Source organism: Rosa rugosa, chromosome 4 (assembly GCF_958449725.1).
Source record: "Rosa rugosa chromosome 4, drRosRugo1.1, whole genome shotgun sequence".
Taxonomy (NCBI): domain Eukaryota; kingdom Viridiplantae; phylum Streptophyta; class Magnoliopsida; order Rosales; family Rosaceae; genus Rosa; species Rosa rugosa.
In genome coordinates, this window is record NC_084823.1 from 26623528 (window position 1) to 26695616 (window position 72089).

The 72089-nt window shown below is 39.4% G+C and overlaps 3 protein-coding genes and 2 long non-coding RNA genes across 10 annotated transcripts in view; 2 read left to right on the forward strand and 3 right to left on the reverse strand.

The window, feature by feature from the left end:
* The first annotated feature begins 13681 nt into the window (after positions 1 to 13681).
* On the forward strand, positions 13682 to 20507 carry LOC133744111 (protein root UVB sensitive 6). Its single transcript, XM_062172244.1, has 13 exons — positions 13682 to 14315; positions 14511 to 14609; positions 14720 to 14833; positions 15940 to 16011; positions 16160 to 16270; positions 16354 to 16473; positions 18715 to 18816; positions 18901 to 18973; positions 19113 to 19196; positions 19321 to 19385; positions 19486 to 19587; positions 19686 to 19868; positions 19996 to 20507. Exons 1-13 carry the CDS (start codon positions 13971 to 13973, stop codon positions 20050 to 20052), a joined length of 1527 nt encoding a protein of 508 aa, XP_062028228.1. The 5' UTR covers positions 13682 to 13970; the 3' UTR covers positions 20053 to 20507.
* Positions 20508 to 28278: 7771 nt separating this feature from the next.
* Positions 28279 to 30817, forward strand: LOC133741777 (uncharacterized). Its single transcript, XR_009862137.1, has 2 exons — positions 28279 to 29067; positions 29889 to 30817. It is a non-coding gene; the product is annotated as an uncharacterized LOC133741777 (long non-coding RNA).
* A 2140-nt stretch (positions 30818 to 32957) lies between these two features.
* On the reverse strand, positions 32958 to 34853 carry LOC133706588 (uncharacterized). The gene is made up of 3 exons (XR_009844626.1): positions 34362 to 34853; positions 33712 to 33776; positions 32958 to 33166 (listed from the first exon to the last, which is right to left on the reverse strand). It is a non-coding gene; the product is annotated as an uncharacterized LOC133706588 (long non-coding RNA).
* An 11123-nt stretch (positions 34854 to 45976) lies between these two features.
* Positions 45977 to 53345, reverse strand: LOC133745874 (protein PIN-LIKES 3-like). 4 transcript variants are annotated; one of them, XM_062174035.1, is made up of 11 exons: positions 53163 to 53345; positions 49010 to 49160; positions 48834 to 48913; positions 48112 to 48236; positions 47830 to 47951; positions 47624 to 47740; positions 47169 to 47267; positions 46971 to 47071; positions 46616 to 46668; positions 46339 to 46524; positions 45977 to 46245 (listed from the first exon to the last, which is right to left on the reverse strand). In XM_062174035.1, exons 2-11 carry the CDS (start codon positions 49148 to 49150, stop codon positions 46121 to 46123), a joined length of 1149 nt encoding a protein of 382 aa, XP_062030019.1. In that variant the 5' UTR covers positions 49151 to 49160; positions 53163 to 53345; the 3' UTR covers positions 45977 to 46120. The 4 variants fall into 4 exon arrangements, with proteins under 4 accessions (XP_062030019.1, XP_062030020.1, XP_062030021.1 ...); XM_062174036.1 differs by having other exon boundaries at positions 52973 to 53345; XM_062174037.1 differs by lacking the exon at positions 53163 to 53345 and adding an exon at positions 49255 to 49375.
* A 16751-nt stretch (positions 53346 to 70096) lies between these two features.
* Positions 70097 to 72089, reverse strand: part of LOC133742814 (calmodulin-binding transcription activator 2-like) — a 7077-nt gene continuing 5084 nt past the window's right edge. For all 3 annotated transcript variants that reach the window (XM_062170492.1, XM_062170493.1, XM_062170494.1), the window contains 3 exons: positions 71242 to 71818; positions 70797 to 71105; positions 70097 to 70497 (listed from right to left, as the gene is read on the reverse strand). In XM_062170492.1, coding sequence (XP_062026476.1) covers positions 70453 to 70497; positions 70797 to 71105; positions 71242 to 71818 — 931 coding nt within the window. In that variant the 3' untranslated portion in view covers positions 70097 to 70452. The remainder of the gene's footprint in view (positions 70498 to 70796; positions 71106 to 71241; positions 71819 to 72089) is intronic.

Sequence of the window (72089 nt, forward strand, 5' to 3'; positions counted from 1 at the left end):
GGTAAATACTTTTTTAGTTCGTCAAAAGCTTTTTGGTGTTCTGGCTCCCACTTGTATTCATCTCCAATTTTCAACTTACGTAGAGAAGAGAAAGGCCGAAGTTTACCGGCCAAGTTAGCAATGAATCGTCTAAGAAAATTAACCTGACCAAGGAATGATTGAAGCTGTTTTTTGTTAGAAGGAGCGGGTGCGGCGATAATGGCTTTAGCCTTATTTTGGTCGACCTCAATCCCCCGTTGGTGAATGAGAAAACCTAGAAAATTCCTCGCTGATACTCCGAAAACACACTTCTTGGGGTTCATTTTAAGTTTATGTTTTCGCATACGTTTGAATGTTTGCTCAAGATCGGCTAGATGTCCCGATCGGGTTTTTGATTTAACAACTATGTCATCGATGTACACCTCCACAGTTTTGCCAAGTAAATCGTGAAAAATGGCGTTCATGGCCCTTTGATAAGTTGCTCTGGCATTCTTTAAACCGAAAGGCATTACCACCCATTCAAAGGTTCCAACAAAACCTGGGCACCTGAAGGCGGTTTTATGTACATCCTATTCGGCTACAAATATTTGATTATAGCCGGCATGACCATCCATGAAAGATAATATTTCGTGTTTGGCCGCTCCATCAATTAAGAGATCGGCCATTGGCATATGATATTCGTCTTTTGGAGTTGCCAAGTTTATGTTTCTGAAGTCAACGCATACTCTCATCTTGCCATTTTTCTTTCTTACAGGGACAGCATTAGAAACCCATTCCACATATCTAGCAGGCCTAATAAATTTAGCATGTAACAATCTTTCAATTTCCTCTTTCATTTCAATTTGTACCTCGGCAGAACATCGCCGAGGAGCTTGTTTATAAGGTTTACAATCATCTCTAAGAGGTAATACATGTTCTACCAAACTTCTATCGAGCCCAGGCATTTCATGGTACTCCCATGCAAAAAAATCCTTGTATTCTCGTAATAATGCCTTCATCGCTATTCGTAGTTCTGGATAGAGAAGTCTACTGATAGAGATCAGCCGGGGGTTATCCTCGTCTCCCAAGTTAATTTGATCTACGGGATCTTGAGTTTCGGCTTCAGTATCTTCTAATTCGGTCGGGGCTGGGCCGATATCTTCCAACTGCAGTTCTTCCTCCTGTTGTTCTGTAATGTATTCCATCAAGTTGATGGCCGAGTTAGACTCGGTAGTCCTGTCGGCCCAATAGGCCAGCAAACGTCCCAAAATAGATCGGACTGCAGCCTTCCTAGCTAGAGACCTTGGGTCTCTAGACATTGATATTTTGCTTGAATAGGTCAACCAGGGTTGAACGCTCTGCCTCTTGCAAAACATCCTCACTCCCTAGGTTGACAATCTTTTGGGCTGTAACTTGGGTAGGTCGGCCCTTGTTGTCTCGTCCACTGAAAGTAAAATAGCCAATGTCATCCTCGTAAAACCTGGCTTCCACGACATTGGTGGATGCTTGAAATGGGTTATTGTCTGCTGGAATGACCTCAATTTTGTCTCCATACCAGAAGATCAATACTTGATGCAGGGAAGAAGGGACACACATGTTCTGGTGAATCCAATCGCGGCCAAGCAATGCATTGTAATGAGCAGATGAATCGATCACGAAGAAAGCTGTCATGTTTGTCTTTCCCCCACGGTGACATCGAGTGGGAGGATACCTTTTGGCCTGCTCTTGCCTCCAGAGAAGTTGTTCACTGTAATGTCTAAAGGGAGAAAATCAGATTCAGTTTTGCGTAATTTCTTCATGACGGCAGTAGGTAACACATTAACTGCTGCACCATTGTGAATTTTCGTTATCGGATATCCTTCTATGTAAGCCGTGATGTATAACGGCTTCAAATGTTGAGCCATTCTGGCCGTTGGTTTTGTAAGTACCACACGACCTTCCTCATCCTTCAACTGGGCATCAACTTCATCAATCTAAAATCGAGGTTGTTGATCGGCAACAAAGTTGCCGATCAGCTCATTTGACTGACCTGGTTGAGCTTTGAGTTCTGAAGGTAAGACATATACCATGTTGATGTCCATTGTATTGCCTTCTCCTTTTCCAAAGGCGGCCTCGCCTTTGTAAAATGGGGATAAGATTTCTATATCAAAAGCTGTATCGTCTCCTATGTCATAGTCGAGTCCAGTTTCATTTTCGTAATCACCTTGCTCTTCCTCGTCCCCATAGTCGACTTCCTCATCACCATCGTCTCCAAAATCGTCCTGCTTGCCATTGTTGGTGACATAACCTTCTACCATTTCCTCATCCTTCAACTGCCCACTGTGACTAGATTGCTCTTTCTTTAAGTCTTCAATGGCCTCAGTTGTCAGCTTGGTGGATGCCTTTTCTGTCTCGGCTTGCCACTCAATTGCACGAGCTCGCAAGTATTTGGACAAATTATCCAATAATTTGCTCTCGGCGGACGTGAATCCATATATTTCTGCGGCCGGATGTTGTTTATGGTAAGTGCGAAGGTAAGTAAGGTCATAATCGGTAATAGGCAAGTTATCAATATTGGCTTCGATCTTACAGTTCTCCATCATTGCCTGATAACTGATCTTCAAGCCGATGCTAGAGTCTTCATTGATTAGGTATGACTCTGACGACAAATCCTTTTCCAACATCGTCATCATCGCGCTTTCCTCCTCAGTTAGGCCATAAGTGGCCAAGGCTGAGTACATCCTATGATATTTCTTCATCATCCCTAGATCTTGATTTGAGAACGGCGGATCCTGTCCTCTCAGTACTCTTATGGTGGGGATTTTCCCATTTGGCGTCTTATCTTTAGCCGCCTTCTGTAGCTCCTTTTGTTTGCTTTCATAATTGTCTTCTCCAGTCCCTTTCGAAGCCATTTCTTAGCCGTCCCACTCCTACAAGATATAGAGCGTCATGGTTAGCACATCATGTTTCTAGTTATTTGGTGCTAGTCGCCGACAACCATGAAACTTGGGGGGGGGGGGGGCAAAGGCATATTACATGCATATGAACCAAGACTTTCTTGATAAAATGTTTGCAATATAATGGCGTAAATGCCTCTGGGTAAATGCGTGCATCCGTAACTATGTGCCACGACTTGGGACCAGTGGGACCCAATATTACTAATTGTTTAGTAAGGTTGAATGCAAGGGAAGGAGGTTAGTCAACAAAAGCAAGACAACCCATACAGTGTAAACAGGGGAAAGAAGTGTCTTCGGTGCGGAGAGTCTGGACATAATTCAACTTTTTGTCCATTACGGCCGAAGCTCGATCTTACTCCAATCAGAATGTCACTTGAGTCTAGTGGGAATGGAACTTCAGATTCTTCATCGGCAGAGCAATCAGCCGATGAACGTAGAGCTCAAGAAGCAGCCAAGACTGCAGCAGCCGAACTAGCCTCAAGGCAGGAGGCTACACAAGCAGCGGCAGCCGACGCCGCTGCAAGGCAAGAAGACATGAGGCGAGCGGCCGCTGAAGCAGCTTTGGCCAGACAATCTATTGACAGTTCGTCTAGAGGCTCACCACTTAATGTTTTTCAGGGTGCCTCAAATAGCGCGACCACTCCTGGCGCTATCATATATGCAGCACGAGACGGAAGAGTCAGAGTTACTGTGGAAGCTGATTATTTCGAACCGGCCGGAGTGTCAGCCGAGTATATGTATAAAGTATTGAATGAGGTTTTTAAGTTGCAGACGAATGAACTCGCTGCCTGAGGAGAAATCAACAATAGAACTTTGGTGGATCAGTTAGCTAATGTTTTGGGAGAGAATACTAACCGATCAATCGGAGGATTGCAAACGTCTCTTGAGCAACTGAACCAAACAATGGCGGCTATGGTGAATGGTCAGAACACTTTGCAAACCTTGCTAATACAAAATCAACAAGGCCAACTCAACCAAGCACTTCAACCTCCATGGCAGCAGGCTCATGCTTATATTCCACAGCCTGAGGCACAATTTCCAATTGGTGGACAGCCGTTTCAAGCTCAACCTCAGTTTGGCATGGCCAACAATTATGTGCAATAGCCGCTGAATAACAACAACGGTTTAGGAGGACAAAATCCACCTAGGAATGGGTTGACAGTCAAAGAAATTAGAAGAATCTGTGAAGAGACTATAGGACCGGCTCCTCGAAGAACGGCCAGGCCGAGATACACCAAACCATATCCGGAAAGGGTTGAAAACAGAGATTATCCAAGGGGATTCAAATTTCCTGACTTTCCTCTCTTCAGTGGAGATAGCACATATTTCTCGGTTCACAGCACGATGTGCCGAACACTCTAGAGATGATGACTTGAAGCTAAAGTGGTTTGAAAAATCATTAATCGGCCCTGCACATGCATGGTACGTTAACTTGGCTCCTAATTCTATTCAAAACTGGGCCGACATGGAAAGAGTTTTCCATGAACAATTCTATCGAGCTGAACCAGAAGTCACAATTGCCGATTTGGCAAAGATGTATCAGGAAGCACATGAATCAGCCCAAGATTTCTTAAATAGATTTACGGCCGCAAGAAACAAGTGCAGAGTTAATTTGTCCGGATAGCCCAACAAGGTCTAAATTATGAGTTACGCAAGAAGTATGAAGGAGTTGATATTAGGGACATCTTTGACTTAACCACTAGCGTGGCCAGATATGAGGCAATCATCAGAGAGAAGACTCAAGCCAGATCAGCCTCAAAGGGAACTTATTATAAAAACCCTACTGTTCATGCTGTAGACTCCAATTTCGAAGGTTTGAAGGTCGAGGAAGAAGATTCGGCCAATATCAATGATGCCGAACTGTTTGTAAACAAGCCAATGGTTTGTAAAGCCCTTGTAAAGCCAACAAACCCAATCAAGGATAAACCTCAACCAATAACCTACCATACCAAAGATGGCACACCTTTAAGATTGACACCTACCCGCACTTACACTTTTGATATCACAAAGGCTGACATAATTTTTGATCAACTTCTTGCTGAGAAAGTAATTAAATTGCCAAACGACCATGTTATACCTAAGGCCGATGAAATTAGAAATAAGTCTTATTGTAAATTTCACAATTCATGGAAGCATTCTACTAACAATTGTGTGGTTTACCGTGATGCTTTGCAGGATCTAATCGAGAAAGGAAAGCTGAAATTCCCCGAGACGAGCAAACCGGCTCAGCTTGTCGATACCGACCCTTTTCCAGTCAACATGGTGTAGTCAACTTCTCAAGAGGTCACAGGAGGAATTGGCCAAATATGAACTTGTCTGATCCTAGGGCCCGTAGGAGATATATGTTTCGTGACTAGAGGAGGGAGCCAGTTTATGACGGTCAGGATGAGGATGCATATGATATGACAATGCCACCGGCTTTGAAGGCCTCATCATCATCTACTACAAAAGCACCACCAGCTAGTGCTGTGATTCTGTGCAGCCGCTGCAACTGTGAAGTAACCCTCAGTAATCTTCTGCAAATCAAGAACCAAGAGTTAGCTACTGATCAACAAGTAAAGCCTGAGTTAAAAGCTCCAACTAATTGTGAAGAAAGTAAGAAAAGAGACACATGAGGGAAACATGCTGACCATTAATTGGGGACTCCCATGGCCAATTTGGCCGAGGATGAAGTATTTAAGCTCTTTAGCCCTCACAGTCCCAAGGGATGTTATCAGGGATAGCAAACTTCCCAAAGTGTGTTTAAGAGGATAAAGGAATTTGAAAACGCCGAAAGTGGACGACTTTCGGTGAGGAGGAGGTTGACTTTTGAGGATGATGATCTTGAGGGAAATTTTGCTGACGGTTTCACTGGCCGACGACGATTGGGTTTTGACCAAGATGATCGATTTTATGATCAAGATTACTTTGCTAGAAATAGAGGCCGTAGACCTTACAGGACATATCGGTCACCAGTTACTCATGACAATAGGTGGTATGGCCAAGCGGCCAGAGATCAGCCATTTTCCCCTTTGACAAAAACTCAAAAGAGACGTATGTAAAGGGAAGTGGCGGCCGCAAGGCAGCAAAGGTCTGAAGGGTAGGAAATCAGACGTTCAACTGAAGCAGATAACAGAAAAGCCCCCATAATAAGAGAAGACTTTCATAAGGATTCAGGAGAACCTTTGGAACTTGAGACCATTGGTGACCAATTTGAAAATGTTCTTAGCTTACCAAAGCTACCTCATCTGTGGTTTACTGAAGGAGGGGTTAAGATTTTCAAACATCTCAACCCTCCATTTAAGTTGTCTGAATTAGAAACAATGAGAAAGTTCCATCAGAAACATTCAGCCCTTAGGGTCTATGGGCTTCCGAGGAGCCAAGATTATATTCTTAATACAATAATAGCAAATTCTGATGCAAATCATGCTCTGATTCGGCAGGGTTTCCATAGCCGATTCATTACTCCTGGTTTGAAAGCCTTGTATCAAGCACATCGCAAAGGAATCCAAAAGAAGGATATAGTCGCTCAAATTCCAGTTTCAGAAGCCGACTTTCATTTCCTTAGATGTTTTCATAGAAGTCACTCGGCTGAGGAAACCTATGGCATAACGCCAGAAGAGGTCCAGCTCGCAAGAGAACTTGATGAGTATTTAGAGAAGAAAGACTTTGCAACTAAAGAGCAAGCGAAGGTCGATGCCAGAGCTAAGGATATTGAACAACTCCAAAAACTCAAGCCATCAAGCTTTTCTTGTTTTCGCGTTACCTTTTGCTTAGGTAGAAGTTCCATCTGTTTCTTAGTTAGTTTGTTCTGCTAGTTACAATTTCAGTTACTCTACTTTCCTCGTAGCCTAGTATCAATTTTGAGTTGTTTTCTTTGTTTTCTTTCAAACAATAGTTAATAATTTTTAGCCATTCTAGATTTCAGTTTTATTGTTATTATCTTTTATTTGCTCCTTATTGTCTTTACACTTTATTTGTTTGATCATGTTATTTACTGTTCGTAGTCGCATAGTAGCTATCAATCTTGAAGATTTCATTCGTTACGAGTTCACTTTTACTGTTACTTGTTATTACTTGGATCCAATTGACCTAAGCCTTGTGACTAGACAATTCGTATTCACTCCTATTCTCACAACCACACCCAATTCACCCGACTTTCAGCTATCAAGTCCTTGATCCAAAGGCAGCGAACTATCGACCGAGAATAAGTTCCTTCCTCGGCCAACAATTGGTTGATAAGTCAGAATTTCATCTACTACATCTACAATTGCACACTTGGCCTTTTGGCCATGTGCTGGCACGCCCCGCAATCTATTTTTTCAAGAAGGACATTTGTTCCTTGATCTCTCGGCTTTCTTGGCCGAGGTGATTTTTAGAGGCAACATCTTTTGGCACGCCCTAATAGGAAACTAATTACACCGTGATATACAAAGTATACACATTCCTAATAGGAAACTAATTACACCGTGATATTCTCTCCCTTAACTACATGATATCCTTCTTAACTATACAATCCTAATTATACTACAATTCCTACAATTATGGAGAGTGACTCACGCCAACACTCCCCCTCAAGTTGGAGCATACAGATCACGGATGTCCGCCAACTTGTCAAGTGAGTCACAAAACGCCTTGCTAGAAACTGCCTTTGTAAGAATGTCCGCCAACTGCTCCTCAGTAGGGACGAAAGGAAAAGAGATGATGTGTTGATCCAGCTTCTCTTTGATGAAGTGTCTATCAACCTCCACATGTTTTGTGTGATCATGTTGGACAAGATTATGAGCAATTGCAACTGCAGCTTTGTTATCACAGAATAAGGGCATGACTTTCTTCTGCTTGAACCCCAAATCCCTCAACAAGTGCCTTAACCACAACATCTCACAAACTCCACGAGCCATTCCTCTATATTCTGCTTCAGCACTAGAACGAGCCACCACCTTCTGCTTCTTACTCTTCCAAGTAACTAAAGTCCCACCTAAAAACGTAAAGTATCCGGAAGTGGACCGTCGATCAGTTATACAACCTGCCCAGTCTGCATCTGTATATCCCAAAACGTCCAAATGCCTATGCTTAGAAAACACCAACCCCCTTCCAGGAGCAGACTTCAAGTACCTCAAGATCTGAACTACAGCTTCCATATGAGCCTTAATAGGATTATGCATGAACTGACTCACAACACTGACTGCATAAGCTAAGTCTGGTCTAGTGTGTGACAAATAAATTAATCTTCCAACTAACCTCTGATATCTTGCCTTATTCGTGGGTACTTAATCTGGATACTCAACTAACCGATGGTTTTGCTCAATGGGTGTGTCAGCTGGTTGGCAATCGAGCATACCCGTCTCTGCTAATAAGTCAAGGACATACTTTCTCTGGCTCAACATAATGCAATATTTTCCTCTAGAAACTTTAATTCCCAAGAAATATTTCAAACTCCCCAAGTCTTTCATTTCAAATTCTGCTGACAATGCACTCTACAACTTCTTAATCTCCTCAAGATCATTACCTGTCACCACCATGTCATCCACATAAATAATTAAAGCTGTAACTTTACCCTTCTGATGCTTAAGGAATAGAGTATGATCTGAATTGCTCTGCCTGTACCTAATCCTCCTCATGAATGTCGTGAATCGACCAAACCAAGCTCTTGGAGATTGTTTGAGGTCATATAGGGACTTCCTTAAACGACACACCACCTTGACTCCAGTGGAAGTACCATATCCCGGAGGCAAGTCCATGTATACTTCTTCATTCAAATCACCATGCAAGAAGGCATTTTTAACATCAAATTGTTGCAGAGGCCAATCAAGATTAGCAGCTAGAGACAGAAGTACCCGGATTGTATTGATCTTTGCTACTGGTGCAAAAGTTTCATCATAGTCCACACCATACTTCTGGGTATAACCCTTCGCTACTAGCCTTGCCTTATATCTGTCCACCAAACCATCTGAATTGTGCTTCACTGTATACACCCATCGGCACCCAACTGTTTTCTTCCCAGGAGGTAGTGATACTAACTCCCATGTTTGATTTTTTTCAAGTGCATCCATCTCCACAGCCATTGCTTTTTCCCACTTCTCGTCCTTCATTGCATCCTGCACTTTACTAGGAAATGACACAGAAGATAATTGATTCACAAAGGCTACATATGGTTTAGACAACCTATGAGTAGACACATAATTAGCTACATGATATTTGGTCTTAGCACACAAACTTGGTTCATATTTCTTGGCAGGCTGGCCACGATTGGACCGTTCTGGTAAGACTCATGTTGGAACATGTGTAGAATCAGTTAAAGGAGTAACACTATCAGACAAAGGTGGGTTATGGGACAAAGGAAAACTACTACGTACCTCAGATGAAGATTGAACAGGGGAGACCACTGATGGAGAGGGAGAGACTGAATGATTAGGAGCTTCTTCTTGAAGGGTAGACGATTTGACAATTGTCTTTTCTGTTTCGGAATTCACAATGCTCTGTTCGGCAGTTGCATGGCGAAGAGTAGACGATTCAGTAATTGCCTTTTCTGTTTCGGAACTTGTAATGCTCTGTTCGGCAGTTGCATGACGAATGCTAGACGATTCAGCAATTTCATTTTCTGTTTCGGAACTCGCAACGCTCTGTTCGGCAATTGCCTTTTCTATTTCTGCAGGAGTGTCGTTGGTTTATGGGGCATTGGACACTTCCTCTTCACTAACCGATCGATCGTTTGAGATAAAGCGATCGATCGTTGGCCCTGTTTGGCACTGTCCTTCATAAAAAACACCCTGCTCCCCCTGACTATGAGTCGTAGAAGGTGGAAAATAACATGTATCCTCATTGAATGTCACATCCATGGTGACATAAAACCGTTGAGAGGGAGGATGATAACACTTGTATCCTTTTTGCTGAGTCCTATACCTGACAAAGACACACTTGAGAGCCCTTGAATCTAACTTAGAACGTTGATTCTTATAGAGATGAACATAGGCTACACAACCAAAGACACGAGCAGGGTATTAAGAGATGGGATAGAGACATAACTAGACAATACCTCAAATGGAATACGACCTTGAAGAGAGGAAGATGGGAGACGATTAATAAGATGGGAGGCACACAACACTGCCTCTTCCAAAAGGTATTTAGGCATATTGGCACTACGGAGAAGGGCGCGACCCATGTCTAAAAAATGACGATTCTTCCGCTCAGAGACCCCATTCTGTTCTGGTGTTTGTGGCCAAGTGGTTTGGTGAACAATTCCATGAGATTGGAAGTAATCACGAAATGAATGATTAACAAACTTCCTTCATTATCAGACCGAAAGACCTTAATACGAGCATCATATTGGGTACGAACAAGATTATGGAATGCTGTAAAGGCAGAGAAAACTGCATCTTTTGACTTAAGCAAAATAACCCAAGTTAATCTGGTGAAGTCATCAATGAATAAAACAAAATAATGCATTCCTGAAAGAGTTGAATTTTTGGAAGGTCCCCATAAATCGGAATGAATTAATTCAAAAGGCATTGTACTAGACTGAAAGCTAGAAGGATAACTAGACCTATGACTCTTAGCTAAAGAACAGGTTTCACAATGTAGACTAGAATCACTTATTCCTAGGGAAGGCATGGACTTCTTCATAACACCAAAGATGGGTGGCCCAAACGGCGATGCCATAACCACAATTCATTCATCCGATTAGAACTCAATGTCAGGGCAACAGGACCTTGTGGACTTGATGGTGCTTGTGTCGGTCCTCCGTACATGCAATCCAAGTGAAACAGTCTCTCCCTCAGATCTCCCTTGCCAATTATCACCCGAGTACACAGATCCTGAAAGACAACATACATAGGATAAAAGGTGACAGGTCATTTGTTTTGTGTGTTTAATTGAGACACAGACAAAAGATGATGAGATAAAGAGGGTACATAGAGGACATTATAAAGAGTAATGGACGATGTAACCTGGACTGACCCAATTCCTAAGCCTGGAAAGGACTCACCATTGGCATTAGAGACGTGTTATGGATGGGGAGGACAACGTGACGAAGAAAGACTTATCATAGGCCATATGATCAGACGCACCAGAATCAATTATCCATGTATTACTACCAGTAAAGCCAGAAACATTTAAAGCGACACCAATTTTACCTCGATTCTCCTGAGTTAGGGAAACATTACCCTTAGTTTGATCTTGACCCTCCACATAATAGAAATCAGGTTCTTGCTCCTGCACCAGTTGGATTGCCGCCTTGCTTTTCTGACCATTGTTACTTCTTTTCCAACCAGAGTTATTGGAGTTGAGTCTTAGCAACTTGGGGCATTGACTCTTGTAGTGGCCAATAGTTTTACAATAGTTGCAAGTCACTTGACTATTGAACAACGAACTAAGGGACAAATCTGCCATTCTTCTTCTTCAAGCAGCAACACAAGCCACAAAATTTGACACGGCTAAGGAAGGAGAAGTTGACGGCAAGGTAAGGCAAGGTATTGCAAACTTTAGGGTTTTATGAAGAGAAAAGGGTGCCAAAAGATGTTGCCTCTAAAAATCACCTCGGCCAAGAAAGCCGAGAGATCAAGGAACAAATGTCCTTCTTGAAAAAATAGATTGCGGGGCCTGCCAGCACACGGCCAGAAGGCCAAGTGTGCAATTGTAGATGTAGTAGATGAAATTCTGACTTATCAAGCAATTGTGGGCCGAGGAAGGAACTTATTCTCGGCCGATATTTCGCTGCCTTTGGATCAAGGACTTGATGGCTGAAAGTCGGGTGAATTGGGTGTGGTTGTGAGAGTATGAGTGAATACGAATTGTCTGGTCACAAGGCTCAGGTCAATTGGATCCAAGTAATAACAAGTAACAGTAAAAGTGAACTCGTAACGAATGAAATCTTCAAGATTGATAGCTACTATGCGACTACGAATAGTAAATAACATGATCAAACAAATAAAGCATAAAGACAATAAGGAGCAAATAAAAGATAATAACAATAAAACTGAAATCTGGAATGGCTGAAAATTATTAACTATTGTTTGAAAGAAAACAAAGAAAACAACTCAAAATCGATACTAGGCTACAAGGAAAGTAGAGTAACTGAAATTGTAACTAGCAGAACAAACTAACTAAGAAACAGACGGAACTTCTACCTAAGCAAAAGGTAACGCGAAAATAAGAAAAGCTTGATGGCTTGAGTTTCTGGAGTTGTGTGTTATGTCTTCTGTCGATGCTTCTATTTATATTGGCTGCTCTGTGACTTGAACTGATCTCTTGGCTCTTTGAAGTTGAGTGGAACTCGACCTTCTCTTAGCTTAATGACTCTATCTTGTTTTGGCTCCAATACTTATCGTCGGCTGACTTGACGCTGGATTCTATCTGGATCGGCTTTGATGGTTGTCATCAATGGCTGTGATTAATTTTGAAGTAGACTATCTTGGACTGAACTCTCCTTATCGGCTAACGAACTTCAATTCGATTGAAATACTAACTTGATCACATTTCATCTTTATCACTTATTGGCCTTGTCTCTCACCCGACCATTATCTTCCCAAGTTGAGTTCGAGTTGGAAACTGACTAGAGTGATTTGAGCAATTGGCCGATGGGCTTTCAGACAATAAATCTCTTTTCAAATTGATGACTACGGGCCGGCCGATAACTAAAGGCCTAGATTTGTCTGACTCGACTTGGACCAAACGAAGTGTCCAATTATTCATCGGCCCACATTTCTGGCTACCAGCCCAAATTACTTGTTGAGCGGCTCATTGTAATTAGAAGTAATTCAATAGCCATGCACATTAGCTATGTCCGAGTGAACATGCAAATGTGGGTACAAACATTTGTTGGAGAGGAAAGATCCCATATTAGAAAAATGACAAATAAAATATAACTTATAAGTTACACATGAAATATGAGAATTTACGTGGATAACCATATATTTATAATATTTGCAACAAACAGGGTAAATAAAAAAAATAAGTATTGAATAACCCACCGATACACAACCACTGAGCCACATTTTGCCAAAAAAAAGAAAAAGTTTTTTTTAATTTATTTTTTATTTTTAACAATGTAAGGCCCTTTCCGCACTTGTTCTATTTGTCCCTATTCGAAAGGTTGGCCCGGCTCAACTCTTTTGACCCTTACGGAATGGGCCTTAAGGGCGGGTAAGAGCTTACATATTGAAGCCTCTTCCCAGCCCTAAGTTTCGTTGACTTTGACTAGGTCTGTTCCGACCCTGGCCTAAGCCCTAAAATTTAAGGTAGGATCGGCTCTGGCGGTCGAGAAACTACAAGCGTGGTGCAATTCTTTATTTTTATTTTTTTCACTTGTACAAGGACAAAGTTGGAAGAGTTAGAAATAAAATATTATTGCTAGGTCTACTTAGAAATATGCCGGATATAAATCAAAAGACCCTATTTCAAACTGGACCAGAATTTGGCCGTGCTAACTAGCGGTCTAGCACCAATGTAGGAGGCTCATCGGTGTTGTAGAGGGTTTGTTGTGTAACTTTGCTTCGTTTATCGGAAAAAAAAAAATATGGGAGGCTCTTCTTTTGCACGACTTCTTGCGAGTGAGTCGGTTGGAATTCAATTCATTCCTGGGAAGATTACCATTTCCGGCTCTCAGAACTATTTGACTTTGCAGCGACTGTTGCAGCTCTTGGGATTTTGTCTATTACATACATCTGGATCCTGGACTTGTATTATTTTATTGCCTCAAAACTGATGAGTACGAAAATGGTGACATAATGAGTCCAAAGATGCTTTGATACAAAAGAGAGAGAGAGCCACGTACTCCAGTCTCCACAAACTAGCACAAATCCCATCATCTCCCTCAGAGTGAGACTCAGCTAGTCCGCAACGGTTGCAGTAAATGACGACATGTCGTCCAATTAGCTGTCGACGTTGTTCTAAGCGCTAAACCTCCAAGTTAGGCCACCTGCCCTCCCCTTCTCTCATTCCCCTCATTCATTCATTGTTTCCTTCATTGGAATTCCATTCCCAATCGCAAATGCCAACAATGCCTTCGTTAAAACCAAAGCCCCGCATTATTCTCCTCCTCCTCCTCCTCCTATAAATCTCGCCCACCCGCTTCTCTCTTTTGATCGCCACCGAAACAAAATGTCTCCCCTCGGCGGCAAAAACTCGCCGGCGAATCAAACCCTCACCACCACCACCGCACAGGACGCTCGCCTTCTCGTCCGCGAAACGCTCCGTATTAGCGCCACCCTCGCCTCCTCCTCCTCCTCTGCTCCTCCGGCCGAGCCTCTACTCCCTCTCAACAACCGCAACCACCAGCTTCGGCTCGACAACGACTTCGTCGGCTCTAGCTTCAGATTGATTTGCTGCGAGGAGATCGACGGCCGCAGATGGAACTACGTGGCCGAGCCTGATTCCTCCACTGGAACCTTCAAGAAGGGCTCCTTCCGTGCCCTCGGCTTGCACAGTCCTCAACCTCCTCTCGAAGTCAGTACTCATTTTCATTGCGCTCAATTTTATTTACTTTCTGCTTTTACCTCATGCTGAGCTTAATTTTGAACTTCCAAGTGAGAATCGTATGCTGAAAATTGCTTACTGAGCATTCACATTTCGTGTCTGAGTTTATTTTGACAACTCTGATCAGTATTTTGCTCAATTTGGAGGGTTGAATTTCTGGTGCAGGGTTTGAAGTCATTTGTGACATCATATGTTGTTCCGGAAGGATTTCCAGATAGTGTGATCCCTTCATATGTACCGTATATGACGTGGAGAGCTCTCAAGGTATGTACTTAACTCTATGATCCACTGATTATAACACACACGTATTTGCTTGGTTTTGATCACTTTGGTCGAAGTAAATGCTATTTACACAATTGATGTATTTGTTGTAGCACTTCTTCGGAGGGGCAATGGGCGTTTTCACAACGCAGACCCTCCTGAGTTCAGTTGGAATTGCTAGAAACACATCTGCTCCTGGGGCTGTTGCTATTAACTGGATTCTCAAGGTAATAAGATTACTCTATCATTATTGTTCTCATAACATTTCTTTTTCTCAGGAATGTTGTTCTGACATGTCTAAACTGTGTGTTCCGGAGTTTTTAACAGCATTTTAAGCTCAATGATAGTGTGTAACATCCCTTGTGTTTTTCTTTGTTGTGAATGATGCTTTGAGAATTTTCTATTGTTTGTGCGAAAATATGAACCGTGTTGTCTGCCACGTGAAATGAATAGTTGCTAATATGTTTGGAAACAAGCTAAAACAAATGCTTCATATATTTATGGACATTTCTGCCTCAAATAGCTTTTCACTTTACGTTAGGTGTCTTCTTACTCTAATCTTAGGATTGCAGAAATATTGATGCAAGAGCTTTAATAACCACTACATGAACTCAATACACCGATCAGGAATTGTTAGGATCCACTGAAATATCAATTTGTTCTTTGTCACTTTAAGACAAGATTAATTTTTTTTTTTTTTTTTTTTTTTTGCGGCCTCTAATTCTTCTTTCTCAATTCTCTTGTAATTTTACTACCCCTTTGGAATTTTATTTGCAACTAGGAGTTGACAGAGGTACTTACTTTTAATAATATGGAGTGCTTCTGAGACAACCTAAAACCAACTGTAATAATTTGATCACGCTTATACCGTTTGATAGTGTTACTACCACGAACTATATCCTTGTCTAGCAACGTGTCAGTGAAGTAGAGGACGTTCAAACTATATCCTTGACAATGATAGGCTTGGCCTTGAACTATGTGGTTCCCACTGCCCATATGTCATGATTAGAATCTGAATTCTTGTGGTTTAGTGCTGTATGCTAAGCAGTCTGGTTGTCGGTCTTTCTTTTGGTTTTGGCTGTTGCAACTGTCAAAATAATGTTTTAAATATTAAAGGTGGAACTGGGTATCTTTATATGAAGAATTACAGTTGCTTCTTATTAAAAAAAGAATTACAGTTGCTTAACTTTCTTTTTTGTCTTTTTTGTTTTTTGGCGCTTTTGACAGTGTGTAGTAAGGACTTCCTTTAGTTTCTGTAACTGTTTCTTCTCTGAATATCAAGATGGTGTAATCTAACAATTTGATAAAACTGTACTTGACTATTTATCTCTAGGATGGTGCTGGTCGTGTTGGAAAAATGCTTTTTGCCCGACAAGGAAAGAAGTTTGACTATGATCTAAAACAGGTAAATACATTCAAATGTCATAAACGTCATGGTACTGAATATTCCATTTGTAATATGGAAAATTACCTAAAATGGGCATGTAACAGTTGTAAACAAAAATGGCCTATTTAATATTTGCTTTTCTCTTTTCAATCTCAATGTGTTACAGTTACGCTTTGCGGGTGATCTTCTTATGGAGTTGGGTGCTGGGGTTGAGTTGGCAACTGCAGCTGTGCCGCACCTTTTTCTTCCTTTGGCTTGTGCAGCTAATGTGGCAAAGGTTTGTGAAGTTTCTTTTAAGTTACCACATCTTATAAACCTTAGTGTGTCTCACAAGATCCCTATTCTTTTTCTCTCTCATAGAATGTTGCTGCTGTAACGTCAACATCAACTCGTACACCAATTTATAAAGCGTTTGCTAAAGGAGAAAATATTGGGGATGTGACAGCTAAGGGAGAATGTGTGGGCAATATTGCAGATCTGGTATCCGCATCCAACTTCTCTTTTTTCCTTATGATGGTTTGTGTGTTACAAAATGTCAACATGGTCCCTTCAAATTAGATGAGTAATTGGTGATATATATCTCCGTGTTAAGTTTACAAAATTGCTTAGCTAGGGAAGTGGAAGCATAATTCAGATCTCTACTAACATGATATGCACTGGGGTCCAACATTTAAAAATGTAGAACATTAACTGATTTGGAAGGTCAAAGCGCCTTGTAAAGTTCTGGTACTTGCTTAGCATGCGAGGATCGATGCTTGTTAGGATTGATATTTTCGTTTTTGAAGCCATCAAGATTGATAAGTAGAAGCAAAGATATACCGACATCTGGGAAATGTGGTCATTGAAAATTTGAGATATTGCTGGATTTTAGCACTAGTTTAAATCGTGAATAATCTGAATGCTTTGTTATTCCTCTTAGTTTTATGGCTAAATGGATAGGTTTTTAGAAAAGACAACGCTCTGAATAAAATAAGTTGGGTAGTGAGAAATGATAATAATTTATCATATGGTATGTGCATGTAAAAGAGTTTTAAATCTAGTAGAATGGTTAGTATATACCCTCTTACTTGATTCAAACTGCTAGACCTTTGTCTTATTCGACGTGTACTGAGGATACCTTTGCAAGGTAACTTTTTCCATGAACACGGACAGGATATCCTCTTCCCCTGTTACTTGATGCTATGAATCACAAATACTCCTAAATATCAGATAGTTATCCAATTTTTCAGCAAACATATTTTAGAATTATAGCCATATCCAGAACCCTATACCTGTGTTTCTTATCCCAAGCCATACTGAAATGTATGATAAATCTTCCTCTATATCAGGCATTTATTCATAAGTCCCACTTATGTAATGTGGACACTGAATGCATCTTTAAGTATGTAGCGTCATAAAGGAAGATCTTTTCTGTGGTTCTATCATAGGAGTAAGGGTTGGGAACACAAACCAGAACCCTATACCTGTGTTTCTTACCCTAAGCCATACTGACATGTATGATAAATCTTCCTCTATATCAGGCATTTATTCACAAGTCCCACTTATGTAATGTGAACACTGAATGCATCTTTAAGCATGTAGCGTCATAAAGGAAGATCTTTTCTGTGGTTCTATCATAGGAGAAAGGGTTGGGGACACAAAAATTTATATAGATACAGAAGATGAGGAGAATTGAGTTCGCTTGGGACCATCTTAGAATATAAAGTATTTGTTAGTCTACATTATAATAGCTTAAGATTTTGAGAATGCTGGTAAACTGGGCCTGCCCTGAGGGGTGCAACTTGAGGCGGCTGTCTCAGGTCACCGACCTCCAGCGTGCCTCTGACAATATTAGAATGTTATAGTAGTTAAATATAATTTTTGCATAATAAATGATACGATGCTCTTGCAATCGAGCGGCAATTGCTTTGAGTTGCCATCGGTAGTACTCCTTGGGCTCAAAATTTCTCTCTCTCTCTCTCTGTTTTTTGTTATAGTCCTTTTGTTCTTTTATTTACTGACACTTTTTTTTTTTTGGGTGAAAATCAGACACAGACCTTTAACCTATGAATATATTTCTATTCAAAAAAAAAAAAAATTGTACGAGTAATAATTGCTAAATTTATGTGAGAGGCCTTAAATTTATCTGACACTTTTAAGTTACGCTTGTAAACCAATGAAACTTATCATAAATCTAGGAGATCCTGATTTCAAATCCCCCTGATTGCAACACTTCCCAAGATAATTGATTCCAAAATTACTGTGGAAAACAAAAAAGTTCTTGCATCAGCATCATTCATCTTTGTCTAATTGCGTTTGGAATCTTCCCTTGAGTTTGGATATTTATTTAAAACAAAAGCCTGGTGCTAAGGCGTCGATTGAAGACATGAAAAGAGAGAGAACTGAGAGATTGGGGAAGGGAGATAGCATTTAATGAAGAAACCCTATCTTTGATCCTCACGAACCTCTAAGACAGAAATAGAGAGAGAGACAAATAGTTGCTATGTTTATGGGTTGGTGTTGTATACTTGTATGTTGTAGTTGTGATATTGCCCATGTGTTTTGTTTTTTGTGCTTTTTCATCTACAATTTTCTTGTTCCCTATAAAAGAAAATATTCTTCATAGTGGGTATTATCCTTCGTATATGCAGTGTATAACTGCTCTACATATTTTGATTTATACTTTAATTCTCATCTTTAATCATTTGAGGTTGATGTTTGTTAACTGTTTTTCTTGTGAAGCTGGGAACTGGACTGAGCATATTGATCTCAAAAAGAAATCCTTCATTAGTGACCACATTTGCCCTCCTTTCCTGTGGATATGTGCTCAGCTCTTACAAAGAGGTTAGATTGTGTGCAGTAGTGAAGATTAATTTTTTTTGCATGTTTCCATTTCACATTATTTAACGGATGTAATTTTGTTTCCAGGTTAAATCTGTAGTGTTGCACACTTTAAACCGAGCAAGATTCAGCATGGCTGTAGATGCCTTTCTTAAAACAGGTTAGCATCAATATTCTTAGCCTTATACAAACTCTCCATCAATTGTTTTTCCCTTCATACATCTTTTCATGTCTTCCGAACTATTCTAACAGCTACCCTTCTTATAATGATTGCCATCGTGCTTTATTTCAATTTCTAGGGAGAGTTCCCTCGTTGCAGGAGGGAAACGCGAATGAGAATGTATTCAGTTTTCCGTGGGTGAAAGATGGGCCTGTTGTTCTCGGTATGTGTGCATTGATTTTTTTTGTGTCCATATATGAACTGTTATCATCTTGTTTTTTACTTAACTGTGATCCTCTTGTTTCTTATTTCAACTTAAATTTTTAATTTGTTTCACTTAATGGCAGGGCCAAGATTTAAAGATGCATTCCAAGAACCAAGTGTATATCTTGCCTTAGAGCCCTTCTTTGAGGTAAGCGCTTTTTGAAGGGGCAAACTTTTGGATATCTCTCTCTTTTGGTCAACTTTCTCTTTTATCTCATTAATATTACATATTTTGTTGATTGTGACAGAAAGAGAGATATGTTGTTACGTACAATCCTTCAAAAGGTAAAGTATATGCATTGCTAAAGGATCAAGCGAAGTCGGACGACATTCTAAAAGCAGCTTTTCATGTGAGATATATAGCTTTCTCCTGGGCTAGTGATTCTGATGAAAAGCATTTTCTTCATAAATGAAGGGAGTTAAGAACTTATTTCATGTTGTATTACAGGCTCAGGTGCTTTTGCATTTCATGCGTTTATCCTATGATGCTCAGCCCCTGTCTCAGAAACAGATAAAAGATGGATATTCAAACTTTGTTCCTACAGCGAAAGATCTGGAGGCATATATTGTTGAGTCATGTAAAATGGTTTCACATTCATATGGAATTTTTAAGAGTAAAGCAGCAGAGCAGGTATACATTGTTTACTTATGATTTTGTGACGTTGAGTTTGGTTAGTAAAGCAGGCATATAATATTTATGAGTCCCTTGCAAACAGTAGAATGCCTTTCTAACAAAATTACAAACTATATTCTTATAGGGGTGGATGATGTCAGAAGCGCATCTGAATCCTGGTCGGGCTCGTCTTGTTAAGTGATCAATTTTATGGAACCCAGTCTCCCTGCAAAATTAGCTTTCACACTCCCAAGTCCAAACAGCTTTAACACTTATTACAGTTATACCAACAGAAACTTGAAACTAGAGAAGAGGGAAAAAGAAAAAAGAAAGGGCTTTGCGTGATATCACCGGGACCATGGAAACCATTTGTGACAGATGCCGAAATGTTCTCTGCTCCCAGACTCAATGGCTGGCATGCTTGGTGAAGACTGTTTTATGTGATAGAAATGAGTCTTAGTATATAGTGGATTAATGCAGAGGCAACTGGAGACTGCATACTCCTTTTTCTTCCTTTTCCTATAGGGCTTTTGTTATGTTTTTTTTCTTTTTCGGTCACGCTTGCTCTGTAGTACTGCAGAATCCCGGCATATTATCGTTAAATATAATTTTGTATTGGCCAGTGATGGAGAATTGGAGATGGCCTTTCTTTTTTTCTTTTTCTTTTTAAAATTTTTTTTAATTTTTTTTTTTTTTACAAACGATCTTTATTTTTTAAAAATCAGATGGAATGAGGACGGGAAAAGAAATAGATGGGAGGTATTTTCATGACACATTTACTTGCATAAAATGAAGATAAGATAAATGAGAACAGATAATGGAGTCCTGTACTCCAGTTACTCATCTCTCACAATGTAATTGAATTTTTTTTTGGGTAATTTTTGTACGTGGGGTTTACTTGGATTACGATTTACTGTGTTTTCTCTAAGCCTTGTATTTGTATTGTTTCATTTACTTCCATCTCCATTTAGGGCAGTGAACATGCCATAAGAGTCAAAAATCTCATTCCAATGTATGTGAAGTAAACATGGTTTGTCTATTTATAATCATAATATTTCTCCCTTGTAACTCTGTTAAAGAATCTTCAGATCATTGTGCCTTTTTGTAACTTTGTTAATGAAACTTCAGATCATTTTTTTATGCATTATCCTATGTCTTTATCTATTTGGTATTTAGCTGGTAATATTCCTATTCCTTTGAAACGGAATGGTTCCTTCTTACTATGGCTTGAGGCCTTATTCAAGAACCGTAATATCCATTCAGATTCTATTCTCAGATTTTCATCGTTTATTTGGCATTCCAAGAGTAAGTTAATATTCCAGCAGTTATCTGTCTACGATGGACAAGGGTGAGACCATCGATGAATTTGAGTATACCAAGTGGCCTCTAAGATAATGAAACATCTGAAAGAAGCAAGTGGGATAGTTTCATCTAAACATTTGAGATTGCCATTTCAGATCTTGAACAAGCTTGATGTTAGGACCCCAATTTCTATTGGGCTTACTATGACTACCCAGCCAATCCTTATGACCCGTTACTAACTTATGCAAGCTGAAGGTGTCGTTTTGGTCAAGAGCTCAGTATCTCATTCTGTACTCTCAAGCTTGAAATGAATGAAGTTTTAGTTTACTTTTGGATTTTTGTCCATTTACCCTAATTCTAGGGTCATTTATCCCACTTACCTTATTAAGTTTTTTTAATTCCCCTTTACCCATAAAGACTCAAATAAGGTCTTCCCTAATACCCAATTAAGTTTTTTTTTTTTAGACTATTTTACCCTCACCCCTTTATTACATAAAGAGAGAGAGAGAGGCCATAAAAGACTTCGCCGGAGTCAGGTGACCGGCTGTAAGAATCCAGTCACCAACTGTAGGAATCCGACCACCGGTCGTCGAAATCCGGTCACTGACCGCCATCAACCGGACTTATCTGTAAACCTCGCCGGATGTCCCTAAAGAGGTCGTCAGAGATCTCATAGGTTGCCGGAAAGGTTTATTGCCCCCCAATAGACTTTTATTGGGGGGCAATAGTGGTTTATGAAACCTCGTCGGAAGTCCCCAAAGAGGTCGGCGGAGATCTCATATGGGGTCGAAGAGGTTTATTGGCTCCCTCCTCCCCCCCCCCCCCCCCCAAAAAAAAAACCTTTATTGCCTCCTAATAGACCTTTCAGTTGCCGAAATGAGAACTAATCTCCAAAAAATTAGACAAATAAAATAAGGAAAAAAAGGAGATTACATCAATTCAAAATATTTATTGCCCCCCAATAGCCCTTTATTGCCCCTAATAGAACTTTTTTTTTTTCTTTCCTTTTGGGCCTTCTGCTCCCATTTTACCGAAAAAAAATGATTTGGGCACCCACCTCTTCAAAGACCGCCTTTACAGCAAAAGCTTCACACAAGTTCGGTTTTGGGGAAATTTTGCGGCGTCGTCCAGAGGTAGGCTACTTTCCGACCTCGCTCTCTTCCACATCAACTCCAATTGTTCTACAGCGTCGTCCTTACTAGCTTTTGACGATTGAAGAGACAATGTGGCTAACTTGAAATTCCAGCAATCGGGACTGGCGCTGGAGCTTGGTTAGCCTCCAAGAAAGACGAGTTAATGAACTCGTCATCTGAGGTCATAGCTTCGCAAACTCCTCTCCTCCCTCACTGCCATCAAAGTCAAACTCACCTGGACATCCGCCTTCATATTCGCCCTCCTCCTCTTCCTCCCACTGCCATTGCCGGAGGCCATGGTTTGCTTCGGGTCTTACTTGGACTGAACCGACCCGTGACCCGCTTCCAAATCCCAGAAATCCTAAAAGCTCATCTCGGCCCCCTCCCAAATCTTACACTGCTACTTCCCCGACTACAATTCTGGTGAGAATTTCTAGAAAATGAGAGGAAAGTCTGGTGTTCGGCACAGGGATCTAGAATTGGCGATGATTAGGGGCAGAAAGAGAGAGATGTCGTCGATCTGCAGAGAGAGAGAGAGGAGAATGATGAGTGGCAGTGACTGTAGTTTATTAATTAAGTTGAGGGCAAAGTTGTCATTTTACTTTAATTCAGGTTTGTGAGAATAAAATTTTTTTGCTGGGGTAAGTGGGATAATTTTAATTCATTTTGGTGCTTTGAGTCAAGAACCCTATACTTTTCTCTACAATTTTCATTTCTTAGTTTAGGGTCCTATTATGTGGTATCAGAGCCATCGATTGGGCCGAGGGGGCAAGGGCCACTAGAGCAGTCTGTTGCTGTCGGGTTTCACCTGGTTTTGCTCCTACGAGAACGGCGGTGTTGGACGACAGTTTTACTCAACCTACTGGTACATACACCGGTTTCTCTCTTTGTTCGCATTCGTATCCACCACACATTCCACCACCGCAATACTACCCACCATCACTGCCATCACAATCGTTTACCCAAAATCCTCAATTTCGCACTCAGATTAGTAGTATGGTCGATTCCACCCACTCTGTTTCCCCAATCCATTCTCATATGACCCATTTCATTTATTCACTACCACAAACCCCTAATAACCTCTTTTACACCACTTCTCAGCGTTTGCAAGACTCGAGAAATTTCCATTCACCTTTGAATTTCAATTAATTGATTATAGATCAAGACATTGACCAATATTGCTATAATATATGTTAATCGGCGAAAACAAAATTGATGAGAATAATTAACCATAAACATCAAGTGATCTATATTGTATATTTATGTTGTTGGGAGATTAGGAATAAGAACAAACTCGCTAGACAGACTAACAATCATTTATTTGAGTCAATTTCTATTAGAAGATACTGGAGCATTGATCTATTTTGTTTTGTGTTTGAGCTGCATTTGTTTTAATTTTTTTTTATTTTTGTTTTTGTTTTTTGTTTTTGTTTGTTTGTTTGTTTTTTTTTTTTTAAATATTTTGTACATCATAGGAAATCTGTAGAAGTCATTTATAATAAAGTATATAGATTTTCATGAATCAATAAAAGTCTGTTGCTAAAATCAATGGTTTTAAGAAATCCATAACAGTCTATCAAATTTTTAAAGAGTCTGTGGACTTTTAAAAAAGTCTGTCATTTAAAAAAAGTCTGCACAAATCCAAATACAATACACCCCCCTTAGCAAATAGTCTATTCTTTCTCTTAAAAAAAAAAGTATATTCTTTTCTTTATTTTATCATACGACAACTCATAAATCCCCACTTAGAATGATGAGACCATATGATTGTGGAGTTTTGTTTTTAGAAACCACTTAGGCGCCGTTTAGATGGCAGGAAATCATGGTATGGAATGAGAATCAATTTCATTTTCCATTTAGAGGTGCCATTTGGTTATAATAAGAGATTGGAAAGGAAATAAAAAATGAGATCTGACTGAAAATTGACTCCCTCATAAAGCCTAAATAGAATTACCTAGTCAGGAGTGGTATTCTATTTCCATTTCTCACTGTCAAAGGCAGAATTACATAAATTATCCCTCTACAAAATTTAATAATTTATATTCCCCGACCAATATTCCTTATAAGTTGATGTCATATTTGTATTTTAATTAGTAAAAGGGTATTATTGAAAATTACAATTTTATATTTCATTCTTATGACTTACCAAACTTTACAATAGGAATGAAAAATTAATTCCAAAATTTAATTTCCAGTAATGTTCCAAACACCCACATGGAAATACCAAAACCTATTCCATTCCATATCGGTATGGAAAGGAAAATAAATCATTTTCCTATTTTGACATTCCTGCAAACCAAACGGGGCCTTACGTGATTCATTATTGCCATATTATTTTACCATTAATGATATGGGAGAATATCACAAATAGTCACTGGACTTTTATTCATTCGACACTTTGGTCACTCACCTTTTGAAAATATCACATTAGTCACTCACTTTTGACAAAGTATTACACTTTAATTCAGCTCTTTATTCTTCCGTTTAAAGAATCACGTGGCCTTAGTTTCAGGGCTATTTTCGTCAAAGTAACAGATTTCATTGTTTTTCTGGGTTTGAAGCCGTGTTCATGTCTGCAAAGAAAGAATTCTTTAATTGGTTATCAAATAAAACCTCTCTTTGAACAATTTCATCGGTAAACAAGAAGAAATCAACATCCAGTCATCCACCATGCATATGTAAAATCATAGTAGGCCCATATCATATTGAACCACTGAAAACTAAAGAGCAACCCATCAATTAATACTCAATCTAGAAGCAATCAAACTCATATGGCAGTACAAAGTTCCAGAAATTGGCTGCCCTAAAGCAATTGAAGGGTCAGTTTGACAACACATGATAAAACCCACAAAGAATTAAATCAATTAATTGACATCTGAGTGCAGGATTTCAACGGCTAAACCAATCTCCAACACAGAGGCGCGCACCATAAAGACGACCAGGAAAAACCAATCAAGTTTCCTTTTTCTTTGCCCGTGTTATAGGTGCCAAGAAATCTTCAATGGACTAAAATGCAGATGGTCGATTGCTTACGAAGGTTGTCGTGATGGTGGTGCCGAAAAGGAAATTAATATCCAGATCTTCAATAATGTTGTCCATTCTAGGCGCATCGCTCATGGCAACAACAAAGCATGAAACACATATACAGAAGCTTTGTTTTGATAAAATCTCGAAAAGTAATGATCAATCCAAGTGAAGGGAAGTCAATGCGATACCCAACTAAAGAACTCCTTTGCCGACATGAACACGGCTTCAAACCCAGAAAAACAATGAAATCTTTTACTTTGACGAAAATAGCCTTGAAACTAAGGCCACGTGACCCTGCACGTGATTTTTTTAACAGAAGAATGAACGAACAGCTGAATTAAAGTGTAATATTTTGTCAATAGTGAGTGACTAATGTGATATTTTCTAAAAGTGAGTGACCAAAGTGTCGAATGAGTAAAAGTTCAGTGACCATTTGTGATATTCTCCCTAATGATATTGAAATCTAGTGTCCGTCCATTTTCATTTAACTTTTGCATTTGATTGAACACAGTAAACTTATTACACAATTTAGGGAAAAAAAAAAATTTATACACCTGCGGTACAAGTGAACCAACAATTCCAGCAAATTTGAGTACGTTGTTGATATTTATTAGGGCTGTCACTTGATCGACCAAATACCAACCGATGTTTTAGGTTTGGTAAACTGATTTTTTTTTATAACCGAGACCGATAAAATTGAAATCGAAAATTACCAAAAAAGTTTGTTTGGTTTTGGTAAATATCGAATCTACCGATTATCTAAATATCAGCTTTATATACTATAGTTTTCAATACACATACATGTATGTTAAGAAATAAACATAAAAAATTTCATACTAGTATGAACATTACTACATATATTACATTAGAGAAAATTACTGGTCCCTCCTTTAACTTTTGGTGCGTCGACAGTTCAGTCTCTGTTATTCCAATTTTAACAGATAACTCCCCATACATTCAAATCTCACACAATTTGATCCAAAATTACCATTTTACCCCTCACTTATTTTTTTTTGTTTTTTGTTTTATTCTTCTCTCTCTCTCTTTTATACATATGTATATATATGTGTGTGTGTGTGTGTGTGTATATATTTTTTATTCTTCTCTCTCTCTTTATATATATATATGTATGTGTGTGTGTGTGTGAGTATATATGTATGTATGTATGTATGTATATATGTATGTATATGTGTGTGTATATTTTTATTCTTCTCTCTCTCTTTTTATATATATTTATATGTATATATGTGTGTGTGTACATATACATATGCAGATATATACATACATATATATATATATATATATATATATATATATATATATATATATATATATATATATATATATATATATACGGGACGGGAAGGTTCTGAAGAGGACGTCCGCAACCCAGAAAAAATGCGGACGTCCCTCCTCCGGCGTCGGGAAGGCGGCGATCGCTGCGCTGCGGGTGCCGGACGCACCCTCTGGACATCCCAGACAGCCTCGATCAAGCGGCGAAGACGGAGGTGATCGGAAACTCGGCGGTGTGCAACGAGCTCGCCGGAAACCATGGAAGCCCAGAAACCTGCAACCCCGACCTCCTCGATCGTCGATTGCTGCCCAGAAGAGGTATGGGACGCCGTCGCCGCCTTCCCGACGCCGGAGGAGGGACGTCCGCACTTTTTCTGGGTTGCGGACGTCCTCTTCAGAACCTTCCCGTATATATATATGTATGTATATATATATATGTATGTATACATATATATCTAATGTGTTTATGTATTTGATAAGTCTATATACTATGTTTATGTTTCATATTATAAAAAAAATTCACAACTTTTATATATCTAGTGTGTGTGTGTATCTATATATATATATATATGTATGTATATGTATATGTATATGTATATGTATATGTATATGTATATGTAGATATATAAATATATGTATAATTTTATACATATGTGTGTGTGTGTGTATATATATAATGTATATGTGTGTGTGTGTGTGTGTGTGTGTGTGTGTGTGTGTATATGTATATGTAGATATATGTATATGTGTGTGTGTGTGTGAAAAAAGGAAGTGAGGGGTAAAATGGTAATTTTGGATCAAATTGTGTGAAATTTGAATGTTTGGGGAGTTATCTGTTAAAATTGGAATAACAGGGACTGAACTGTCGACGCACCAAAAGTTAAAGGGGGGACCAGTAATTTCCCCATTACATTAATAGTATATGTATTTTAAGTAACGTTGTGAAAACATAGTTTTATTGAAAATAGCTAAAACTTGATGTGATATGTACATATTTGTTTTAAGGAGATTTCTTCTTACCTAGATTTCTTTCAAAGGGATGTCTCTTCACCAAGATTCCCCTTGAGGGGATTACTCCTCATTCAGATTCACCTTGAGAGGATTTTTCCTCACCTGGATTTCTCATCACCCAAATTCGCCTTGAGGAGATTTCTCCTTACCCGGATTTTCCTCGGGGGATTTTTCTTCATCTTGATTCTTCTTGAGGGGATTACTCCTCAATTATCTAGATTCTTTGTACAAAAAATGACAATTCATATAAGTCGTCGCCTAATTGATTTTCGACAAGAAAGTTCAAGTTGTCACATAATCATTAAGCGACAACCCGTAGAAGTCGTCGTCTAATTGGTATTGATAGGAGCATTTTAATGCGATGTTTTAATAGTTATTTCCTCATCTTTTACTTAGTTATTTCCTTAAATAAATCAGTTTTAATGTAGTTTCTATTTTTAGGTGCACTGGAGAAAATCAGTTCATCTTTTACTTAGTTATTTCCTTAAATAAATCAGTTTTAATGTAGTTTCTATTTTTAGGTGCACTGGAGAAAATGGAGAAGAAATGAGCTGAAATTAAGAAATTAAGTTTTCCTAGTCTGACTAGGAATCTCAGTCAACACAGGAATCCTGATGAGGCTAGGAAACCTGAAGACATTAGGAGACCACATGGCTTGAAGATGACGTGGGAGATATTATGGGAGATTAAATCTGATTTTTGCCATGGGAAATGATGGAGATAATGTGAAAATCAAGGAGAGAATCAAGGAGATTACGTTGAGAAAATCTTGGGAGAGTTTCATGGGATTGTGCAACAAGAAAAGGCTCAAAACAAGTCCAGATTCATTCCTCAATTCCCTCAAGATATGTTGGCCGAAATTAAGGAATTAAAATCTGCAATTTTAATGCGAAAATCAAGGGGAGGATGTTAAGGATAAAGCCATGGAAAGATTTAAAGGAGAAAAGGTTCAAAATGCGTCCGGATACATTGTCTAGGTTCATGCCTAGATATTTGGCCGAAAATTGTGAATAAAATCAGATTAAATCATGGAAAAATCAGCAACAAAATATTAGGGATTGATTTTGGAGCTTTTTAATTGGTTGGATGACACAATAGAGCTGACGTGGCGCTACGTGATTGGTCTAAGCTGTGTGGCATAATCAGATTAATTCCTTGGGAAATTAAAGGAATGATCATGAAGCTTGGTCATCCCCCTATATAAACCCCCCTATGCTTGACGTTTGAACACACCACGACACACTTTCATTCAGAAAAATCCTCCATAACGTCATAACCTCTCTCTCTCTCTCTCTCCATTATCTAGTTGCAAAGTTCTGCGTTTTCAAGCAAGGAGAGGAAGAAGAGGAAGGAGCCGTGAAGATCATATCCTCCATCATCCACCTTGAAGGCTTGCTTCCAAGATTCAATATCCAACCATCAAGCTCTCCATCTCCATCTCCACTCACGGTGTAATTCATTCTTTTTCCTTGTAATCTTTTGATTTCCTTGTTTGATTTCGTAGGAATTTGTTTCTAGTTAACAATAACGTTTAGGGCAAAGTTTAAGCCTAATTTCTATGTTTAAATAAAGATTTCGAATTCTTATAATTGTGATTCTAAGTTGCTTATGTGAGTTTGTTCGATTGAATTTGCTTGACAGAAAACTTTTATATGTTTATCTTATTTGGGTCTACACTTATAGGATTTACATGTAATTGGTGCTAGATTTAGGTAAACGTACGATTCACCTAATAGTTTTGTGAATCTAAATCACAAGTAGTAAAGGCTTTGGACAAAGGTCGAATTCAATTGAAGAGGATTGCAAATAGGTGAACTTATTCATAACTAGGTTGTGCAGTTAAGTTGATAACCTTTCTCTATGCTTCATGCGTTGAACATGTTTTGATTAGCTAGCTTTCTAGACTATGATTGCATGTTTAATAGGATTGATCTAGGTGCTTTCACTTAGGTTAATTAGTAAAGGAAAGTAAAATATGGGAAATCATTTGCGTCGAATGTTTCACATGATCAACTTCTTTCTCATGACTTAGATGATCAATTATAAGGTTTGATTCGAATTTGATTACATGGAATTGGTTTTGATCTTTGTTTCTTACGTTTCATTCTTGTACATGTGTTTTTATATTTTCTTTATTTTACTTACTTTAATTTTCGAAACCCTAATGTTAAAACCCCCCTTATTGTGTTATTTTGTATATATCCTTTATTTTATTTTTGTAAATATTATACTTTATACTTTTATTAATTCTTTATTTGTTTTACAATGACAGGTGTACCCTCAATCCCGGGTTAGAATGATCCCTATTTACCATTTACTAACGATGACATTTTTAGGGTTAAATTATACGCTTACTTTTAACGCTATCAGGTATTTTGTGACAAAATTAAACTTGTCACATAAACGTTAACCTTATATGCAGTGATTACTGCCGTTTGAATTGTGTGATTTTAGGTGATCTTCTGAACTAAATTATATGCAGGGATTACCGCTTTTTGAATTGTTTGTTTTAATGTAAATTCCTGAACTAAACTCTATGCAGGGATTTATATGATTTCTATTATTTGTTTTAATGTGATCTCCTGAACTAAGTTTCTATGCAGGGATTACTGATTTTACTTAAATCAATTGTAAGTGCGGTTATGGTTTGAGGATTGTAGTGAGTTGTGAAATGAGTTGTGAGGTCATCATTTTGACAAATGCTTTATGTTGAGGGGAAGTGAATGTGATTTGTCGTTGAGATGATATGATATGATATGAACTTGATGTTTGGTCGTGTTTTGTGGAATTAAATATTGTTGCTTTAATTCTTCTTACGAGTTGAGAAATTATAAGCATGCGTGACGTGAGTTACTTTAATTGAATTTACTCATACGGGCTGAAAAGCTTACCGGGTTTGTTTTGTTCATTCCCGGTGCACTATTCTATGGTGTAGGGGTTTTTGTGCAGGTTTGTTTATCGAGTGATCATTATCAAAGCTGAGGTGTATGTTCGATGGCGTGGACGTGGAAGGGTGCTCTTAGTTTTAAGTCTTCCACTGGGTAGTGAGTTGTGGTGAGTGTGTTTACTTATTGAATTGTCATTCAGTTTGATTTGTAAACTATCTGTAATGTAATATGTGACTCTAAAGAACGAGTCGGTATTGACATTGTGAGCTCAGTTTGTTTGTTGCTTAGTTTAAATAAAAAAAATTTCTATGTGTGTTTTCTTGTGTTTGTTCTCGCGTTTCGGATTTGAATTTCTTTATTCAAAATTCGGGGCGTGACATGACCAGCTCTCTTCCCACTGACCATTTATGCACACCGCGTTCCTCCTCCTTGGAAAAAGTTATGGGTTCCCAACCGGATTTTAATAGTTTAGCGGATCTCTCATTGCGGATGTTATAGACTTCCTTAGGGTGGTTGGCGCGTGCATGGCGCTTTCTTGCCTGGTGGGACATATTCCTGATGGGAGAGCCGCCATCGATGGTGTTAATGCGACCCATGGGCTTGATGTTAGTGACCACTGGCGCTGGCTGGCGTACCTTGAATTGTTCTATCTTTCCATCCCGATAAAGGGTCTCAATTGCCGTTTTGAGGGCATTGCAACTATTGGTGTTGTGACTGCTATCCTTGTGGTATTTGCACCATTTGTCTGTGTTCCTCGGTTTTCCCATTCTCGGGTATTTTCTTGGGGGTGGCGGTGGGATTCGATCTTTGCGTTGATCATATATCTTCTGATATGAGCCTCATACGTGGCTGTAAGGATTGTGAACACTGCATACCGCTAGGAGGAAGTTGTTTGCTTGTTGCGGTTGTCACCTTGGAAGGAAAGATTACCCTTGTTGTGGTATTGATGATCCTTGTGCCACTGTCCTGTTAATTGCCCTGCTGCCATTCTCTCTTTTTGTTATTTGAGGGTGTGGTGGAGGATTTGTTGGCAGTTTCCTGGTGGGAGGACGAAGAATGAGTCATCTTGGCGGGAGTTTACGGGGGTGGTGATGTTTCACCATATGTAATGTACCTATTCTACCTGTGCATGGAAGACTGCCTCACTCATGACGTGGTTATATGCCGCGTTTGGGCAATTGTAATTGAGATGATACAGGAATGGTTCCTTTAAGAGCCCCTGCTTGAAGGCTGCCAGTGCCATTGTTTTGTCAAGGTTGGGGCACAAAGATGCCGCAACTCTCCATCTTGTGACGAACGCCTTTAATGTCTCTTTTATGTCCTGCTTGACGCTGAACAGTTGGCTTGTGTCGTGATATCCTGTGGCTAGGAGGATGAACCGTGACAAGAAAGCATTTGATAACGCTAAAGAGGAGTCAATGGATTCGAGTGGGCACTCGAAGAACCAACTCATTGCTTCACTATCCAGCGTTTCGCTGAATAGGTGGCATAGGGTGGCGTCATCAAACCCTTTGTTGTTGGTTACCTTCTTCAATGTGTCCATGTGTACGAAGGGGTTTGTTAAGCCGCTATATTGAGTGATTTTTGGCGTTTTTGCATACGCTGGCCTGATGGTTTATAAGATCCTGCCGGTAAATGGTCCTAGCCTTGATGCGAATAATGGGTTTTAGATTGGGGCAGGGGCACCTGCCTCTGCTCGGACCAGTCTTTCCTCCAGTTATTGAATTCTTTGCAGGATTAGGATAGTGGTGTCACCAGCGGGTCCTGCCCGTAGGTTTTGCTGTGCCAAGCATTATCTGAGTGTTGGTGGGTTCCCTTTTGTTCTGGCTCAGCCCACGCCAAGGTTGGTGGCGGTTGTCATTCTGCTTCCTGGTCCAACATTAATCATGGCAGAGGAGGTGGCCGGGCCCTAGTCCTACCAGCTCGGGTGGGTTCAGTGGTGTGTTTATCTGTACGACTGATGCTAGTATTAACCTTCCACCACTAAGGCGACTACGCCTAGTGCTCTGCGATTGTTCGCTCTGCGCTGGATTAGCATTTGCCTCCAGCGCATTCTTTAGTTCGTCAAATCTTGACATCAATGTAGCCACTTGTTTCTGGGCTTCTGCCTTCTCCTTGTGCTCTTGTTCCCACTCTCTATTTGGCTTGTGGAGATCCGCTAGTGCCAGCTCATACTTGGCGGCGAGGTCCTAGCTTGGCGGTTGGCGACTGCTGCCAGGATGGTTTTCCGCCGCTGATTGTGACAGAACCCGACCCAAGTTTCACCTCGAAACCTGGATGCGAGCTTGTTGGGCCCACGTTAGGTGAAATCCTACCGAAAAATCGGCAGAACCTCCCCTAAAATTGACTACCCAAGAGTTTACAAAACCTGTACATGGTTAAGACTAGCTAGCTCACACTCAAAGATACATTCCAAGTGCATATGTTACATTCAGAAAGTACGAATTCCATCACAACTTCAACACGATAACAAATTCTCAAGCAAAAGCATTCTCCGAATTTAAAAGGATTCTCAGAGCAATTCTACATAACTAAGCCGATATCATACAAGGTAGGTTAAGTAATAACCTACAGACAAAACAGAAGCGCTGATTCCTATGCCTCAAGTTCCCGGACGCGATCTCGGCAAATCTGAAATCTGGGCATTTGAAAAACGAAGGGCCTAGGGGAAAACATTTAAAATCCGTTAGAGTGAGTGGACAAAACTGAAATAAATAATAAAACCGATGCTTGAATGCTTTCCCATTTCCTCATTACTAAAAATCTGACATGCAGCGAGATTTATAAAACAATCCAAATCATTCCTTTGAAACCATCCTTTCATGAAAATCGTTCGATGACTAAAGAGGACCGCTGTCTAATCATCTCATGCCATCTGGAGGGGACTGCCGCCCAGATGACGCATCGAAAGGGACTGCCGACCGGATTTAGGAGGCGGTGGTTAGAAGGGACTGCCGACTAACCACAGGTAGTTAGAACGGACTGCCAACTAACTACCTCATGTCACCTGAAAGGGACTGCCGACCAGACTATTACCTAGAAGGGACTGCTGACTAGGTAATGTATGCATGCGCCAAAGATAGTCTCTTTGCCAACTCCTTTCTTTAAGCCCATTTCTTTCCATGAAACCACATTTACTCAAATAGTCCATTAAAAATTTAATACCATGCTGCATGCATTATTTAAATAAAATAAAAGTCCACTTACAGGTGAGTCTCGCAGCTAATCCTGCTGCCTGCCAGTGTCCTCCTCGCTCGACGGCTCAGTACGTCCTGTAATATTGACAGGATATAATATTAATCACATTAAGGGAAATAATCTAATAATCAAAACTCATTCCCTCGAAAAACATTATTACTCGTTACTCAAAATTCCTCTAACATTCCAATTCTTAAACTTTTGATTACTATTCTCGACTTCCGGAATTCTTTACAATTCAATGCCCTCGAATTCTCTTTAACAATTCAACCAATTTAACTTTCCATTTCTCAACCAAAAATTTAGTTCATAAAATTAGAAATACAATTCCTTCCAAATTTCCAATTCCTCTTATAACATTCTTTAACCCATTCTACTTCTACGACCTCCCAACGATCTCAACTCATCACAAAAAGTCATGACAACAAGTCCTCAACTCCAAATTTAATCTTAACACTCTTAAAACCACTTCCACCGTCAAATTATGCAAAAATAATGATAAACAAAGGTTCCCAACACCAAGTATAACTCAAAAACTCAAAAACGAGCACAATGCTTTTCTAAAGGACTAACAGAGCCTCTAAACGCCACCATCAGTGGCGGCGCGTGGCTTCACGCGCCACTACTCCAAAACCCATAACCAGCCAAGAAAATTATACCTATACAATCTCCACAACAAGCCCAACAATATTTACCCCTGCAACAGCAGCCAATTTCAAGCAAAAGTGGTCGGAAAATCAACCCCAAAATCAAGAGTTTCTTCGGTTATTGTTCATACTACTGTTCACGCCCCAATCACCTTCAATTCTTCCTTCACCGGCCAAAACAAGCTGCAACAAGATTAGGAACACGTTCAGCACCTCACCAACAACCAAAACCCAAAGAAATCCGGCCGGAAACCGCCGGTAAACTGAGATCGGAGCCAAACTCCAGTTTTTCCCCATTTTTGCAATTCTCTTCGAGACTCAAAAACCAATGAAACCCAAGGTGAAAAACGTACATGACTAGGAAGAGAAGGAAGAGAGGATCATGCCATGCCAAGCGGTTCGTCCTGAGGTGGCCGGACGGCGACAAATTCGCCGGAAAACCAGAAACGGCGAAAGAAGAAGAGAAAAGGGGAGGGATCGGGTGTGTCCTGATTTTGGGGCTGATTCTTTCTCTCTCCTCAATCCCAAAAAGGAAACTCATTTAAAAAGCTCTACCAAGAATAGTAATTTCCATTTTGGTAATAACTCAAAATTAAACAAACTACGTGTCCACGAACTCGATTTTTCGTATACTTCGACATTCTCAAAGAAATTTCTTAACTCAATGGACAAAAAAAAAGTCAACTCCTCGGTCAAAGACAATAACAATGTAACTCGTAAAAAGTTTAAGGTACGGGGCATTACAGACTGGGTATGTGGGATTAGAGGGGTAACTTGGGGTTCCACGTTGGGGTTGACGGAGTATTGAAGAGTGCGCGGTTGACGGCAACTGTGGGGTTGGTGGGTTGGGGGTTGACCGATTGGTCCACTTGCTCATCGGAGATTTCCCTGCTACCATTAGTCATGGTGGGATGACCTTTTGCTCAAAGTTTCCCACAAACGGCACCAATGTTAATATATGAGATTCAGCAGTAGCCAGATCTTGTTAACACTGGTCCAAGCTTGGACCGCTATTGAGGAGGTTGTAGCGCTACCGCTACCTGTCAAGTGAAATACAAAGGGCGTCAGAGAGAGACCGCTGTTAGCGGTCTTCTCTTCTCCGATGCCTAAGTTAGTCAATGTATTTATGTTGACAAAATAACGTTAGGTAAATAATAAATGTAGTTAATGAGGAGAGAGGAGTTGACCTTTTATAGGTGAGGAAGAGACTGATCTCTTCCTTGTTTTCGATGTGGGACTGATGTGCTTAAATTCCCAGCTTCTGATGCTTCAGCGAGGTGATCTTGGGCTGAGCTAGAGCTCAGGTGATAGCCTGTTTGACCATGTTTCCGTAGGCCACACCCTTGATAGTTGTTGGTACCGCTGGCGGTAGTATGAGTGTGGCTCATTATACCTAATTATAGTTAGGCAAATGCTCATGTAAGTACACCCTTTCTGGCAGCTATTAATGATAGTTATCTCTTATCTCAAAAGGAAAAAAAAAAAAGGCACAAAAAATGTAGGTACTCTTGGCATCATATTTTAGACCCGAATAAGCCGAACTTCTTCTATCGTAAAAGGGGTTGATACAAAATAAAAATAAAAATGAAATAGTACAAACTCACCCAAAAAGTCTTTTTTTTTTTTTTTTTTTCAACTTTTTGTCCATATATATGACATTTTTGCCCTCCATGTCATTACCCGTGTTAAACCTATGCTTCAAAACAAATAGTATGTGAGCACGGAGAGAGAGAGAGAGAGAGAGAGAGAGAGAGAGAGAGAGAGAGAGGTCTAATGAATGGCCTTCTAGTTGTGGCGTTTTGGAAGACCAATTTCATTGACAAACTTCTATGTCTCCAAGTCTGACCAAGCACATCATCAATGTCGCAGACTATGGATGCCTCTAGAAATTGATCAAAACTTTCAATGACCAGCATCACAACGAAATAACCTCTATCACCACCCAAAAAGCTCAACACGTGAAAATTTGAGTTAAAATCTGTGATCGTTGGTTGAGAGAGAACCAAGCACTCAAGCGTGACATGCTTGAAATAGTTATGCATGATTGAAAAAGACTCGCCACTAGCCTTAAGTGTTGTATACAAAATTCTAGTACTAGAGATCCTCGCTATAATAGGTGCTGCGAACAAAAACTCTAGAAGAGTTTGCGTTGAGACAGCTCCCAACGCAAACTCTTCTAGAATTTTTTGAAATAAAATTATCTCTCATATATTTCAACCTAGAGTTTTGTTTTATTACAAGTTTAAAATAATCATGTTTGGTGAAAATGTAGAACAATTGTCTGAGTAAACAAAAAATTAAGCTCCACTATTATTTATAAAACAATGCAATAAAACAGAACTCTAAGTTGAAATATATGGGAGATATATTTATTTGAAAAAAAAATGCATGGGAGATAATTAAAGTGCACTATGATCGGGTGGGATGTCCTATCTAGTATCTACCTCATACAATTGTGCGAAGCCTTGTCTAATTTTAATCACTGGAAGCCTTGTCTAATTTATTTTAGCAACAAGTATTAAACAAGTAACGTTTTAGAGAGAATAATTTAAAATTAACAGTATTTTTTTTTTGGTGAGAATTAACAATACTTAATGTGTACTAATTACCCAATTTATAATGAGAAGTATGGAAATGTTGCTTAGATTTAAAATATTTTATTATTAATTATCATTAATGTCTAACTAGCTTATTCAATTTTATTTTATAAATCTTAATAAAGTGTGTTAGATTTACTAAATTTAACATTATTATTCTATATATTCTCATGTTCTATATCTTGACCATTCCAAAATTCAAATCTTGATTCTGTCCCCGCACATGTTGCATATGCTAAAAAGAGATGTACCCTACATGTATAGAAAAGAAAATTGGGAAAGAGAACAAAGAAATGTACATCAGTTGCGCTGGAGACTCCCTCCACCTGTCCATCACTTATTGTTTAGTGACCATCTAGAGTCGCAGTCAATTAGCTAGCAGCAGTGAAATGTCAGACCAGCCATTTCTGTGACAAGATCTTCCAATTGTCATTCCAATAGTACGAAAATAAAAAGAACGAATTGCAGTGCAGGACCTCTGAAAGCTTATTTCTAAATTGGATTTTTTGCACCAACAGTGTCTGGACACTTGGGTGACTGACAATATGATACCCGAACTTACAAAGTCATCAGAGCCTTTCTCGAAACTCAGAGCCTCTCTCTCTAAGTTTAGAGAGAGAAAACAGATCTGAATCTCAGCTCTCCCCCCCTTCTCTCTTCCCTGAATTGTGATCCTCCGGATCTCGATCGGTGGCTTGAGAGTTGGGGGGGGGGGGACCCTCCTTGCTCTGTCTTGCACTCACTTCATTTCTCTGGATTCTCTCACACCCTTTGTGGTGGCTTTACACCCTATTAGTGGTGGTTTCCTGACTTATGTTCAGGATTACAGGACTTTGTTCCTTCTTCCTCTGTCAAACATCCCAGAAATTTTTCAAATCCTCAAACCTCCATAATTCCCTCACCCATTTCCTCACATAAACTCCCCTCCAACTACCAAAGACTTGTTCCTTGAAGTTTCTCATAGCTACCTCTTAAAAGTGAGAAACACTTACCTAGAGGAGTATGGGTGCTCACGCATGGGTGTTTCACCCCCCATTCACCATTAGATTTTTTCTTTGCTATTGGCTTCTGTCCCATTTCGGTGGCTTTGGTTCCTTCCCGGTTTGAATTTCTCTGGTGGAGAAGAGAGCGTTTGTGTGTGGGTTTGGATCCTATTTATCACCTCATTACCTTGGTTTGGTTTGGTTTGGATTTGTATTTTGGGATTGTTTTGGCAGCGGTTATTCGGATGTTATCTCCTCGATATGGCACTTTTCCCTACCTTTTGGCTCCGGGCAGCGGCGGCGGCTACAGCGACGGTGGCACGGTTGGCTTGGGTGGCGGCTGTTGTATTGTAGAAGATGTTGTTTTTCTTAATTTTTAGGGTTACTCTCTTTTGCCCTATCTATGTGGATTTGGGTTGAGTAGTAATTTTCCTTGTTAGTATTTCTTGTAATTGGGCCTTGTTTGGACTCTTTCCATTGGGTTCTTCCCTTTGGTTTTTTTAATGAATGTTTTCATTGACCAAAAAAAAAAAAAATACCCAGACTCATTTTTTCTTATCTCTGTCGTACCTGCGGTCATTTTCCGTCATATCTTCGTCAATTTGACCACGTGCGATGCACGTGATTAGTTAAATAAGGCAAAAAAGACTTATTTGCCCTCAATACGTTTTTTTTTTTAAAATAAAATTCAATTCGTTAAATTTTCTCTCTCTTATTCATCATCCTCTTTTTTTTTTTTTTAACTGAAGATGAAATTAATAAAGAGAAGCAAAAGAAAAAGAACAAACAAGCACCCTGCTCCAGATCAAGGAGGAGGAGGGGCAGCGTCATACAACAAGATGTAAAAGGGAGGAAGGCGGATTGATAACTCAATCAAGATAGCACATCCCCCTGATAGCTAAACCAACAACAAAGTCTACTGCACGGTTAGCCGATCTACGGGACCATTTCCAGTTAATTGGAAGAGGAGACGAAGAAAAACTCTTAGATGTGATAGATAATTGGAGAGGCTGTCCACTGCATCGAAGAGGAAGATGAGCTTAAAGCTATAATAAGGCTGGTAGAGTTTGAAACGAGATCCACTGAAGACAATCCTAGAAACGAGATAAGTGAGATGGCTTCCACTGAAGATCATCCTCTTCCTTGAACAGGTTGTGATTAATGGTTGGAATGGGTTTCTTCCAAATTGAAACTCAATCCCATCACCAATCAAATGGGTTTGTCGAGATTTTGCTGGGATTTCTTTTGTTTCTGTTCTTTTTGGTTTTTTGCTGGGTTTAAGAAGATGAACATGAAGAATTGCTATCTTCAAACTAGTTGCTGTCACTGAGGTGGGAGTGGTGGTGTCGTCACTGTCGTGGTGCCATGGTGGTGGTGGAGGAAAGGTGGTTAAGCTGGATTTGGAGATGGAGTTTCGGGAGGAGAGAGATTACCAATTATTTGATATATTCTGAAGAATCCCAAATCCAAATTCCAAACGATGATGAAGATCATAGTGAATAGGTTTCTTTAAATTTCGTGATCAGAGAAGTTTTAATGGGGATAATATTTAATCATGACGATTGGATTAGGATTTTTTTTTTTTTTAGAATGTATTGGATTGGCCGACTAGGATTTTTGATTAATAATTTGGGAAAAAAATACAAACAGTACCCAACTTATGGCCGACTCCGAATTTTTGTACCCAAATTTTCAAAACTATCACTTTGGTACCTGAAATTCGGACCCCGACCCAACATATGTACCTGCCGTCCATGACGGCGTTAACTATCATGCCACGTGGCATTTTCTTAGGGGTAAAACTGACCCTCAGTCTTTACCTCCAGGTTGCGTATTTTTTGTATTTTTTAACCTCTTCTTCCAGAGCTCTCTCTCTCTCTCTCTCTTCCCTTAACCATCATCAGCGACCACCCACCACCACCAGCAGAACCCTCATTCCTCTCGCCGGCGGTTCTGCCCCACCACCGCCTCCACCTCCTCCACAAAAACCAAAATCCTAGAAGACAAAACTTTTTCTTTGCCGCCACCCTAAACCAAAAAAAAAAAAAAAAAAAAATTCTTCCAGCAGCCCCGCGCCTCCTCCTCTCCAGCCCCACCCGCCTTGCAGCAGCGCCTGCTGCAAAGCCCCATAGCTGGCCAAACCAGCACACCAGGCCGAGTGCTGCCCAGCCTCACCCAGTCGCTGCCCAACCTCGCCCAGCGCATCGCGGCGCCTATCTCCCCGCCTACACGCACAACGCCTACTGCCCCCGCATCAGCAGCCCCGCGCCCTGCGTCCCACTCCTGCGCAGCCTACCCAGCGCCTCGTGCCTGCGCAGCCCACCCAGCGCCTCGTGCCTGTGTAGCCCACCCAGCGCCCCTCGCCTGCACAGCCCGCCCAGCGCCCCGCTCCTGCGCATCCCATCCAGCGCAGCAAGCCTGCAACCTGCCCGCCCGCGCCCAAGAAATAAAGTTAATTTGGCCCAATTCTGGGTTTCATTCTTTTGGCAATGGTCTGGAGAAGATGATGGGAGAGTTGGGAGGAAGAAGAAAATGAAGAGAGCTTGAAGAAGAAGAAGAAATCTAGTGAAAGGACGAGAATACCCCTCAAAGTTTGACAGTTGACTAATTCCGTAACGGCCAACAGTGTTCTAGGTATTAAAGTTGGGTCGGGGTACGAACTTCAGGTACCAAAGTGATAGTTTTGAAAATTTGGGTACAGAAATTCGGAGTCGGCCATAGGTTGGGTACTGTTTGTATTTTTTTCCCTAATAATTTATTCAGTTTTTATTTTCAATTTTGAATTTATTCATTTAGGGTTTGTTGGAGTGGAAAAGTCTTTTTTGCCCTCATTTTGTGACTCACGTGTGTCACACGTGGTCAAGATTGACGACGCCGTGACGGAAAATTGACGCAGGTACAACATTGATAAGAAAAAATGAGTCTGGGTATTACTTTGATAACTTTGTAAGTTCGGGTATCGTATTGTCAGTCACTCAAGTGTTCAGACACTGTTGGTGCGAAAAACCCTTCTAAATTCTAACTCAAGGTCGAATCTTTAGCTAAAAAAGAAGATAAAAGAGAAAATTTTACAAATGGTACCTCAAATAAAAGCCATTCATTATTTTGATACATCAGTTTCAAAAACTATCATATTGGTACCCAAACATTAAAACTCGAATTACTTTTAGTACCTACCATCTATAACAGCGTCAGCTCCATTGCCACGTAAGCAATTTTATGGGTAATTTCATCTTTTCTTTCCTCAATTTTTCTTTTTCCTTTTCTTCCTCTCATGATCGTAAAAAACTCTCTCTCTCTCTCTCTCTCTCTCCATGCCACCAAAAACCCAGAAAGCATAACCAGCAATTTCAAACCAAAGAAACATGGGCCATGGGCTGATGATGTGGTTGGCTTTGTTTAGGGGTACCGGGGTAGTACCCAAGAACCTAGTTCAGAGGATTGTTTATGGCGGCGGAAGAGTTGGGATTGTGTGAGCTTGGCGTTGGGTTGCAAAGCAGAGAAACTGGATAAGAATTGCTTGGTGCGCCAAGCTTGACATGGTTATGAAAGAAGTAGATGAAATCGTTGTAAAGCTTTCTCATGTGGTTGAGCTCGGACATAAGCATGGTGTTGCTCCACATCAGCCTCTCGTTGTCCTCCGATTGAGCTGTCAGTGTTGATTGCAACATTATTGTAGTAGCTGGTATTGAGAGGACCACCGCCGCCTGAAGGTGGAGAGGAAACGAGTGGCGGCAGCGAGTTGCACTAGCTGGGAAACTGGTCGTCGGAGATTGAATTGAAATCCTAATTCTCTATATTCATCAATTCAATCCAAAATTGTAGCAATTTTGTTTCTTTGGTTTGAAATTGTTGTTCTGCTTTCTGGGTGGGTTTAGGTGGCATGGATGGAGATCTCTTTCCATCCGAGAGGGGGGGGGGAGAGAGAGTTTTGCGATCAGGAGAGGAAGAAGAGGAAAAACGAAAAAAAAAAAAAACTTTTTGCCGAAGAACAAAGAAAAAGAAAAACTAAGAAAATCAAAACACGAAATTACCCTTGAAATAGCTTACGTGGCAATGGAGTTGACAGCAAAATAGACGGCAGGTATTAAAAGTCGAATGTTTTAATGTTGGGGTACCAATATGATTATTTTTGAAACTGATGTACCAAAGTGATGAATGACTTTTATTTGAGGTACCATTTGTAAAATTTTCTCAAAATAAAACTCAAGGACGAATCAGAGTATTTGAATGTACCTTTCAAAATTTGAAAGGAGGAAAAAAAAAAGCTTTTAACTTCTCAAAAATATCCTCAGACAATAGATAGAGCCACCTATCTGGCAAATGGGCCGAATAAATAAGTAAAAAATATGACATACCCATTGAGTTATGATTCAGACCCATAAAGAAAAACAAATAAGCTCGAGCTATCTTCTCCTTCCGACTAATGAAAATTCACGTAATTGAGTCCAGCTTATGCGGCATAACTATAAGGGAGCTTCTATTCATACCTCCAATATTGGTATTTGGACCTCTCCCTTTTTTTAAATAATAGTTGACTTTGTCAACTCATGTCAAATTACAAATAAAGACATAAATAAGAAAAAAAAAATCTCTTATTATCTCTACGAACAGTAATACTTTTCAACTTGGAAAAAACTTTCTCCTCCAATGTAATCGCTAAAATATATATCACCAAACGTTATTTAACATTGTAGTCAAAATTTTCAGAATTTGACTTTGTCCTCGTAAAGTGATAGAATTCCTTGCTCACACAACTGACAATTTACAAGATCTATCACTGCGCTATAAAAAAATAAAAAATAAAAGGAGAGAAAATGGGAAACACAAAGACACCTCAGTTGATGAAGCCCTGCTCATTCTGAATGCAAACAAACATGTGAACGAGTGGCGACAAAAAATAGTACTCCAGCACGTTTATATGATAAATGCAGCAATGGGTAGTTGTCCACAAGATCGATCTTCCTGCACATCATCAATCAGAACAATTTTATGTGGAACTATTCTATAGATATGATGAAAAATTCAACCTTATGATATAAATCTATAGAGAATGCACTAGACTCATGGTTGATTATTGTAATTTCCTCAACTATCCCATACATATCTAAAACAAAAGAACCACGTTCATTTCAAGTTGCTATTGAATCAGTTTAGGGATAATGACACCTAAATGCAATGAAAATAGGGAAAATGGTCCGTACGGTATCCCGCCTTTGGCTCCTTATAACTTTTGGTACCTAACAAAAAAAAAATATCAATACGGTACCTGAAGTTCTCTGCCCGACCGAAGATTGGTACATATGGCCGTTACCTCCGTTACGGAACTTGTCAGCTGGCAAATTTCAACTTAAAATGACCAATTTACCTTTTTTTTTTTTCTTAGTTGTTCTTCTTCATATAATAAAAAAAAATCAAAAGATTTTTTTTTTTTTTTTTTACGGTGAATGCAAAAGAAGAAATGTGTCTGAAACACCCATCTCTCTCTCTCTATAGCGTCTCAACTGAAGCTATCCACATAGCTGAAATGGTGTCTGACGGTGGTGCATCTTTGGGGATACTGGCCCATCTTTGATAATTAACAAAGAAGAATAACAATTAAGCATATGAAGGAGAAGACTTAAATAATCTGATGTGGATTTTGCTTAAGTTCATGTGGATTTTGTTTAATTTCATCTGGCTTGTGTGATCTTCATCACAGGTGGTGCATCTTCTTCTTCTTCTTCTTCTAGGCTCTGGGTCTCTCTCCATTGACTAAAGCTAGCTCTATGGGTGTAGCCCCAAAATCAAACACTCCCACATCTGTTCCGTCAAATCCACATCCTCAAGAAACATGGACCTCACCGATCTCACACCCACCGTGGCCATGCTCGCCGGCAATGAGAGATCGACGCGCGTGAGCCTCTCAACACAGCCGTTTCTCAGCACAGAGAAAGGGAAATCATACTTGTCACGCGGGGCTCGATCTTCCTCGCTCCAGAGATGGTACTCTTTGTCGATGAAGAAGTCGAGGTCAGGCTCACGCACCCGGAAGCGCGTGACGGCGGAGCGCACACAAGAGTCGACGTGGGAGGTGTAGTACTGGTAGAAGATGAAAGAGAGGCAGAAGGTTTTGATCGGAGAATTGGGGCGGAGAATGAGAGCGCGGTTGACAAACTCGGCGAAGCGGTGGCTCGTGACAGGGAGGGGTTCGGCGTCGTTGACCAGGAAGAGGTGGTAGGAGAAGTCGAGGAAGGGGAGACGGGACCAGAGGGATCGCCATTGGCGGGAGACGAGGGAGTTGTGGATGGCCTCTAAGGTCAGAATCAAGGAGAGGATTTGGATCAGAATTTCGTCGGGAAGATTGTTTAGGGTTCGATTGGGTTTGGATTTGGGGCTTGAATTTCAGTGCTGAGAGAGAGAGAGAGAGAGAGAGAGAGAGAGAGAGAGAGAGAGAGAGAGAGAGAGAGAGAGAAGCAGACGAAGGATAATGAGAGAGAGAGGAAAAATGCTTAGAGAAAAAAAAATTAATTGATATGTGAATGGACGAAAGTACCCTTGTAAATTTGTCAGCTGGCAAGTTCCGTAATGGAGGTAACGGCCATATGTACCAATCTTCGGTCGGGCAGAGAACTTCAGGTACCGTATTGATATTTTTTTTTTTGTCAGGTACCAAAAGTTTTAAGGAGCCAAAGAAGGGGTACCGTACGGATCATTTTCCCATGAAAATAATACTTAGAAAACATATTTGTACGAGATGATGAGCAAACATGGTATTGTTGCCTACGCTAACCAAGAGTCGACAATTCATTGAAAAAGTGCTAGCACCTCTGTAACTCATATATGGAGGATGAACTTCCAAAAAAGAAAAAAGAAAAAATTGCTACAATTCCAAATCTTCAAAAACTAAAGGAGGTCCAACTAATGATTTTTGAAAGTATGAATAGAATCTTAAAAAAAAAAAGAGCTTTTATTGATTTTATTAGACGATGGACATTTTAGGAAGATTAGAGAGGTGTAGATAGCAAAATGGTTATTTGTAAAAGTAAGTTGGAGGTCTATTAAATGGGGACGTCTAAATGCCAAATTTGGAGGTATGAATAGAAGCTCCCTAACTATAATCAGAGGTGTGATGATATGAGAAAAACAAATGACCAGATTATGATGGACTTAATGGAAACTAGAAAAAAGTAAAACAAAAACAAAAAGTAATACAGTAAAAACAAAACAAAACAAAAATTGTCAGCTAATCAATCTTATTTCTTATTTAGTAATTAACTAATTTATTTTTCTTATCAAAAAGAAAATTCCTTAAATCGTAGCCGCTTTTCTCTAGAAACAGTACAGTACGGACCTTCCTCCCCACCCACAGTCAAAATTAACCTTATATCTATATATGATCTAGCTAGATTTTGAAAAATTAACATGAATGCTCTTGAAACGCCATTGTGTACAAATTTTGGCGTTGATGCTGTCTACAAAAGTTTAGAATCTCCGTGTATATATATATATATATATATCCATGTACATAAGCGGCATGAAGACCAGCTCTAAGGCACTTGTTCAGAGCTTATTAATTAGCTTAATTCTTTGAGACAAGTTATGGTACTTGTGGGTATCTCATACACTCATTTACAACTATTTGAACAAAAAATTACAATTATTTGAACCAAAATTACAACATTGAGAACAAAATTTACCATATTCATTTACACTATTTACATATAGTTAGACAAAAATTACAACATTGACAACGAATTTGTTTAAAAGCTTGTAACAATGTCGTAAGAGGTGTAATTACTATTATTAGAACTAAGATTATACAAAATAGGACTCAACATTACCACTCTGACAACAAAATTGTTGTCACTTTTGTAAATGTGGGTTAGTGGGTATGAGATACCCACAAGTACACTAGAATTTTCCTAATTCTTTTTCCTACATTACTTGAAGATCCTGAATTCTTAGACTGATACTTTCACTTGAGAGTTACACGCTACTGTAGGTGACATGCACATTTTGATTCTCTTTAGATGATAACCAAAAAAAAAAACTGCATAACCAAAGTTCAGTTTCTTAAAATTTGCATTAATTTTCTTTATGTGACAACTTCCCTACAAAGATATTACAAGGTACGTACGTAGATTGAATTACAGTTCGATCATCTAGTTTTTCAAAGTGATCGATCTTAAAATTCATTGCAATTGCACACTTAGACGACAAGCCACATGAAGAAGGCAGACCAAAAAGTAAGCGCTACCGAAGCAAGAACATAAGTCCACAGCATGATAACCGAACACTCTTTCTCTCCTGCTCCAAACAGTTGAGTGATGGTTGCTGCCAAAACATTAAGGATAATGTTAAGAGAGAAAGCATGCATTGAGAAACAGTCGCACATTGCAATTTCTGGTGTGTGTATATATATAATACCTATGCTCACTGCAGGTGGGAGTGCAAATTGAAGGAGAAGAACAAACAGATACAATGGATCAGAGTGTACTAAGCCAAATTTCATTGCCCCTTTAACGATCAATATGCCTGCAAGAGGCAGGGCAACATAACGAACAATGATGATGCCGATAACGAGAGAAGTCTGTATCCCAGACCCTCTAAGGCCTGAAAGAACATAGTGAAACTTGTCAGTTGAACTCAAAACTAAGTATGCCTAATTAAGAAAGGAAGACTTTGTCGATGCAGTTATTATTACCTTTAAGGAGGTTTCCTCCTATTATAAGAGTGACAGCCGGGATAGCTCCACCTCTACGATCATTAAGAGAGATTAGTTCAAAGACTAAAATGTTACTGAAAAGTAACAAATAAATGAACACAATTTCAATCAGCACCAGATAATGAACCATCAAGACTCTCATTATGCTAAAATGTAGTAAGAATGTGTTCGTTCAGATGTACAGCATTTGAATATTTGATCGAGTAAACATTTTCTCTGTAATCTTACAGTAGGAGCTACGAGCTAGGAGCTAGCTGAGCTATATTTTTGGTTCATAAAACATCAAGGGGCTAAACCCGTGGAGTTGGACACAGTTTTTGCTTAAGTTTTATACCCCAACAAGGAAGCAGTGTCATTAATCACCCGTAGAGGAGCGCCATCTTCTATGAATACTTTTCGAACTGGAGGGATGACTCCGATAACAAAGCCAACGATCTATATTAAAAAAAAAAGTGTAAATTCTATCAATGAGTCAATAAACATAGAAAGGGGGGAAAAGAAAACACATATTTGCATCGCCAAAAGGTAATACCGCTGCAACTATTGAGGGGGAAAAGATCGTTTCTAGATTGAGCTTTTTAACCACCTTCATTATACGGTTCATTATTTTGCCCGGAGGTGTCATGATCTGCTGTCATGAAAAATAACAAGCTTATATGCTATATATTAGCAATTTTTAACAGTAATAGTATTACCAAATAATATCTAGCATGCGATGATAATACATTAATGTCGTGCCTACTGTTTGGAAAGGACTCGAAACTTTACTAACAAGAATGTAGTTGGAAATAGTTGACATTAGAGTATTAACGTAACACTAATTAAATAGACAAGAAATACATGAACAACAATTCATATAAGAAAAAAGTAGTTAAACTACTCTAAAGAAGAAAGGGTATCAACCAAACCATGTTAGTTGGTTTTGGCAAAAGTACCACTAATATTACAATAGTTCTGGGAAGAAAACAAAGGCTCAGTGCAACTTACTTGGTTTGGGATGGAGGATCTCTCCAAAGATTGGATCGTGTCTTGATCAAGAGTGTCTCTCTTTGAAGATATCCTCACAATACTATAAACATAGGACCACAAATAAACAACCGAGATCTGGCGAACAAAAGCGATTGAAATTAAAAATGTGATAAACCAAAAAAAAAAAAAAAGGGTAAAATAAATAAAGAAAAATAAAGAAGTACCGCCATTGAAAGTGAAGCATATGCCAATCCGTAAGCATAACAAACATCAGGAGCTCCAAATGGACTCCCTTTTTCTTCACAAACAGCTGGAATTATAATAAGGAGCATGTTCCCTAAATTTCCTGCTCGAATTCACAAGCAGAAATTACAGAAATATTAATTTGTGGATACTGATCGATTTTGGTTGTATTAAAATTTCGGCATTCATCTTTTCTGGACCTTTCACGTACTCTGTCTTTCTTTTCTAACAAACATTTCATATTATTGAATATTCAAATTTACCAGCAGCACAGCAACCCACAGTAAGACCTCGAAGACGTGGAGGAGTTCTTGTTAACAGGATGAGTATCCATCCAAATATTGAACCAACAATAAAGGTCATGAGGACGTTCACAGGCATGAACCACCTATATATACATACATGCAAATATACAAGTCATGAACACATGCAATAGTATGTAAGACTTGATGTGGACTTATCAATATTCATTAGGAACTACAACAACTAAGTTGCATACCTTACAGAATAAGCAAATAGACATTCCTAGTATTCATTGGTTCCATGATTGTTGCCTATTGATATCAGTACTGAATAAAGGTTACTTTGCTAATGAAGTATACCTATTTACATATGGAACAGGAAAAGGTTGGCCTAGATGTAATAGGATTAGGAAACCTTTATGGGAGGCACCTAATCCTTAAAGCCTATATATGGACCTTGATCCCTAGCCTGCTCTAGCAATCACACAAGCATTCAAGTTCTCTGCCCCATTACTGAGATTGCATTCATCAGATTGCTCAGAGGAGAAGATCAAACATGTCCTATCCAGGTTTGTATTCTTAATTCATAGATGATGCATATGTGAGTGTGTTCTTATAGTTGAGTACAATGTATATTTATATGACTATCTATTTTACATCTTACATAGTATTTATTACTCATTAATCATTTTAAAGTTGTAAAAATTAAGTAGTACTTCTAAACAGAGGAGACTTGAACTCACAGCTTAATCATACTGTGATATGTTATGGTCTGGGCAAGGCTGGAACCAACCAGGGCTGGATTGAACACGAAAAATACAACCTGTTCATCATTAACACGATATCAATATAATACTCATTACTCCACTTCATTCAGTAAGAGAGATCGAAGCAAAGAGAAGTAGGTTAGTATACATACACTGTTTAAGTGCTTCCTACTGTCTTCCCCCAGAATATTGACGCGTTCAGTTGCAAGATATGAGCCAAGGGCAGTAATCAATAGGGTTTTCAAGACTGGAATCGATGCAGTGATAAAGAGCTGGAAAAGCTTCATCTTCATCTTGTTTCAGCTAAAAAGTAATATTGCCAAGCAAATTATAATAGCAGAAGATATAAGAATTCAAGAAAGAGCACTTTGTTAACCAAAAGAAAGAACACAACTACCACTACTACTTTGTAGTTCCTCATATTTTATACGCATACAGATACATGCATGTAATATGGAGGACACTGCTGCATTGCGTCACGGTTCACGAATGAACTTGTTCTGTGGGTTCTGTTTTCAGAAATATTATCTGCGACAACTCCTTCGAATAAGTCTAAATTAATTTAAAATTTACCTTTGCATCTTTTTTTTGAGTTGAAAAGGTCACACTTTTATAAAGTTCAGCAAGCAGTACAATAATGACTTGCCCATAGGGCCGTCAGAAGAAGCCATTACATAGAGCACACTACACTAGCACACCCCTCACACAAGCGTACTACTCAGCACACCCCTAGCACACCCACCTTTTAGTATTAAGCTCAGACAAAGACAAATTAGAGCTCTGAAGAAAAGTAAAAAAGACAACAGAGCCCCAATCTTTCTCCGCATTCTTTCCCGCTCAAGCCAAGAAAAATACAGACCCACCCTCTTTGTGGACAAAGAGAGAAAGGCCCACTACTAAATTAAAAAATAAAAACATAAGCCAACAATGAACCCAAAGCCCCACAGAAGTGGACCATATGCAAGGCCCAATTTCCGCAAACCCTAAAGGAGAAGACAACCCTGGTGTTGCAACCGCCACCTCCATATGGGTCCAAAACCTAGCACTGCCGCTGCCGCCACCCTCTCGGAAACCCCCGCCATCGCCATGGAAGCTACTGCTCCCATGGAAACCACTGCCGCCGTCAAGGACCAAACCCTGCACCAGATCGCGGCCAACCTTGTCCTGGCCAGCAGCGGTGATGTCAGCCTCATCCCTGTCAACGCCTCTGAAGGGAGAATTCCACGACCAGTGCCCTGATTCATCACAGCTTCTGTCCAATGGACAAGCACGAACCGGATCCTGCCAGTCCCCGTCACCAATCACCGATTGCCAACCAGCCCCAGACGCCTTCGACCAAGGTGCCCCAAGCATCAAAACTTCTCTGATCCTCTCAACCAGAGGATCACTGATATGCAAATTCAACTCCAAACCGGACTCCCGAACTCCAGCCCCGCTCACAGTCAAAAGCAAGAGACCACAGTTTATGAACACGAGGAAACGCCGAGCAAGCCCGCTATCAACCCCGAGGAAAAGACGAGAGAGAGGTGAAAAACCTTGCTCAATCGCAGGTACAAGACCGCCACTAACAAGCCGCCGCCAAGAAAACCCTCTAGCGAGGGTCAGAGAAGAAAACATGTTTCTAACTGGACTACCTTTGCATCTTGTTTCAACTAAAAAGTAATATTGCCAAGCAAATTATAAAAGCAGAAGATATAAGAATTCAAGAAAGAGCACTTTGTTAACCCAAAGAAAGAACACAACTACCATTACTACTTTGTAGTTCCTCATATTTTAGACGCACACAAATACATGCATTTAACATGCAGAACACTGCTGCATTGCGTCACGGTTCACCAACGAACTTTTTCTGTGGGTTCTGTTTTCAGAAATATAATCTGGGACAACTCCTTTTTTTTTTTTTTGAGTAAACTGAGGTTAGCCCTTTATTGAAATTGGAATATTACAATGAGATGATGCAAAAGTACATCAATAACCAAAATAAACAATACGAAAGGAAAAGATGCAAAAATTGCATCAACATATAAGGAAGAATAAATAAGGCAAGAATAACAGCCCCGAAACGCATGGCTGAATTTGCACTACTGATTACAGCCGTGTAGTGAATTGAGTAGTCGGTGGTTTGACTACCCATCGAACTCCAACGCACAAAGTGACAAAAATCAGCTTGGCATCGGAATGAAGGCACTCTCCCACCTAAAGATCGAAGCCGGCCAAGGGTGTCAGAACATGGCCATGTTGGCAGACGATCTTTCACGAACAGATACCAAAGATTTGGGTCTCGAATCCAATACCAATAACGCAGAGGAGCCCCAAACCATTTTGGCAAACGATCTCCCAAGAACCAGAACAAATACCATATCAATATGAGCAGTTGTCTCGGATCCAAGATCCGGATTTGAATACGACCCGGGTCCCAAATTCGGATCCAAATCCGGCCTGAATCCAAAATCAACTCTGCCGAGGCAAACTTGACAAAGGCCTAGGCCCAACTTAATCTCATTTGGGCACCCAACCACTTGGGCACCCTGGCTGCAGCCCAAATCTGGACACCCACACATCTGATCATCCTTCCAGATTGGCATTGTCGCTCCCCGGAGCTACACCGTTTCACTTCTGATAACGCTGGCCATACACCAGATCGAGAATCCCATCGCCACCTGGAGGCCGAAGAGCAAAGCCTCCAACCCTCAGTATCCAAAGAGCCCAGCGGCAAAACCAACCAGAACCACTGCCGGAGAGGATCTGCACACGGGGTCACCATCCACCGCCGAAGCAACAGATCGGCACCCAGACACCGAGTTGCCACCATCTGAGATGATCCGAACTCCATACCTCTACCCATGAAAAGACCGGGATCCCATGTCTGATTAGGATCCACCAAACCCCCACGCCGCCGTCCCCCCCCCCCCATTACTGAAACCGAAAGCAACAGCGACACGGGCAAAACCTGTCGGGGTTGAATCCCAACGCCAGGACGCTGCGATTAGAGTGTAGCAACCAGATGGTTGAAGAAGAGAGATTCGCGAAGCCACAGGACCCGCCAGCAATGGCCCGCAGACGCCATCGGCGCAGGCCAAGGAAATCAGACGGCCAGACCCTAGAGTTAGCCGCCGCAAGGGTGAGAGAGTGAGATCTCTCATTAAATTAGAATTATTATATCTGGGACAACTCCTTAGAATAAGTCTAAATTAATATAAATTTACCTTTGCATATTGTACGATCTATCTTATACATAAAATAGGTCTTTGACCCATAAGTTCAATTATAGCAAAAACTTTTCTCACCACCCTAACCAAAAAAAAAAGGCCAGGTTACCATTCAGCCCATTTAACCCAACATAGAGTAAAATTACGATTTTATAATATGCTCAATTATCAATTTACAAGACTGTCACCATATAAGGGATCAATTTTTAGTCATTTTAAGGGATTCCTTGTGGGACACACTTTTCGATTACATTTCGCAGTGTTCTAAAAAACGGCCGCCCAGGCCACCTAGGCGCCGCCTGGGCACTGGGCGGCAGCAGACCGAGGCGAGTAAGGGCTGGGCGAAAGTTGGGCTCTCAGGCGGTCTAGGCGGAGGCTGCGCGGTCCTAAGCGGCTCCGCTTGGCCGTTAGGCGCTGGGCGTTGAATATATATATATCAGGCCCGATCACAGGCGGACGTCCGCACTTTTGCTAAAGTGCGGACGTCGACGCAGCAGGAGGTTCCAGGCGGCGACGGCTACGCCGGGTTGGCCAGAGGGAGGCCGGAGGAGTCCCAGACCTCTTCTGGGCAGCGATCGAGGTCGGAGGAGGTTGGGGTTGCCGGTTTCTGGGCAGCCACCTCACTTGCAACTGCAGGTTCTGTGCAGCGCTGCAGAACGGTCGCCGGCGACTCCACCGGACCGCAGACCGGCTTCGCAGACCCCCGGCGTCCATTCGGCATGCTGCGCCGCCCTGTCGATGCTCGATCGAGGCTGGAGGAGTGACGTCCGCACTTTTTCTAGGTTGCGGACGTCCGCTCTCGAACGGCTCTATATATATATATATATATATATATATATATATATATTTTTTTTTTTTTTTTTTTTTTAATTCTCGTCAAAATAAAAACAAGGATTAGAAAGAGACCTCATCTCTAATTCGAAACAATTGAAACCTCGTCCTTTGAATCTCTTGCCACCTCTCTCAGTCCCCTTGATTTAAAACTAAAATCTAGCTCTCTCAGTCATGTTGATTCAAAATTGAAAACCAGGATAATGCCTCTAATAAGAGCAATTGAAAAACCACAAAGTCTTGAAATCTAAGAACTGAGATCGACCTTCTTTTTGTGGGGTTACTCACTCGATGATTGAACGATGAAGAAACAGAGAAAATTTGATGAAGAGAGAAAAGAGAGAGAATGTGGAGGGTGGTGGCTGTTGTTTGGTTGCTGTTTGTCGAGAGAGAGATAGAGAAGAAGAAAAAAGGATCAGATCAACACAACATGAAGATTTGAATATAATAAAAAGTGTGGCTGCTGTTTGTCGAGAGAGAGAGAGAAGGGATAGATCATAGATGGGCAAGTGGGCTTCATAATTGAATACTGCTTATCATTTAATTAAATAAATATTCAATTAAATAAGTGTTTAGTTAAACAAAAGTTTCAGTTTCTTGTCGAAATATGCCTATGTACTATGTTCTAGTTTTTTCATAGTTATAGGCTTGCTTTCATTTGTGAGCACTGATTGTCTAATGAGTAGTGCTAGCATGCCACGTCCTAGACTTGCCCATAGATGGCAAGGGAAGGTATGTATCCGTGCTATTCTGACTTGAGTTAAATGAAAGTTGATTGGTTTGATTAAAAAAAAAAAAGTTTAATAATATATCCATATATATTTTCCTCCTCTTATTTTATTTTCCTATATATATATATATATATATATATATATATAACATAAAAATTAAAAAAATACAAAACCGCCGAGGCGGGTCTGGGCACTAGTCCCCTGTCCACTGCCCGACTAGCGCCTAGCGTTTTTTCGAACCTTGACATTTCGGCATCTCTTCTGCTCAATTTTTAGGTCCAAATGTGTCAATCACGTTCGTAAATTTTCAGCAAAGTTGATAATCGTTAAGGTATCGAACTACAGTAAATCAATGAACAAACCAAATCTGTGCGACCTAAACCGTTCATATTTATTATAGTAAATCATAGTTATGAATGCCTTAACGACTATCAATATTTAGCTCAAAATTTGCAGAAGTCATCTACTCATATAGACCTAACAACTGAAAACGGTCGAGATACCGATATGTGATAGAAAAGTAAGTCTAATAAGTGATCCCTTAAAATGACAAAACAAAATGATCGCTCACTAGAAGGGTCATATGTGTGTGTGTTAAAAGTACCCTGAAGGTGTCACACATGTTGTTGGCATTGAACTCCTTGAAGCTCGATCTCCACACAATCCCCACCTTAAAGGAGAAACGTGTTTCCCATGGACGCCTTGGCGAGACCCTCCTTTAAACTCTGAACCTCGCCGGCAAAGACGATGGGAGGGAAAGAGTCCAGCATCTGGAGTACCGAGTACAAATGCTCTTTATTCGGGTACTCAGGCAATTACAATATCTTCTTAGGTTTCCACGTGTCTACACTCCATTTGCCGGCACCACATTTTGGCGTGTTGTCGAAGAAGAACCATTAGACGCCATTGTTGATGGCAATGCTGACATTGTTTGCTATTGCTTGGTAGACTCAACTGGATTATTTATAGGGTCCGTTGCGTGGACCGCGACGATGGGCTTGAAGGGACAGCTGGGGTTGTTGGGTACAGAAAATTGGTGAGGTCCGGAGGGTAAGAGAATAGACTGGCTTTGAATAAAGGAAGATTTTGGGAAAATGATTGAGCTGCTACTCGTGAAAGTAATTTTTATTTAATTGTCTTTGGTTCTAGATTTTGTTTCAGTTACGAAATGAGATTAGGAGATAAATCTCAGAGGGTACCTGAGAAAAGTTTTTAACAAAGGCAACCTAATTGTTACCATAATTATTACTGGCATGGAGTCCTCTCCTTCACCGGTGACCCTGTGACACTCAATAAATAAAAAAAATTGACTGAGAGTCAAATTTCTTTTTATTGGGGGTTAAAATTTTTATTGAGGAAGAAGATAAGAATAAACCAAATTTGGAGGTAATTTTGGGGCTTTCGTTATTGGTGTTGTCGGTATATTCATATTAATTATTGTTGTTTCTGGGTTACTAAAATTTTATTGATCCTCAATAAAAAAATTATTGACCCTCAATTATTACTAAAATTTTACTAAGAGTCAACAAAATTTTGATTAATGAAGAAGAAGAGAAGAAACCAAATTTGGAGTTGATTTTAGGGTTTTGGTTATTAGTACTGTTGGTATTTTCACATTTTGGCTACTTCTATATTATTAAAATTTTATTGACCTTCAATAAAAAAAACTATTAACCCAAAAAAATTATTGCACTTTTGACACCATTTGCTTTCTTAGGCCAACCCCACCACGTTTCACGTTTCAAGTAATTGGAGACCCTAGTTTGGCAAGAATCCAACTGCTACAACACTTTCCTCATACAGTAACACTTATTGGATTTTTCGTAAGTAAAAATTTCCCCTATAACTATCCCAATTGTGTAATGCAATTTTCTTCCCTTCTCAAAAAAAGAAGGAATTCCCTTAATTATTGTAAGTAACCAAGACGTCATTTCTTTGACCCTTCTTAGATATTTTATCGTTTGACAATCGTTCTTCAATTAAAAACCTTATGTCAATTCCAATTCATCTCCATTCTCAACAATTATCACAAATGGTACCTGAACTATACATCAATCTTATCGATGGTACCTGAACTTCAATTTTGATCACAACCAGTACCCGAATTTTTCGATTTTAATTTAAATGGTACCTAGAGCCACCTCCGGTCACTATTCCGACTAAAAACTGCATGGGAGGCAATCATAGTGATGATTTTTGATGATTTCAAGGGTTGCAATCATATATAGTGATGATTTTTTGGTAATGGACTTGCCTTGAACTTGTTTTTTTTTAGATTTGGCTTTTTTGGCCGGAATAGTGACCGAAGGTGGCCTTAGGTACCATTTAAAATGAAATCGAAAAGTTCGGGTACTGGTTGTGATCAAATTGAAGTTCAGGTACCATCAATAAAATAGAAGATAAGTTCAGGTACCATTTGTGATAATAACCCCAACAATTATAACATTTACAGCAAGTTCACTACCAAATGCCAACCAAGGAAAGATAAGGATATTCGTATACAGCAAACTGATAAATTGGCAATAGCTCTCTTGACGTTTTATTCGCAACCATTTGACATCAATCAACTGTGAGCATCCAATTACAACGGAACCAAATACTCTGCCAACTGAACTTTCAATGCACCTTCCAATACGGACAACAAGACAAGTTTCCAACTCAATTATTGAATTACTTTTGGAATATTATCGGCAGAAATTGTATTGTCCAATCTTTTCCAACTCTGCATTCAACTCAACAATTCTCTCCCTTGCCAAGATCAGAATGACATTGTCATATGGCGGTACTGACCTCAACAACGACGGAGCAATCGCAAGGGTCCCAAACTTCCATGTCATGCAACTGCAATTTGTTTGACAAAATGAGACCGGAGACTACACATTGGATTGAAAACAACTTCTCTTCTCGTCACTAGCAAAAGCACCATTTTAAGAATTGATGAAAGAGTAATCAAAACTTACCACAATGTCTGCGGTATTCCATACAAAGAGTGACACTAAAAGGAAATCAACTTGCAATTAACAATATCAGCCCCTGACAATATCAGAGAACCCAACAACCTTGCTTATGACGTGCTTGATTTTGCTTTCATTAATTTAGACTGAAATGTAATTAAATCATGTTTCAAGCTCATTAGGCTAGAATTTGGCTTGGTTCTGGCCAGTTTCCGTGACCATCTCTACTGATGAGCAAGAGTTCAAGCATATATGGGAAGATTTGGTTACGAGGTGAGCACAATTTGAATTCAAGCCGATAGACACCACCTCTAAGTTGTGGACTTGTGGTATCATACATACTTTAGTGATTGGACAGTGGCTCACTTTATATGTGGATTAGGATCATGGCCTTCCCTTGCACAAGGCAACTAAGCTGACTGTCTTAAGCCTCGGTCTCAGGAAGGAATACTAACTATATATCTACATACAACAAAACCTCAAAGAAAAAAAAACAAATTACATATAAGTTATTAACAAAAGATAACTTAACAAATACATCTTTTAAAGATTGAATTAAACATATAAGGACTAAATTTTACAAATAATGATAATTTGCTCTTCACTTGCCACATGTCATGCGTTAATTTACTTTTTTACCCTTAACTATTTCTTTTGACTTCTAACCCCTTTATAAGGATTAAATCTTACAAATAAGAACAATCTGATCTCCACTTGTCACATGTCATGAGTTCATTTACTTTTTTACCCTTAACTACTTTTTTTTACTTCTAATCCCTTTATATTACTTTTTTTTTTCCTGAGAGTAATCTCTTTATGTTACTTTGTTGCCATGTGTCAATAAGACATTTACAATTCTAACCTCCATGCATGGATAACTAAATTTTAATTATTTTCTTTAATCCAAACTCTTTTTCGTTCAAATCTTGCTGCTTGCTACTGCACTAGTTCAATCTTGCTACTGCACCCGCTGCACTTATACTCGTCCAGTTCTGCTACTACACTTGTACTCGTGTTCTGCTGTTGCACTCGTCATCGCCTAATCCTACTACTGCACTTGTTCAATCCTGCTATTGCACTCGCTACACTCATACTTGTCCAGTTCTGCTACTGCACTCGTCATCGCGTGATCCTACTACTGCACTCATCCAATCCTGCTATTGCACTCGCTGCACTCATACTCGTCCAGTTCTGCTACAGCACTCATCATATCCTAATCTTGCTACCGCACTCGTCCAATCCTGCTACTACACTCATACTCATCCAATCCTGCTACTGCACTCGTCATCGCCTAATCCTGCTTCTGACCTCGTACTCGTGTTCTGCTACTGCACTCGTAATCGCCTAGGGCAGCCATCAGATGCTCACAGAGCACAAAAGCTCTATGATCTCTATGATGAAACAGAATCCTGTGAAAATCCTGAACGAATAGAAAAACTAATCGAAGAAATGAAAATTTTCAAACCAGGAAAGGAAAAAAAGCTCTTTCCTTATCAAGATGTTGAAATGGAAGAAGGAGAAAGCTCCAAAACTTTCAGCATAAGAGAAAAGGGAAAAATAAAACTCCCTATACAGAAAGCCCCTACGGGAAATAATGGAGAAAGAAATTCTCAAAGATTTGTCCCAAAGGACAATATACCCAGAATACCATTCCACTCATGGCATCTGACTAAATCTAGACAAAGCTCTAGACAAGAGAAAAACTTTTGACCAATGGATTAATAGCCTGATGATGGCTTCTGCTCTAACCCTTGGAAAATTTGAAGCACCAGATCTTCAGGTCTACTATGAAACTACTCTCACTGGAGTAGCAAAAAGGTATTACTTCTCTTTCAAAGAGACTGCTAGAGGAAAAGACTGGCTAGAAGAAATAAAAAATTCAAAATCTCCTTATGATTTTGCAGTACCCCTGTATGATCAGTTCTGTGGAGATCTCTCAAATTTAAGTGAAAAAAGGCTAAAGAAACGGCCAAATCAAATATCTATGCTCTCAAAATTTGTGACATGAGATATTTTGAAGAATACTTGAATGAATTTCAAGAATACTACTGTACAATCGGCGAATTAGAGAATACTGATCTAGTACACCTATTGCACAGAAAACTCCCTGAACCATGGAGAACAGCTGTGAGAGAAAGCATAGCCGAAAAACCAATTGAAAGATTTTTAGTTGCAAGAATTGCCGACAGAATCAGGCAATTACTAACAGAACAATGCAAAGCCAATCTTAGAGCCAAGATGGCCAAGAAACAACTCAAAGGAGTTGAAAATTTCTGCTATGGAATACTGGACATGCCAACCAACTGGGGATGTCATGAATCCAAGTTCCACAGAAAAGGAAAAGAAAAATATTAATCGAAAAAATTCAAAGGGAGTAATAAGAAAAAAGATTGGAAATTTAAGAAAAGTTCCAATTATAAGAAACAACAGGAAGAAGATCCGAAAAAGAAATTCTTCAAGAAAAAGAAGAATCACCGAGCCAACCATCAGAATACTCAACCAGGCAAGAAAGCTTGCAGATGCTGGTTATGCAAACCTGAAGGGCACTATGCCAATGAATGCCCTGAAAAGGGTAAAAGATCTACTAAAACTCTATTTGAAGAATATGAGCCTATAGTAGAAACAGCAAACATGAAGGGCTACGAAATAGCCTATTCTGATGATGAAGATGAGGACAGGTCAGTTTACTCTGCCTGGTCTGAAGAAGAAGAATCATCTGATTCTGAAACAGATTCTGAAGTAGAGTACTTAGAATCTAGACAGATGAATGTTCTACATGTCAAAAACTGGGAAAAAGTAAGACGGAAGTATTAACGTCTTCTTATCAGGTGAACCCTGGTACATTCGTTTGTGACTACTGCTTATGTCACGAGAAGAATGGACTTCCTATGTTCTGTGAAAGGTCAAAAAAGACTTATCACAAAGAATGTTTCATACCTGAAGCAAGAAGAAAAACCAAGAATGGCCTTGTCAGCCAATTGGTAGAACAAGAATATGAAGAATATTTCTCTGAGAAAAAAGAGAAAGAATTAGAAACTCAGTTCCAAGAAATTATGGAACCATTTCCCTCAAAAATAAAGGAAGAAGAAATCGAGGAAGAAAAACTCGATACAACCATTGAACGTACTGGTTGAAATACCAGAAAATGTTCCAAAAGAATGTAAACCATTCATACCCCAGGAACAAGCTCAAGAAAATGAGCTTCAATAATCGAAAGTCGTCTCTACTAGTAGATACAGCAACTACATAGAGATTGGACTCAAATTCCCTGATCATAAAAAATATCATCTACATGCATTTGTAGACAATGGATCGGGATTTACAGTTGCAAAGAGATTTACAATTCCAGAAGAACGCTGGAAAGAAGATAAGAAAAGAACAGCTACTGGTGTCACGTTTGATGGAAGCCATCTTACAATGAATAAAGTAGCAAAAAATGTTCACATCACCATTGGTGGAGGAACATTTATCATCCACAACGTTTGGCAATCTGAAGGGCAAGGATCAGATTTCTTGTTGGGAAATGATTTTATTCTCCAACAGAGATTCATCCAGGATGAAGAAACGATAGGCTTCAGAAAAGGAGAACGGGTGTTCTGGGCAGACCGGCTTACTCAAGCCAAAAGTGTAGTAGGTCCAAACTTTACTACACAATATCAGAGATCGCAACAGAATAGTGGTAATCTTACCCCCTACAAACCCAAATTTGAAACTATCCTCCAAATTAAACAACAAGAAGAACTGCTTGTTGAAGAATCATCTGAATCATCTTCTGAAGAAGAAGAAGAAGAAACAACTAGCGCAGATGAAGAAGCTAGTTTCATTCATGAGCATAACCTCAAGCACTTTCAGAATAAGCTTGAGTCTCAGAAAATTCTCACCCTTGAAAAAATCAAGAAACTACTCGAGCAGAATATCGTTGTAGACGCTCAGAAGTTTTGGGAAAAAGACCCAGTGGTCTGTGAACTGAGATTACACGACATGCATGCTATCTGTCATGTCAAAGACATTCCTCAGTACAAAGAGGAAGACCAAAAAGAATTCAGAAAAGATATTGAAGATCTCCTGAACAAGAGATTAATTCAACCTTCCACTAGCCCTCATCATGCTCCAGCATTCTACGTGAGAAATCATGCAGAAAACCTCAGAGGAATGGTGATTGACTACAAGAAGACTGTCAAGGACGGTTATCAAATTGCTCAAGTAAGAGTACTAATCAACCAGCTCAGAGGAGCTAAAGTCTTCTCAAAATTTGATGCAAAGTCGGGTTTTTGGCAAGTCAAGATGCATCCTGAGAGTGTTCCTCTCATCGCATTAGGAACACCACAAGGCCATTATGAATGGTTAGTAATGCCTTTTGGTCTAAAATAAGCCCCCTCAATCGTCCAAAGAAAGATGGACAACATCTTCAAGCATGTGGCTGAATTCTATGTCGTCTATATTGATGACATCCTTGTCTTCTCCAAAAACAGAGAAGAGCACATGAAACACCTCTATGAGGTTGTAAGGCTGATAGTTCAGCATGGAATTATCCTAAGAGAAAAGAAAATCTTCTTTATCCTCGATGAAGTTGATTTCCTAGGAATAAAAGCCCTCTGCAAGAATCTCCCTCCTCTACAACAACCAGAGGAAAATGATGAAATTATCCTCCTAACAGATGCGAGTGATAATTACTGGTCTGGTGTTGTTCTAGTAAAAACGCCTGGAACTAACATTGAAAAGATCTGCAAATTTTGTAGTGGCAAGTTCAGCCCTACAGAACTAAACTATCCCACAGGGGAAAAAGAAATTTTGGCTGTCAAAAAAACAATTTTAAATTCTCCAGCTTTTCTTGGAAAACCCTTTACTGTCCGCACCGATTGTGCTAGAGTAAAGAATTTCAAAAATTTTAAACTTGATAAAGCTGCTGATAGAGGAAGATTAGCAAACTGGCAATTATTTCTTAACCAATATGATTATAATGTTGAATTAATTGCATGAAACAAGAACTATCTTCCAGATGCCCTAACCAGAGAAATGACAATGTTCAGCCGAAAAGATGACGACGAAGGTCACAACCCCAGAAGCAGAAGATCAGGGAAAGAACATGAAACTAATGAGGACCTTAAAGAAAAAATCCTCAAAAGGTTTCCGCTAAGTCCAAAAGGACTAGCCACAACTGATCAATCCCAGGGTAAAGGATTGGCTAGCCCGTCTCAAACGGCAGACGATAAAGGCTCATCAAGACCGTTGATGGCTGTTGCTTTGCCAAAAAGAAAACCAACTCCAACTGGAGTAATAAATGTTTTTAATTATGAATTAAGAACCTTTGTTGATCTTGTGTTCAGAACTGGCAGGAGGCTAGCTTACCACCAGAAGGCAATCCTGGATAACCTCTTACTTGCCTTTCAAGAAAGAAACAGTGGTATTATGTTCCCAGCTCTGTTCGCATTAGCTGAAGAACTCCATGAAAATGCTAGACCACAACTTGAAGAAATTCATATACAGCAGAGTGCTGTTAGAAGTGAAAAAATTCACTATCTTGAAAATCCAGAAAGTGCTAGAGTTCCTATCATAGCACTAAAAGAATCAGATTAGTTTGAATTGCATAATCTGATTGGAAGCCATAATTCTGAAAACTATATTCCTCCAACCCTCTTCATTGTTGCAGGACCCTATGTTGGAAGGTACGGAGTTAATGTTCAGAGTGAACATCCTCAAGAACACAAGCTTTGGCTTGTTGAAAATGGTTTTGTCCATAACCTATGGACCAAAACAAATGATGATCTCAAAGGCCTACCCCCTATCATCATCAACACAGTCAAAAATGTCAGAAAAAATGACTGTACTCTTAGACTGAAGTTCATATCTACTCCACCAGAATGGATTCAAAGAACAAACGGTGAAGTTGAATACATTTCTCCTTATCATTATGTTAGAATTATTCAAAAAAGATATCTTCAGCCCGTCTGTGTTGGATACAATGGCCAGCCAAATTCAAGTATTCCATGGATGAAGGTCATGTCTCTCGAATACATCAAGAAGATCATCCAAGAAGATACAAGAAATACTTTCCTGACAGCAGGAGAAAAAACAATTATCACTGCTTATGATCATCCTGAAGCGATCAGCAGTGACCTCTTCATATCTCTCACAAGAAAAGAGATAGACTCGACACTGGCATGCTTACAGTGGGTTGAAAAGCTTGAAAACGACAACCACTACAAGATGTATGTAGATACAGATGTCGAGGAAAATGCAACTACTGTCAGAATGGCCAAGATGGATAGCAACTCTTTTGTCCTCGACCACAACTCAGAAACGGACGAGAACATGTGAAGCAGCAGGTGTAGAAAGCACCGAAAGCAACTTTGGACTTTTCCCAAAAGCTGTTTTTGCTTTTCAAAAAGAAAGCAGGTGAAAAACATTTCACCTAAAGGAATCTGCTTTTGCTAGCCGACCTCCATTATCAGGAGCACTCACAAAAGCAGAAAATCACGGAGTTGTTCTGTACATTTTGATGTTTTTAATTTCGGTTTGAGTTCCGCTCCCTATATAAGGAGCTTTAGTTTCAGTTGTAAGGCATTCGAAAATTGGGAAGAATCATATTCTCTCAAAAGTAAGAAAGCCATAGTAGCAGTGTGCTCTTTCCTTCCTGTCTAGTGTGAAGCAGTGTGCTTTCATTACAAGTAAGTATCTGTCATCATTCTCATGGATAGCTAAGCAGCTTTTTAGCTGTTTACCTGAGAATGAGGCCCTGCATTTTAGTCTGTAATTATGTTTGAATAAATAATTTCAGAGTGCTCATCCACCTTGTCATTTTATTTTAATTAGTTTGATGTTTAAAATATTGATATCTGTTTCTGCCCCTATTCCTGTACTATTTGTAGGCTTAGGCTTTCCTTTTTTTTAGAAAAAATTGACTCAACTTAAGATAGAAACAAGCAGCAGTGATTCCGCCTGTTAAAGTAACCGTTAGGTGAAAAACTTGGGCATGTTGAAGGCTAGTTTTGTTTGTTTTCAAAAGTGTGAACAGTTTTTCTAAGAAAAAGCAAAGGTTAAACCCAAAAGTCAGCATAGGACATATTAGGCACTAAGTTTAGAAAAGACTACCCCTATAGGACTTTTCCCCTAAGATTTGTGTAAAAGGGCACAATACAAACTTGTTGGTGCAAGTGGGCACAATACATGTGATTTCTGGGTAAACAGAAATTAACCCCTTGTTTTAATGAACTATGATCCTTTGCTTCCTTTGATCTGTGAGATAAGTTAATTTGTTCTTGCACAAGTTTGCCCAGATTGTTCTAAACAAACAATTACCGAAGAATTGGTGTTAAGTTAATCTATTGTTGAAGTGTAAAACAGAAAATTGAAGTTGGGCCTGGATATTGGACAATTGACTCAAATAATTTTTTTTAAAAATAAAATAAAATAATTTAAGCCCATTAAAAAAAACGGTAACCGAATTGGGCCGAACAGCAATTTCGGCCCACTGAAAATATCGGTACATCTCAAAAATAATCGGGCTGCGGTTTGAATTTTGGCCCAACCGAAATGGGTGGTTTGGAAACGGTTTGGGCCCAACACTGATCCGACCCGACCCGCGCCCACCCCTACCACAAATAATATACATTCAGGAATTGCATTTTGCATATAATAAATGGGGTCCTTATGATTTTCATTTTCTTGGAGAAAGATAAAATCAAACTGATTATTCTCTCTCTTTATGCCTCACATGAAGGATTCATGCTATCATGTCTGTTATTTATGGAAAGTCTACATATAACTACTATTGCCACTCGTCCTCCTGCATATCTCTAACTTATTTCCCAATAAATGTGCAATCTAAACAAAATCTACGTGATAAATGTTAGCTTATACTTGGTCAGAAAGAAACTAAATGTGACAAGTAGCTGTATGCATGGTCACCTCAAACTAATGCATGACTACAATTTAAAAGGAGTAATAATCTGATATAGTAGCATATGGTGTTTATGATTGGTACATGTCACGTACCTTGTATAATTAATATCGGGGTCTACATGCACCAAATAACTTTTTGATGGAGAGCTGTTAGATGCGTTACTTGTATCACATTTTGATTGAGCTATTAAAAGCCGAGAGTTTCTATTGGGACCTCCAAATCTGCTCACTTGACCTCACTCTATTATGAATTATTAAATGACATATATAACCTACTATAAAATGACTATTAAGGACAATAATTATACAAAAAAAATATTATATTTATTTTATGTAGACTTTTCAATTCAATAATATTAGATTGTATTCCTTACTATTTTCCTTATCTATTTTCATTTTCCAATTTCACTACATACTCATTAAAACATTCATATATATTTAATAAGAGTTAAAAATATGATTAAGATCATGTGACATAAAAATGTATGATATATATGTTGAACGCATATTGGTGAGGAAAAATAAAATAAATCCTCTTATGATTTATTACCTAAATCTAAGTCAATCCATCATATTTTCTATAAAAAAAAATAAAAATATATTTAAATAATTAATCAAGTGGTACAAAAAATACATAAAAAAAACATTAAAAAATGAATGACTTTTTTTTTTTTTTTGAGAATAAAAACAAATGGTTTTTTTTTTTTTTTTTTTGCACAGCTAAAAAAAAAATAAAAAAAAAAACATACTAGTTCATGGCATTTTCTTATTGATTAGACATTAATTTTTGAAACTCAAGTTTGATTAAGAAATGTATATTTAGTTAAGATTTATAGAGTGATTAAATCATTGAAATGACTAGAAAAAATGAGAGCTCTCGCTCTCCCTTCTCTCTGGCGGCAAACCCTAGGGTTTTGCCTTTCGATTTCCTTGACCTGCGACGGATATCGCGGAGCCTGGCCGACGAGTCTTCTGGACTCGAGCATCTTCCCCTTTCAACCAGTCGGGTGCTGCACCTTCATCTTGTCATCTTTTCGACGGGTCTCAATTCCCACGGTTTGGCCCGTGTTCATGCCGCTCTAAGCTTTTGGGAGGGAGATGGGTGGCGGCGTTGTGATTTAGGGGACCCAAACCAGATCTGGGATCCCGGCCCTATTGTCTGGTGGCGGTTGGTTGCTGTGCGTCGAGCGCTTGGAAGTAACAGTTGGTCTTGGATTCAGGCGGTGTCGAGGATGCAGGGTCCCCAGGTCAAGCTACGGCTGATGATGGTGCCAAGTCCTCCCAGCGAAGGGTCTTCCGATCTATGGCGCGTTGGAACAAGACGAGGAGTGCTGGGGCTGCGTGAGGATGGTGGCGGCGTCGATGTGGGTCCTTCCACCGGTGACATTCGACGGCTGCAGTGGGAGAACAGACAGGTGGGTGTCCAAAGAAGATCTGATAGGGTGCCCAAGTACTTTGGTGTCCAAATCAGATTCCAATGGGCTTGGGCTTTTGTTAAGTTTGCTTTGGCATATTTGACTTTGGTCTCGGGCCGGATTTGGATCCGTATTTGGGACCCGGGTGGCATTCACTTCCGGATCCTTGATCCGAGACAGATGCTCATGTTGAAATGGTATTAGTTCTGGTTCTTAGGAGTTCGTTTGCTAATTTTCGAGTTTTTGACACCCTCGGTTACATTCGAACTCCTGGTGGGTGAATCGCCTCTCCTAGGTGATCATATCATCGGTTACGGTTACTGTTACGGTTACGTTTACCTTTACACTGCTCTCGTGACATATGCAGTGCAACGATGTCGTTCGGCATCAAGTCACATCCTGGTTACCTTTCTTTCTAGATGTGTCTGTGCATCTTGTTATCCTTTATTGTTTTCTTTTCATTATAGGTGCGTTTGTGCATCTTGTTATACTTTATTGTTTTCTTTCGATGCTTCTGCATCGCTCCATGTACTCTTCAGTTTGCATTTAATATAGTTTGTCGTCTTTCCCTTCAAAAAAAAAAAATCATTGAAATGACTAAATTTTTTATTTTAAAGATAATAATTTGTTTGCAAATTCTATAGTGAGGTTATTTGAGGAAGTTTAGTGAGGTTTAGTGAGTAAATTTAGTATTTGAAAATTTGATAAGAGGTGTAAAAAGCATAGAGGTCAAGTGAGTAAATTTAGAGGTTCCAATAGAAAAACTCTTAAAGGCCCAATATTATTCATCCAATATGGGAAATTGTTGCGAAGAAGTAAGTATAAATTAAATAGAAAGAGCATGATGGGCTTCTGTATTAAATTGTTGTCCTTGTTGGTATATGAACTTGTACAGTTATATCTCTTTTTCAGATTAAGGGATCATGTGGTGGGGCCTGACAATAACCCTCTCCTTATATTTCCCGAAGGAACTTGTGTAACAATCACTACAGTGTTATGTTTAAGAAGGTCTGTATCTGAGTTTTTGTTTTGCTAAGGTTTTAGTGTGTTAGTATTCGTGTTTGACTGTAGGACATAGGGCTGTCAATTCCGACACGACCCGATAACACGACTCGAAACCCGCACGAAATAAAGCGGGTTGAACCCGCACGATTAAACCGCGGGTCGGCCGCGGGTCAACCCGCCATGACCCATTTAATAAACAGGTTGGCCATGGGTCAACCCGTCAACACGAAGTGAACCCATATAACCCGATTATGTTATACTTCTTTTGAAATTTTGGACGTCAAATACGATTAGATAATTTGAAATATTTTACTTCATCATTATTTGATTTAATTATTTATGAATTATATATAATTATTTATATTATTCGTCTTGTGGATTTTTTAGTGAATTTAATGAATTTATGCATTTTTTTTTTACTTTATGGATCGCAATGTATCCTTAAATGAGTCATTTGATCCAACATGACACGACCTATTTATTAAATGGGTTAAGCGGGTTGGAAACGGGTAACCCGTTTAGTAAATAGGTTGGGTTTGAGTTTAAATTTTCGACACGATTATTAAATGAGTTGAGTTTGAGTTTGTCTCTTGTGACACGACAAATAGCGTGACCCGATACGACCCATTGACAGCCCTAGTAGGACATATACGCATTGAACTTGTTTCCGTTAAGATGTTCCTGGTCTTTTCTGTTTGATCTAACTTTTTCTTTTGCTTGTTTATATGTTTAGGGTGCATTTGAGCTTGGCTGCTCAGTTTGCCCTGTCGCAATCAAGTACGATAAATATTCGTTGATGCATTCTGGAACAGCCGAAAGTAAGCCCGAATTGTGACACACTTGCACGCAGGCGTACTTATTTACTTGGAGAATGGGCTTGTTCCTTGACTTATCTTTCTTATTATGACCAAGAAAGTTTGTCAACTCATATCTCTCTGAAATTAGTATCTTGGAAAGCATGAAAGTGTTTCAATTCAAGTAAACATAATCGTTATAGTTCAACCTTGTGACCTGGCCATTGATGATGCTCTGTTTTTGATATCTTTGTGCTTTAGATCCATGATTTGGGAAGCATTTAACATGCTTGGGCTGTTGTCATGCTGTCCATGGTACTGTAAAGGGTTTATATAATATGGTTTTGTTGCAGGCAATCCTTCACAATGCATCTGCTACAGCTTATGACATCATGGGCAGTTGTTTGTGATGTGTGGTATTTGGAGTCCGAAAATATCAAGCCTGGGGAGACTGCCATTGAATTTGCAGAGAGGTAACTAGTCTTTCCTGGGCTTGTGATTAAGAACAAAGTGCCTTGCTCCAGGTCGGTCTGATTTGTTTTATCTCTACTATTTTGGATACTTCATTGCAGGGTCAGGGACATAATTTCTCTTCGAGCAGGACTTAAGAAGGTCCCGTGGGATGGGTATCTTTACTTGCATTTGCAATCTTTACTTGCATTTTATATACAGAAGCCGCACATTATCATGGAGCTTATTAGTAATCTTCTCTTTGCAGACAACAAAGTTTTGCCTAGTCTATGCTTCGACGCCTAGAGGAGAAGTGATATTTGTTTCTTCTTTTTTAGTCTTGGTTCATTTTTAACTTGTTGCATGTACTACACTCCATACTCTTCATTAGAGTAACCAGTGTTTGTAGCCTAACAGAAGGTACACTTGGTTCAGGGATGTATAACAGTAACTAATTAACTACCTAAAACTTATGCTGTTGCACGACTCTTAGAGGCCATGGTTTGTGAAGTAAAAGTGGATGAGACATATTCACCTACCACAGTTGCAACATCAAACAACTCTGAGAGGAGCTCAATCAGGACAAGGGGCTCCGGTTCACCCTTGAACTGCATATCAAGTTTGGTTCAGCAAATGAATATGGACAATGATCAGGAATTGTCTACAGCCATGCTTCGGATTGAGGCACTGGATGCCGGTTGGCAAAAGGAGGAACTAGAGGCACCCATTCACTTTTCTTTTAAGCATTTCATGGCTGCAATTCTCACTTGATTCATTTTCTTTTGGTATCATCTAGGACTTGATAAATCAGTACTAGGTTAATGAATTAGTAGAATTTCAAATTACATGATGGTGATTCCATCAGAAGACTGGAACAGTCTGAGAAGCTAGCATTTCTCTCGCGTCAATGGTGAACTTGCTAAATATTTCAAATCGGGTGATGGTCAGAAATTACAGGCGAGTTGTAACAGTTGATTGCTGCACGTACAGGTGCATGAAATACAGTACACATTCTTCAATTTTCAAGCAGAAGAACTTCAGAGTCTGGATAGAGCCTCTTTGTTTGACAACATTGTAATGTCTATAAACAATGAAGTACCCGGTACAATTTGGTCAAATGGCATCAGTGATTACTTTTTTTTGTTTTGGTTACAAACGGGGCGAGACCCAAACAGAAAAAAAAAAAAACAAAAACGAAAACAAAAAGACTAGGAATTAAAGTAGGAGCTCCTCCTAGCTCTAGAAACAGCAGCAATGTCATCAAGGTAAACTTGAGCAGCATGGGGAGGGTTATCAAGAGCAATGAACCCAAGCTCATGATTGATACCGTCTAGCTAAGCCATCAGCAGTCATATTGCACTCCCTGAAAATGTGACTTATATGAGCATTCCCCATACTATTCATGAAGTTCAAACAACCAGTCAACAAGGAACCAAGAGGGTGAGTGTCAAAATCAGCTCTCTGCATCAACTGCACTAAAACTGCAGAATCAGACTCCACTTCAAGCTTTAGAATATGCAGGTTTGCAGCCATTTTAAGCCCAAAAATTAGACCCCAGGCCTCAGCATCCAAAATTTCACCAATACCTAAATTAACTTGAAACCCAGCAATCCAATTTCCAAACTGATCTCTGATCACACCCCCAGCACCAATTTTTCCAGAAGAAGAGCTCCTAGTTCCATCAACATTAAACTTGTAGAAATTATCAGCAGGTTTTTGCCAGGCAAGGTACGCATCAGTGATTACTTTGGTCCTGAACAAACTCTGAAGCCATTCAGCAAGTGCTGAATTGAAATGTATTTACTGATATAATCAAAAGGTTCTTCTATTTTTCAGATGATTGCCCCTCAACCATGGAATAAGCCCTTATTCAAAGACTCTTTCTAAAATAAACTAGAGAATAAAATAGAATATAGACAAGTTTCAAGAAAAAGAGAAAGCAGAGGTGTGCAAATAATAGTGGCAAGAATAACTGTATATATGTCAACTGTTCTCAAGTTTCAAATTGTGAGCTGCCCAATTTACATAATCCTACACCTAGGTCAGACAAAACAAAACTATACAACAGGACATACTAAGAGAAGAAAAATATCTCAGTCTGTATGAGTGTTAATGTCGCCCTTCTCCTTTTCCTTTCTGCAGTTGACAGAACCTCCTGAGTAAAGCATGAGTTATTACAGGCAAATATTAATGGGTAAGGCTGATAAGTACCAAAAAGCTCAACTCCATTGAAGTACTTGTGACAAGATGGAGTTGATCAGTGACCTTCAGTGAATGCAACAAGGTCTTCCTCTTTTATCGTTTTCACTGACCTTCAATTTTATTTGGGGCACCACTCCCATCAGCCATCTGTTGATAATAGAAGAAACCTCAGACCCCAAAAAAATAGAAGGAGAAATATCCACCATGAATTATCAAAACCAATCAGAAATCTCTCTTCTTTTTTCTTCTTTTTTTTTTTCTCCTTTTTTTTTTTTCTCAATATCAGCAAACATATGTTAATATTCTGCTAATATTTGTTGCACGAAAATCCACTTTTCTTATAGGACATTCATCCTACGTGGAAGAGATAATTGCGTTCAAACATGAATGCAAGTTTTTTTTTTTTTCCTGATAAGTGAAAAACTGGAAATAGAATGTAAAATTACCTTAAGCTTCTCAAACTTTGACTGTAACCTCATATACTGTTCACGTGCTTCAGGGTGACGAGACATGGACTGGACCCTTGCAAGAGCTTTCTCAACTCCAGCAAATTTCTGCTTCCTCCCAACACTCAAAAATTCATAGTCATCACTTCTTTTATTCTCTGAAGATACATCTTCAATAGCCTTTTCCACCCGAAATCCTCGCAAACCAGGCCGTTTCCGCCTCCAACGCAATATTACTTTCTCCATTATACCAACAGACCAAACAAGCTTTTTGTAATTCTTACGAACCTGATGTCCCCTCACATGAGCCTAAAAATGACAAACAGAATTAACATCTGAACTTCATAAGCAAAAGTTAAAAAATATAACAATTCACGAAAAATGATGCAGTGCACAGTGGCCTGGAAACTGACATAAGCATTTCAAAGAAAGTAATAAATGGTACCTGAAGTTTGACAATACGGTTACGTATCTTCAAAAATTCCTTTCTCCCCTTCCAACCACGATATTTTCTTTGTATCTTCAGAGCTGCTGCAGAATGCAGATAATCTTCATAGTGACTGAACTTTTGAACTCTCTTCAAGGAACCAAGTGCAACTAGGTCAATAGAAGCTTCAGGAATATCAATGCTGCTCTGAGTTAATTGTCTCTGGCGGAATGAACGAGCACGGAAAGTTGCTTGAATCAGAGCAGCCGCATGGGCTGATTTCCTAACTGCTGCTAGAGAACCTTTCAGAGAATTTTCATCATCTACCGTCACATCAGATGTTATAGCTTCTGAAATCTCGATAGCCTTTTCAGCTGCAATAGTTGCGGAAACATTATCCATTGTTTTCTCATTGACAGTCAACAATGACAGGTGACTGGTTAGATCAGCTTCTGCCAAATATCCAGCAATCCCTTTGTGGCCTCTACTTGAGGCTAGATCAGCGGCTGTTTGTCCTCCAGGAAATGCTGGCGTTGGGTCCTCAACAGCACCTGGAGCAGCACCCAATCCAAGTAATGTGATCACTGTTTCCTCTCTGGAAAAGGATCGGAAAACAATGGACTAGTTAACATACAGATTATTCACCTTGCAAATAGAAGTCATAGAAATCATCAGGCAAAATATAACAAGGCCTGGTGCGTAGGGAAAGGACAGCAGTATTGTCATATTACAGGCACAGATTCATTTCAACCATAAATTTTTAGATTTACATACAGGCACAGTAACCTTAAAATATACTAGTATAAATAAAATCTTCATAACACAGGAAAGCAATTCATATGCATTTCATAATGCTGAAGAGAAAT

What these genes read in the sequence shown, in the direction of transcription:
- LOC133744111 (XM_062172244.1), top strand. Translation starts at nt 13,971, where the DNA reads ATGTCTCCCCTCGGCGGCAAAAACTCGCCGGCGAATCAAACCCTCACC. An exon ending in GTCCTCAACCTCCTCTCGAA is followed by an intron (nt 14,316 to 14,510) that starts GTCAGTACTCAT and finishes TTTCTGGTGCAG; the next exon opens with GGTTTGAAGTCATTTGTGAC. An exon ending in CCTTAGAGCCCTTCTTTGAG is followed by an intron (nt 19,386 to 19,485) that starts GTAAGCGCTTTT and finishes TGATTGTGACAG; the next exon opens with AAAGAGAGATATGTTGTTAC.
- LOC133745874 (XM_062174035.1), bottom strand. Translation starts at nt 49,150, where the DNA reads ATGAAGATGAAGCTTTTCCAGCTCTTTATCACTGCATCGATTCCAGTC. An exon ending in CCCCCTCAATAGTTGCAGCG is followed by an intron (nt 47,072 to 47,168) that starts GTATTACCTTTT and finishes TTTTTAATATAG; the next exon opens with ATCGTTGGCTTTGTTATCGG. An exon ending in CCCACCTGCAGTGAGCATAG is followed by an intron (nt 46,246 to 46,338) that starts GTATTATATATA and finishes ATGTTTTGGCAG; the next exon opens with CAACCATCACTCAACTGTTT.